We start from the raw sequence: 72,089 nt of genomic DNA, 5'->3' as shown, positions 1-72,089 counted from the left end.
AAAACTTTACACTAGCCGTGTATAGGTAATTAACTCTTTTTTATAAGTAACGTATTAGGATCCTTATTCTACTTTAAATGGGATCTATCATATCACATCATTGTTAAGTAACTCACTATATTTTTACAAATTTTGCTTCAATAGTGAAATCTTATAAGCAACCCACACTTTATTTTTATTTATTTAAATTTCACTTTTCGTCAACTTAAAAATTAATGTAATTATTATAATTAATTATTAATTTAATTAAACATGATAAATGATATTTTTATTTATGTTATAAGCAGTGTTACTTATTTTTAAATAATTTCTTGTATCATATCATCACACTATAATAGGAGTTGCTAATAAATACAATTGTTTATTACTAAGATACATCACAAGTATTATGCATCGGTGTTATTCTTACAAATTAAGGATAACAATAAATGTATCAATTTTTAACACAACTTATTGAAGTAGTTCTCTTTTGATAAATATATTATTTTTAATCGTGAGTGTTTTATAATTTATAAAGAGATAAATTAAAAAAAATTCATATTATATTAAAAAAAATATCATTCATTTTGAAACATTTTTTAAATATTATAAATGCAGTTATTGTCGAACGGATGAAATATTTAATATAAAATATAGTAAAACAAAGGTACATATTAATAATTTTTAACCACTTGTATTAACTTACATTGATACAGTTTTAGAAATTATAGAGAATATATAATAACATATTTTTTTTAAAACAATATATATTTATTTTTAATTCCTTAAGTAATGGTCCTAAGAAGACAGTTAATATTTACTTATAATAATACATTCCTCTGTTTTAATAAAAATAAAAGATATTAAGGAAAAACAAAACTTTAAAATTTAAATTGAAGAGAATATATACAATATTTTAAAAATAATTTTGATATATTTTCTTTTCATCCGAATAAAAAACTATAATCATCTTTTTCTTTTTTCATTCTCTTCCAAACTATTATTATATGCATTAAATTTGTAAGACACCAAGATGTGGTAACGTTTCATTTGAATATTATAAATATTTAATATTTTTTTTGTTCTCGTCACATTTCATTGACCTTTTCAACTATGGCTAGCTACAAGGTCAACATGTTGCAATTTGATCCCCTAATCCAGTTCTTCGAATTGATTTTGATGTGTTAATGTTTTGAAATTATACTTTGTGCATTTTAAAAACAGAGTTGGGTTATGTTTTGAGTATTTCAATTTGGTTTAATTAATTAGTGTCCTATATTCACTTCAAAACAATTTTCTTTTAGCAATTGTATATTAATTAATAATAATTTTTTGATTTAATAAATAATATTTCGTATGACATATATTATATTTATAATAATTTTATTTAATTTAAAATATATTATAAAATTAAATATGCTTTATTTTAAATTTAAATTTAAATTTTATTATTGTTTTACTATATATAATGGCTATATATTATATATAGTATTATTTAACTATATATAATACCTAGTAATGTCACATTTATCGTATCCTCCTCGATTGAAATTTAAGTTTAAATAAATGGTTATATCAAAATTTCAAGTCATGTAAAAAATTAAAAATGAACTTGTCAAAATTAGGTGAGCATCTCAAGTGTCACCTCAACAATCTTGATTACTTTGAGCATTTTTGTAGATTTATTTTATGAGTTGCTTAATAAAGATAAGGAATGTTAATTATATATTTTATCTTATCGGAGACTTAAGTATTAGATACACTATTAGAATAATATATATATATATATATATATATGATACAAGTGTTAAATCCAACTAAATCAATTTTTTTTGTTAATTTAGTTCAAGTTTAACTAATTAAATTTGTCAAAACTTAATTAAACTAAATCAAATAATTTTGGTTGTTCTAGTGTATATTCTATTCCAAAATGAAAAGATGAATCAAATAATTATTTTAAAGATTTTTATCTTAATTTCAATCTAATTGAGTAATTGAATCGATGAATAGTTCAACCAATTGTGAATGACAATCTTATATAAATAAGATATAATATTTTTATGTATATAATTAATATTTTGAGATGTCATTTAATTTAAGAAATATTTTTCATTGATTTCAAAGAAAAAAGATGTATAAGTTTTAATGTTATATTTGACATTAATGTGTAAACAATAAGTAATATGATGTCACCAAGATTAAAAGAAAAAATATTTATAATGGGTATTGTTTTTCTCAAAATTTGATTGAGAATGAAAATTTTCAATTATAATAAAATATTTTAAATATTAAAATTTATTGAAAAATAAAAACATTAATTTATAAATAAATGTAAATAAAATCTTTTGACCTGGTAAAAATAAACTTTTATTATGATAATTTATTATAAAGTTACAAAAAAAATCATAATATATAACTAAAAATATATTATTATTAAGAAAATTAATCAACAACACATTGATAATTTTTTTAAAAATCATTAAAATGAAAAAAAAAATCTTTATGTCAATTGCCACCGAACAGAAGAAAAACATTCATCAATTTTGTTTATCAACAAAGACAAAAATATATTAAACAAAGGTACAAGGACCCATATACAAAATACATACTCCTACTACAGGCTACTATATATTATATGGATTGTTGACCATTCATAACACATTTACAACATCTAGACTTTGAAAACAACAATGTTTCTTTGTAGCCATATGCTACAAATTACTGCGAGCCACACAAACCAGCCCAACATTCTGAATTTGGTTCCTGACAAACCATTCATGCTGTAAAAAGTGGCTCCTACTTCCTATACTGTAAAAAGCATTCATCAATTGCAATAGAAAAAAGTGATGACTGTATTTACTGTTATTTATTTCTCGTGTTTACTTTGGAATCAACTCTTACATTTGAATCATAATAATTTAGTACTATTACAGTATATGGCTCCACGTGATTGTCATAACAACGACACTTATTTTCCCATAACTTTTTCCACCTCTATGGCCACTTCTGTTCTGTGCTCCAAATGGATGAGGTTATATATGTCTGTCAGATTCTTCCATGTTTGGTGAGTTTTAATTTTCGACATGTGTTGTCTCTTTCCTAATCAACATGCTTCACTGGAATATAATATATATATATATATATATATATATATATATATATATATATATATATATATATTGATATTGATATTGATATTTCTGTCAACAAATCCGACTCATCATTGTTGATGACTTCTTTTTTACCATGTTTTTGAGCATAGAGTAGGATAAAATTTTGAGAAATGAGCAAAAATGAATAATGTGATGTAATTAAAAAAGAAAAATAGTGACTGCCAATCAAGATAAGGCATTAAGTGATATTGCGGTGGTGCATGTGGCGTGTGTATATTCGTACACAGTTAAGTACGTCACATCTCACTGCTTATGTTTAAGCCTGCCAGTTAGTTGTCCTCTTCAACCATTGCTATCTATCCCACTCCAGATTGTCTCTGTATTCTACTATATTGCTACTTGCACATCACTTTAATTATAGGCTCATGCACAAGTCATGTGATAATATATATTTTTTAAATATATATATATATATATAAAAGAAAGTGAATCATTGGATTGTTTTCTTATGTATTAAGGACTAATTAGATAATTTTTTCTAATAAAACTTCGAGAAGAAAAAGAAATATGTAGATGAAATAAATAAAAAATTATAAAATAAAATTAACTTAAATTTATTTGTGTTTTTAAAGAAATTATATGAGAAATTTTTTTCAAATTAGTTAATGCATAAGTTGAAAAAAAATATGATATTAACTAGAAATAATGTAACACTAATGTATATAAGTAGAAAATAGTTTTTATTACAAATCAATTTAAAAATATTGAATTACGATTCAACCTACTTTTTAAAATGGTATGAGAATTTATATTCCAGTGATTATTGATTATTGTTGAGTCTATTGTACATGTATCATCGATTGTTAAGTCATCTATAAATATTTAATTTTGTAAAAAAATTTATAATATCTAATTCTCAACATGAAAAAGTGTAATAAAAACTTCACATCAACTATAAACAAAATCATATTAATATATATAAGTGGAAATAGATATTCTCATCTTACATGTCAACTTATATATAAGTTAGTTTTAATATTATCTTATGGAGAAACATTTTATTTTTCCTGCTTCCAATTTTTTTCTTAAAAATGATGATGTAGAAGTTTATCTAACCATACCCAAGCATAACTAACTTTATCCAAATCAATATGCATAATTCGCCTTCCATTGCCATTTTTGTTCTTTATAGGCGGGGGAAAAAGCGTTCACTTCAAGAAGACAACAATGGGAAAAGAAATGTCTAGCACGAGATAAGGATTTCTTCAAAAAGGATGTTCACATAATAAGTTGACAGTAAAAATCCAATAATAAAATCCACTTTTGTGACAACTGCAGAACAAATTTCTCCAACAAATTAAACCAGACCAATTAAGACCACAATGATGAGATGAAACTTGCAGTTGTGTGCAAATCAACCTCAAACATGCTGGTGGTGATGATGATGAAGCTGTATATATATCATAATTAATATTAAATTATTGTCTGTATTAAAAAGCATGAAGCAGCAAAATTTTACAATTATAGCAGTTTCTCTCCTCTTGGCTTGATGGTTGCTCTAAGAGACTCCTTCATGACCACAGTAAATTCCCACTTGCCAGTGAAATCAAGCTTCTTGTCTGGAGGGTAAGCACCCCACTCAAACTCCTGCACCATCCTAGCCATCATGAGGTGAATGTGCACTGTGGCCATAGCCAAGCCAGGGCAAATCCTTCTCCCAACTCCAAATGGAATCATCTTCACTCCTCTCACCCCAGTTATGTCTGCTTCCTCTCCCCCAGAGATGAACCTGTCAGGGTCAAACTTCTCAGGGTTGGACCAATACTTTGGATCCTCACCAATTGCTGGAGTGTACACCTCAACATTTGCATCAACTGGTATGTCATACCCTCCCAAACTGGTAGGCTCAGTCACAGCATGTGTGAGCACAAAGTGTGTTGGAGGGTGCTTCCTCAAAAGCTCCTTCACCACAGCATGCAGGTAAGGCATTTTCTCAACGTCCTTTTCATCCACTTTCTTCTCTCCCACTGTCCTCTTGATTTCTTCATACAGCTTTTTCTGAATGTGAGGGTTGTCTATGAGCTGTGCAATCCCCCACTCAACCGCGGTTGCTGTTGTGTCGGTTCCACCATTGAGAAACTCTGAGCATAGGGAGACCAATTCAGCATCAGAAGGTGCTGATTTTTTTCCTTCAACTTTGAGGTCAAAGAGTGTGTCCAGGTAGGAGAATGTTGTGGCTGTGTGGTCTGAGCCAGGGTTTTGGATAGCCCTCCTTCTTTGCTCAATGATAGGGGCTAGAAACTCAACCTGTTCTCTACGAACCTCCAAGGCTCTCTTTCTTTGCTTTGAGAAAAATGGACTTAGAATTGGAAGATAGTCATCAATTCTGGGATCCAAAGTGATGAGAACATTCTTCATAACCTGATCTATCCTCTCAACAGTTTCCTCATCCATCTCAAGACCAAAACACATGGCCACAAGTATGCAAAACACAGCAAACCTGGCATCTTTGAGCACCCAAACCGCTCCGTTATTCTTCTCAGCCTCGTCTCTAAGCCTCTTGATGAGCCTGTCCATAGCGTTGTCCCTAACACTGCGAAACTCCTTCAGCCTGGTGGAGCTCAGCATGTTCTGCACCATGTTCCTCCTGAGAGACTTCCACACGGGGCCGTACAGTGCAGCATTCACAGTGAACTTGTTCTCACTGAAGATGGTCCTTGTGGGGTTCTCAGGAGGCCTTGTGGCATAAGTAGCACCCTTTTGGATCATAGCTTCATGGACCAGCTTTGCATCGGTGAGGATGATCATGGTCCTTGTCCCCATCTTGAGGGTGAAGATTGAACCATATTTGAGCCTCACATCGTTGACAAACTCAAAGAAAGGCTTGCCAGAGCGAGCTACTTGGAAGAGGTTCCCAACAATAGGCCACCCGGGGGGCCCTGGAGGGAGGTTGCACTTTTTGGACTTAGTTTTCTGAGTGAGGAAGAAAATTAGGGCTGATATGAAGATTGCTAGAGCAGTGAAGATGAGGTGGTCGTTGGAGGAAAGAGTGGCCATTTTTGGAGGATTGTTGGAAGAGATTGATGGTTACTATTAAGTTAAGTAAAGAGGGTGCACAGAGGGTATAAAAATGGAAGGGAGTGTGAAATTGTAGGTGAGGTTAATTAAAGCACTTTCAAAGGGTGGTTGTGGTGGTGTAATTGTGTTAGTAAGTACTGCCTTTTGGCTATGCTGCATTGTGTTAATTAGAGCAAGAGTGTGGCTAGCTTCTGATGCTGACTGCTACTTAATGGACTCACCTACTTTGGTTGAAGAACTTGGACATGGCATGATTTAAAGAGGTGACGAGAAATTTATGACTAACCACAAGAAAACAAATGGTGCGGCTCACAGTTAAGGGGTTAAAGGCATTTAATGCTTTCGGACTACAATAACTGCCATGCACTGAATATGAAAATTGAAGGTCAACGACAGCTCCTTGTTTAGGCACATTGCATGACATCGTCATGGCTGGTCCGTCAATTCCTATGTGTGGTTCAGTTTTTTAGTTTGGGAAAAATAATTAGAAATATTTAGCTCTGTAATACGTATACATTAACTAAATTATAGTAGTGTCAAATCTCATTATAACTTCTTGATATTCTGTGGGGACCATGGTCAACGATAAATTTTTACTAAAGCACGGTTCTTAAGATAAGCACACTCGTATGGTGGATTGGAGTTTGGAGGTAAAGTCCACGACATCTCATCACTCATGTTACGTAAGGTCTTGAGTTTAACAAGTCCTGAATCAAGATTATTTAGGTAAAAGTTAGGAATGTTTGGTTTTGAAAAATGTTGTTTGTAGACCTAAGGCCATGCATTTTCATATATATATATATATTCTTTCTAATGGAGAAATGTAAATTTCAAAAAATGTATGCTTGAAAATCTTTATATTAAAACATAAATATTTCGATCTTAGAGATATACAAGTATGTTAAAAATCAAAACTATGAAACATAAAGTTATTCCTACAAAAGGGATTTTAAAAGTAAAAAAAAAATTAAAATTAAAAAATTAAGTTTATATATAATAAATAAAAACTAAAAGTCAGTCTTTATTTTAGATTCTCTAAGTGGTGTTTAATTTGTAACATTTTGATTTAAAATAATGAAATGAAAGGTCTTAATAAATGAGTGCCCTACATGCACTAAAACAATTATATTCGACTTATGCATCACACTAATTCCATATTTGCTATATTTACATTGCAAACCCACCTTGTCTTGACTAATGATGATTCATTGGCTACACTTGACTCCCCTTCAACCACACCCTAATATCATTTCCATCCTCACATAGTACAATTCAGCATTTCATAAACTCTTTTGGATTACCACATTCCCTATCACATAACCATAGTATTTCTTTATTGTTAGATACCTCTCTCATCAAGGTGTGACCATATATATAGATACTCATTCAACTATTAGTTGGGATTGGGAATATTGTTAATGAGAACAACTCATTCTCTTCTCTAACCATTCATGTCAAAAAAAAGAGTGTCAATTGCAGTTGTGGATGCAAGAACTCTTAGATGAATTACACCATGTTTTATACTTTTCCAAGATGAATTTATATTCAACTTACCTCTAACTTTTTGTCCTTCTAAAGGATCGTCACAAATGTTTTTTTTGCACCCATCAAGACCGTTACAAGGGACTTGTAATGTCATTTGACTTGACCAACACCTTAACATCCTTTCAAACTCTCATGAATCATTTCAACCCTTCTTACATCGCTTTGTCTTTTTTAACTTTTGATGATATATTGATTTATGGTGCCTCTTGGTATGATCATTAACAAAATTTAGGGACTATTTTACATGTGATGGAGCAACATCAATTACATGCAAAAGCTTCCAAGTGCATGTTTAGGTTGCAGCAAATCTCATGTTTGGGGGATGTGGTTTCTTCTATATGGTGTTGTTATGGATCCAACTAAATTAAAGTTTTTGTTATTTTAGAATGGCCTATCCCAAGCTCTTTAAAGCAACTTCAAGGATTTTTAGGCTTGGTGGTTATTATTGTCGTTTCATCAAAGCCTATGCTTCCTTAGCTTTTCCTTTTACCAACTGTTGGAAAATGATGTGTTTTAGTGGGATGACTCTACTTCGCCGACTTTTACACAATTGCGACATGCTATTATTGAGGCTCTTATTTTGGCGTTACCAAAATTCTCTAAACCGGCTTGTAATTGAAATCGATGCATTCAACAGGTTCAAACAAGAGGTTTGTCAATACCTTTAGTAGTGTACCATATGTTGACAAGCCAAACCATCCCATTCTTTGCTCACTCCACTCTTGCAACCTTTATTGATTCTGCAACGTATTTGGGAGGATAATGTTGTGGATTTTATTACTTTAATTAACTTGTAGAAATAAATTATAAATTTCTAAAATAAGTTTGTGTACCAAATACACTAATTTTGGCTAAATTAACTTATAAACCGTTAAAAAAAAGTTTATAAATTTCTTAAAAAGTTAATTATCTATACACTGTCAGTGTAAATTTTTTTTACATTGACAACCGATGAGATCTTTTAAAGTTGTTTATTTCATTATTATTTCATTAAATAAGCAACTGACATGATACTGTTAAAAGATCTTATTGATTGTCAGTGTAAAAAATACACTGACAGTGTATAGGTGATTAATTTTTTCTTAAATACCTTATAACCATGTTTTATGTGAATTTATATCTACTATATATTTTGAACTTGTAAGAACACTCAAAAACACTTGTTGCTTATACACCAATTGCTCAAATAAGTGAATTATAGTTTCTTGGCTACATTACCAAATCTGTCGGCGAGCCTTAATTGATCCGTTAAAACCGTTTTATTTCATAATTGGTTTGATATCAGTCCCCCTCCATAGAATATGAGGACATAATTAAAGCCACCAAGTTTGTTTTGGTCCAACACAACACTTTGGAACTAAAATAAATAATAATGTGCATCGCCGCTAATCATTCGTTCATCTTTCCCTAATTCCATTCGCCAGCTTTTTCACTTCACTTCTGATGGGAAAAGTAATGTCTACCACTAGATATGGAAAAGGTTCTTTATTATGCACTCAATTCCGTATGAAAAACCTTTTAAAGAGATGCATTTAATCACGCTAGGTACCTAAAGATTACGAACCCATCAACCATGTCTCGATTATAACGAATTAGTTTTACATTTATATGTTAAGCCGAATAAATGTATTTTTAGTTGTTTATTTTATTTTATAGAATATTTTCTTTAAAATGATTTTTTTAACCAAAGTATTTTTTTAGGCAAAATTAAAGACTGATCTTTTAATGTAATGTTTTAAAAAAAAATGAGTTGTTAATAATAATCATTATTTGTTTGATTATAATTTTTTTTTTACAAATATAGACCTTTCATAATTATTTTTAAAAAAAAGTTGTTAGTAATGATTATAAAAAAGGAGAAAGAAAAAAATGAGTTTATATGTTATAATTTACCTTAATTAGTTTGTAAAATAAATTATAAACCCCAAAACTAAGTTATATGAATTTTCATACCAAACAAACTTATTTAATTTGATACAATTAATTTAGGGGAGTGTATTGGTTTAGGATTTCGTAGGATTTTAAAAGACTTTTTTTGAGTAAAAAAGTTCATTCGTATTCAATCAGGATTTTATGTCACTTAAAAACAATCCAGTGGTATTCAATATGGATTTTCAAGATTTTTTAAAGAGTCCATTAAAATCCACTGGTATTCATTTGAGATTTTTTACAACTTAAAAACAATCCATTGGTATTAAAAAATATAAGGATTTTAAAATATTGTTGTGTGAGAGGGATTTTGAAGGACTTTCTAGTGTTATCTATAAATACCAGATTCATAAAACAATCTCATCCAAACCCAACGGATTTTGAAGGATTGTTTGAAGTGATTTTTCAAGTGTTTCAATAAATTTCAAGTGAGTTTTTCATCTTTTTTTTTTCTATGCTCCTGTCTTCTCCATTTTTTCTCTACTAATAATATTACACTATTGTTCATTGCTCATATATAATATTGTAGTACTGTTCTCATCCCATTCTCCTATTTTGTGAAACTCTGATATGTAAATGATAGTGTCATTGACTTGCTCTATTTTTCTGTTCGTTCTCTTTAATTGACTTGCTTTATTTTATTCTATGTAGTTGAATTTGTTCCTTTATATAACAAAAAAAATGCTTGAAATTTCAACTTTTAAGTGGTAATTTTTTTATAACACACGTCAAGAAAAGAAAAATGTGAAAGATGAAATTGATATCATAATATCTATATATATATATATATATATATATATATATATATATATATATATATATAAGATGAATTTGTTAGGGTTTCTGTGAGTAGAATGAGATGAAAATGGATCTTAGTTGGGGGAAGAACCCTCTTAGCATAAAAACTGCGAACTCTCTCGTTCCCTTGAATTTGTTACTCTTATCCCTCCTTTTATGACTCAACAATTATTTTATTTTTTTTACTATGAATTTTTCTTTTTCTTTTTATATTGTGAAATTAAGATTTTTTTTATATTTTTAAAAAAGAAAATTAACATAAGACATTGCAATATCTAATTTTTTAGGGTTTAGGATTTATGCCTTCATTAGCTTATTTTTTAAAAAATGAAATATTGTTAAAATATTTGTTAGAATAATTTACATTTATAAATATCGTTAAAAATTATCATATAATATATAACTAAATATATATATATATATATATATATATATATATATATATTCTCTATATTTAAATACTTCCGTTTATATAAAAAGATTATATATCTAAATATTTTCTCAGTATCGAATATACTGATTTTTTTTATATAAAAAATTATCTTTTGTTTTTATATTTTCGTTTTTACATTTTTTTTATAATGATTGAGATATTTGATCCATTTGGATAGCCAAGATATATTCGATCTTGTATAATTGGTGTGTTTCTATAAATAATAATATAATTTTATTGATTTTGTCTCTTATCCATAATTATTTATATAACTAGTTTTCAACATATATTATTTTAGTAATTCAAATGGAGATTCACATAGAAATAATAAAGAAAAAGGAAAAGAGAAAGAAAACTATGAAGCTTGGACCAAGGAGGATTCCGATGAATTGTTACAATTGATAGTGGATGCTATAAAAAGATGATAGAATATTATGAAGAATTATTATTATTATTTATCTAGACATTATTATTTTTTTATTATGTTTTTATTTGACTCTTTTTAAATTTGAATGTATGAATTATTTTTTAAATCTTATCAAATGTCAAAACTCTACAAAATCTCACAGAATCCATTAAAATCATGATTTAAAAGTATTGTAGAATCCATTAAAATCCTGATTTTAAATCTTGTAGAATCCTACAAAATCTTAAAAGTCATGAAAATCTTGCAAAGTCTTTTAAAATCGGCAGAATATTTTTTCACTAAAAAAGTCCTTTAAAATCCTAATCCAATACACCCCCTTAGTTAAAGGAGCTTATAAACTTATAAAATGACTTGTTAAAACACATTCTATCACTATTGAAAATAATATTAAAAAATTACTAGAGATACCTCGAATTTTTTAAACTTGAATATAAATATGCTGCTAATTAAATTATCTTAAAATTAAATAGAAGAATGTTTGATTCTCGATATAAAAAAAAATATTTCTAAAAATACTTATGATTAATTAATATTTTTAAAAATTGTTCCTGTCCTATATTAATTACAATTTTAATATTTGAATGGGAAGACCAAAGTAGAAAATAAATTACATTTCTAGTATATGAGTGGGAAGACCGAAGGAGAGTGTATACTAATTCTCGGAATTTATAGTTTCATAATTTGATTAATTTCCGATTATTCGGTGAAAGCGTCGATAATCACGCTCGTTGACTTTTTGTTTGACCACAATTGGTACACTTGACTTATGTGTGGAAAAAATATCTTAACCATCATTTTCCTCATCTTTTTTTTAAAGTTATTATTTTCCTCGTGTTAATAAGCTCGTACTTAAATTTTTTTGACAAGGCCTTGTACCTCAATTATTGATTTTTTCATTTAAATATTAAAAAAACAAATTTACGAAAATATCAACCCTGAAATATATTTACCAAAGTGTTACATTTATTATTTATATTAAGAATTTAATCTTTCACCGATCAATTTCTCACCTAAAATTTTCAATTATTTTTTATTTATGTATTAAAAAATTAGTTAACCGGTAACCAATTTCTTAACTGCAATTTTTTTATAATATTATTATTTTTATAATATTTTTTTTATTTAATTTATTAGCTTGGAAAATTATTTAATATAAAAATAAATTCATTATTTTTATTTTATGATAGTATATTTGTTTCTATTGTAAATAAAATATTTTTAATGATGATTAAAAAAAATTGTAATATGTGTGTTTGATAATTTATTAGAAAAAAATTAAAAATATTATTTTTATAAATATTTTAAATATATTATAGTTAGTAAAAGCAAAATTTCAAACATATAAAACTGTTAAAATTGACTTTAAATCAAAATAATATCAAGAATAAAATAAAAAAGGTACAATATAAATAAAAATTACTATTATTGGTTGGAAGTTATCACTCGATAAAGGACATTTTTTCTTAGTATGATCATGATCTATACTCATGTAACATCTTTTCAGTTGACTAAGTTCTCTCATATTCATTTTTGTGCATATACACGAAGATCTTGGACAACCCTCTTTTATTTCTTTTCATGTTCGGATTGGGATAGTTTTGGGGTTCATTACATTGTGACCAATATTGTTCATTGTACAGGTCTTCAGACAATCTTTTGTACACAGTAAAAATGCATTCTAATGTATAAACAAAACGTATGCAAGACGTATAAACATGATGAACATGTGTTACAAATAGTAATGACATGTTAGCAAGACATGTGTAATTTTTAGACTTTGTCATAATCACACCATATTTCATTTAGACTCGTTATGCATTGCCCAATTAATCGTCCCTCTCTTGGATTAAGCATCTCTTGCACCAAGAAACATATATTTCATTTGTCGAACTCAAGCACATGGTGAGAGTTGTACTTTGTTTATGCATCAACTAAGGCCTTGTTTAATATTTATAAGTATACTTGCTCTAATTTCAATTTAGTCATGAACTGAATAAGTTGTTACACCTTTGGTAAGTCGACACAATCAACACTCTAATTGATAGGTTTTTGATTTTTCTATGTAATATGTTGATTGACTATGCTAGATTTGTGGTCATACGCCACTATCTTCGACCTCCATCCAATGCAATAATTCATTCATCTCGTGGAATTTGATAAGTTATTAAATGACATTTTCACTTTTTGATTCTTCCCTCATATTAGTAATTGAATATCGATTCAGTCATGTTATACGCTAGGAAATTTAAACCATACAAAATCATTAATTATTGTCCATAGATTTGATTTCGAAATATGTGTGAAAGTTAATTATCTATGTTTTCTATTTTGAATTATGAGTATTATGTGTTATAAATTTCATTTTGAAGCACATGCGAAATTTATTTTTTTTCACAATATAATTGATCTTTTAAAATCTTGTTTTCCATAATGTAAGTGTATTCTTTAATTTGTATAGATAATTAATTTATGCATCTTGAAATTATTTATAATTTCTTCTAACAAAACTTTAAAGTTATAAATAAAAATTATAAATTATAATTTCTTCTAACAAAACTTTAAAGTTATAAATAAAAATTATGAATTTATTTATATATTAACTAATTTTTCAAGCTAATAGAATAAATATAAAAATATAGATTATAAAAATAATATTATAAAAATAATATTATAAAAACAAAATTATAAAAAAAATTAAAAAAAATTGCAATTGAGAAACTGGCTACCTTCTCAACATAAATAGTAAATGTTACACTTTAATAAATATATTTCAAAAGATGACATTTTAGTAAAAAAAAAATTGTAATATTTAAATAAAAAATTAAAATTATTACGTACTAATAAAGTTCGTGAGACTTTGATTTTATACATTGCAAAATGCTAGCGTTACAAATTTCGGTGAATCTTACGTTTAATGAGTATTTCTCAAAAAGAAAAACTTATATTAAATATGTCAATAATAAAAGGCATGTTAGATAAAGTGTGGTAATATTTTTCTTATACTTCCACTATATTTGTCTTATAATAAGTGCTGTATCAGAAGATGAAAAAAATGAGTTTTAAATTAAGGTTTTATGTTAGTTTTTAATATAGTATAAAAAAAAATTTCATTTACAATCTAAATATAATATTTTAGAAAATGATTATTATATTGTATCATTTGTAATAAAAAAAAATCAATTATTAGATTAATTTTAAAAAAATATTACTTTCTTTAATTTATTCATTAATTTTTTTTAGTTCGTATAAACTAAGTAACATGTGACAACATTTATTATGGGATAGTACTTTGCTTAGAGATCCGATGCTGTAGCCACTTTCTCATTTCCATGCTCAAACTGTTTATGGCTTTGAAGTCCATCTTCTTCATTTGGCAGTTTATGTTGAAACAATAGGATTCCAGTAATGACGGAGGCTATTGGTTGGGGCTTGGACCATACGATTTGGGCTTGGAGAGTAGAAGTCGAAGAGAAACTATATAGTATAAATATATTTTTTTTAAATAAGATATTTTTATTAAAAAAGTGATATTTTTAAGTAGTCCATGGTAAATCACTTGAGGCGCCTTCGCCTACATTACATACCCCTTAAATTTTTTGAATAAACAATACTTTAGTCCTTGAGAAAAATAGCTAAAATACAGTAACTTAGTAAAACAAAAATATATTAAATAAGTCTCTAAAAATATAAATCAATAATTACATTAGTTTAAAATTTTTCAAAACGATTTTTTTTAAAGATAAAAATCATAGTAAGCAGTTAAAGCTAGAAATTTATTTAATATTTCAAAATTTATTTGATTTTTTTTTAAGTTTAGAGGCTAGTTTTTTTTAGCAATAGAAAAAAAAAAATAAAGCATAGAAAAGAAAAACAACTAAGGTCTAACATAACAGATACCCAAGACATATTTGATATGTGGGGATAAAGGTTGTCGATATATATATATATATTTCAAGTAACGATCTCTTCATTAATTTGTTGAGGAGGAATCATGTTTTGTTAGCTAGTCTATGCAAACATTGTCTTTTCTATAATTGTGTTGAATACTAACTTGCCAATTATATAAGAGATTAAGGGTATCTGACGAATCTCAGAGATGAAGGTTTTATATGATTTCTGCTTATAAATAGATTGTTTAACATATAATAAGTCATCAGCTTTACAAATGACATTGTCGAGACCTTTTTTCCAAGTGGTATGAAGATCTTGGTATAGGCCAAAGAGGGGTTGCATTGAGCTTTGTATAAATGTTATATGATCCTCGTAAAACCTATGAATCATTGGTTTAGGTGATTTTGAATGAGACCACCAAATCCCGATCTATCAGATTTTAGAGATTAATATACGATTTGTTTAACTATTTTTTTTTTCTTAAAATATTTTTTAATAAAATAAGTCATTTTACATCTTATTAAAGTGTTTATTTATTTTATTTTTTAAAATCAGCAATTTTATATAAATAATTTCTATATTTTTTTTAAAGAATTATTTTTTTTATAAACACTTGTTTAAAAACATTTTTTAAGTTTAAACAAAGGTTACCCTAATAATATCTTCTAATTTCAGCGATTAAAATAACGTTAATCTATTGACCAAAATAAAAATTCACCAAAAAAAAAGTAACGTTAATCAAACACTGAATTAAGGTTAATATTCCTTGAAGCAATAGTGGGTCTCTTCTTCTATTAAGGCGTGGGCTCTGAGCAGTTCATGACAGTGTGGATTGCGTATAATCCAAGGACATATACAAGGTTCATGTTTTTACCCTACGTGTAAATAAGGTTGTTGGATTGAGACCACATATGACAATTTTTGCATCTAGGTCACGAGACTTGTTTTCTTCTTACACGCCGAGAATATAGCACTCACATGCATGCTTCTCCCAATTCATATATCATACGTAACACACGAGAGTATAATGTTCAATGGATACAACAAAATAAAGTTACAAACCATGCATATGCCATGATTTTAAATATATCACCGTGAACTTTTAATTACTAAATCAAATCAACACTTTTTCTCTATCAATAAAACAAAACCTTTTTTTTTTTTTCTACATGTAATACTTGCTCCTCTTCTCAACAAATCGATTAGGATTCACATGCAAGTGTTATATGTAATTAATTTACTTTTTTTCCATATAAGGTTTAATTTTTTAATTGTTGACCTTCTTCGTGGCAAAATGGGGCAAAAATAATAAAGTTACCAACAGAATTGAGTTTCAGAGAGCAAAGAGCATTGGAATAAATTAGTACCCTTTCTCTGAAGATCATTAACCATTTCTTTCCTTGAACTCCATTAAGGTAGATTGTGACTTATGCATATTTCTACTAGCAATAGTTCCTCCCATGCGCTTCTTTTCGTTCTTTTTCTTTTTCCCCTTCTTGGGTGTTTGATAATATAAACTTCACCACATCTACCGTAGTTTTCAATGTACTTATATAATTAATGCATGTGATGAAAATCTATTGATTTCTTTTTGAGCAAATTTGGAATAAGCCTCCACTATGTCCTCTAATTAGATTGAGCTTTACATAGTACTTAATTGGAGGGAATGCATGAAATAAAGAAGAGGGAAGGAGAGTGATTTTTATAATTAGTTCTAATTTTTAAAAAGGAATTAGGAGGCACTATAAGAAAATTGTCATGACACATACTCTATAGATACACAATATGTGTCACTAAAAATTATTTTTATCCATATAATAAATATAATATGTTGATATATTGTTAAAAATTGTGGATATAAACTATAATAACATATAAAATATGTTGTTGAATTTCATTCAAAATCAACACTAGAATTATGCGTAGTAGTTATATGTCAAATAAATATATACTTATATATATTATATTTATAGTGACACTTTTTATATGTCATTGTATGTAACATTTTTTTTATAGAGAGAGAATTTAAATTTCTTTCCCGTTCAATTTTGACTCGTCTCAAAATGGGATAGTTTGAAATTGACATATATAAATTTTTACACTAATTAGACTTAATTTAGTAATTTTATTTGTCTATTTTAAAAATATAATGATAAATTAATTTATTTTTCTTTCTCGCTGAAAATAAAGTGATTTTATTTGTCTATTTTAAAAATATAATGATAAATTAATTTATTTTTCTTTCTCGCTGAAAATAAAGTGTTCCTATCAAAATAAAATTTCTTTCCTCCTCGATCTTCAATCTTCTTATTTCGATGCAAAGAGTGCATTAATGTTAGACGATAAAGGTATAGCTGTAGGCACCATAGTGATGTCATTTTACTCTTTTAGTGACAAAGAATTTCAGAAGGCTAATTTAGCAAGTAAATTGCAAAAAGTTTTAGCTTTAAATCGTATATGCCTTGAGTAGTTCATGTAAAAGTAAGACAGTAAGCATATCGTCATGCATTCAGTGTTTTTGCTTCTTTTTTTAATGTATATACACTTCATAATTCAATAAATAAAAAAAACTATGGATAGTATAAAACTTTCCCAATATATTTGATACATTTATTCTAAAATTCGAATTCAAGAATATTGATTCGGGTTTTTTTTAAGTCTCCCAAGCATTTGATTCAATTAAACATATATTAATTTTAAAAAGTAAGTAAACCAATTGCAATATACTACAGACGCTAATTTAACCCCCTCTGTATACCATCAAGAGACTATCTTATCAAATTGATGTATTGCCCTGGTTTATCATTAATTCCTCTATCTATTATATATATATATATATATATTTAACGTTTGGTCACATAGAATGTAACTGATATATATACCAGTTCTATGCATTAAAATGATCATACTGCTAAGTCTGAAACAACTGTGTAGGTGTACAAATTAGAATGTGTTTATTTAATATATAGTACGTCTGCAGAAAAAATTGACTAACTTATTAATGGTGGCAGACTTGTTTCATACGTCCTTTATTGTATACCATGAACTGATAACAAGTATAATTGCAAACATAAATGTGTATAGATAAGAAAAGTGCTGGCAATATTTTTTTTAACACTTATCTTATTAACTTATTGGTTAAACATTATCAAAAATTACAAAATTATGGAAGAATTTTATTAATATACTTTGAGACTCAAATTATGTAATTTCTGATAAACCAATAAGAGGAAATATATGTTGTGAAGAGTGTGTATCGTATTCATAACCTTTATCACGAAGATAAATATGTATTCAAGGATAAATTTTCATATAAATTGTAGTGACACGGTTTTGTAATTTCTAAGGTTTATTTCATTTGTGTGCTTCTTCTCATAAGCCTAAATTAAATCTGAGGTTATTTCCAATCTACATAAAGAAATTCTTTACCTGGTGGGAGAAAATGTACAAAAAGAGAAGGCGCAATGAAAATCTTCTAAACACGAAAATAATGAAAAAGATTTTGCAATAACCAAGTATTTTTATTTCTTCCATCTTCAATTCGATTTTCTCCTTTTCTTACAAGTCTAAAATCCTTGTCCAGATATATGATCATGAGCCTGTTAACAACAACTTGAAACTGCAAAACCAATACGTACGTATATATAGATGATAAAAAAATAAAATAAAAAATTTGGATTTTTTAGTCACCCAATAATTTGGAGAAACCCATCCATAAGACAAAAAAAAAAATTAGTCAAGCAATTTTTTTAAAAATTTATTAAAAATTAAAATCTTAAAGAGTATTGTGAGAGTATTTTTATCTAGTGAGTGTCTATAAAACATCTATTAAAAAATATAACAAAATTCATAATAAAAAAATTAAAAATTATTAAAGTAGACCTAATAATTAATGAAAGTTGAGATAGTATGAATAGAGTCTTAAATTTAAATTTTTATTGTGATTATGATGAATTAAAAAAAAACAAACAAACATAACAAAGAAAGTTGACCAATAATAATAACTTAATTAACTCTAGCATTTGATGCATGGATAAAATTACACAAAGTCAAATTCTTACACCGAAGCATGAGTCCTCATACGTTATATTAAATATATAAATATAGCTAAACACTTGGTCTAGGCGTCTAGCTAGCTAGAATTAAGAATACCTTGTGATTCGCAAATGAGCCAAACTTGCTACATCGATCCAAATTAACAACCCTTTCACGCCCTAGCTTGTTTCTCCCACAAGTTTCCCTTTCTCCACACTCAGAACTCAGAAGCAAATGTGATATACACTTAACCTCTCTGATATGCCTGCATGCGTTAGAACAAGAATGTGTCAAAGATCATCATCATCCGTCAGCTTAAGTCCCAAATACCAAGGCCTTCTTTTGACACCATCACACTCCACTGTCCTTCTTAGGGAAATGCTGATCTCATCCCATATTTGCTTGCACTCACTTGCACTCCTATCACACCCCAAACAAGCAAGTTTTTCTGCTATTTCATCCCAAAGCCCATTCTCCAAGCCCCCATTTTCCCTGAATCTTTGTTCAAAACCAGTCCTCAGCTGTATCAAATTTGAAATCTCCATTTCACTCCACCTACTACTTCCATGATCAGAGGCAAATTCATTGGCATCAATATGTTCTCCCTGGCTCTTGTTCTTATTTGGTATACCTTCATCGAATGGCAATGCTTCTACCCCTACCCCAATATGTTTCCTCACAACCTCTATCAATGCAGCATCTCTTGATTCGACCCATGCTTTCTCTTTAGCCCACAGTTCATGCACTTGTTGGTCAAACCACATTGACTCTTTCCTCTTCCTTTCTTCTTCCTTAGATGCCATCTCTTGCTCTCTTTGCTCAACAACACTCAACATTCTCTCCATCCAAGCATCTTGAGTCTCTAAGATCTTCCTCATGTGAGAATCCACAATCTCCTCCACTTTGGCTCTCCAGCTTCTTCTCACCCTCCTATGATCACTTTGTCTGTGATCTGACCCCTTCTGCTTCTCATCCCTTGACTGCTTCATCATGAATGCAATGGCTGAAAGATCCTCGTCGTTGTTTTCAGATGAGGATGTCTCCAATTCAGATGAGTTTGAGATGCTGAGGCTCTCTGAGCACTTGGGGTTGTTGCTAGATTCACCATTATGGTCTTGGTTGATTGTGAGGTTTGGTGTTTGAATACTAGCAGTGTTTCCACCAGCACGATTGGTTTTATCTGAAGGTGAGGCATGAGTAGTGTTCGATTGATCTCCACATATTGCTTCAAGCTGCCTGAAGAACCTGTAGTGCTTCCCATCTTGTCTACTAGCTTTACCTTCCTTGGTCTTCTTGTAATACTTGTACAAATTCTCAAACTTCTCTTTGCATTTCTTTCCACTTCTTTGGTACCCAAATTCCTCAGCCATTATCCTAAACGCGAAGATAACACACCTACTAATTATTATACATACTCACAAAACATGAAGGAGAAGAAGATTAATTAATTAGTACATTAATCACAATTCAAAAATCCCATGTTCTCTTTTTTTACCCCCACCCCTTTCTCTCGGATAAAATTTGCGGTGAGAGAAATAGGACAATATTACCTGGTTAAAAAATCTAACAAATAATAATACATAAGTTTTTATTTTTTTTGTCATGCATGCATGGAATTAACATTCGTATAATTATAAATCCTTGAAAGATTTCTCCATTAAGCATTTTTGTCATCATCATTCTCTCTTCTTTAATATCCGTATATTATCCATGTTGTGCTAAAGGATTAAAATAATGAAAACATTCTCTCTTCATTAAAGATGTCAGAAACATCAACACAAATATCCGAGTTTGAATCAACAAAATAAACACCAATACATAGCCCTAGCTAGCTGAGTAAAGTGGCTAGCTATATAGCTAGGTTTAATAGTACTACTACAAAACAAAGACAGGCTTTCAGGGTGAGAAATCCTTGCACCCATAATTACTTCCTCACAGAAAAACCAGTGCAAGTATACACACTGAGTCAGTGGAGTTTCATGGACAAAACTAGAAATAGATAATAACAATAGCCACATGGATCTCCCAGTTATCTGTAAGTAATGGCCTGTCATTTTCAAACCCAAAGAAAAAATTAGTCCCCCATCACTCTCCCTCCCCCCAAAATATTGCAAAACCAGCAAGACAAAAAGAAGAGACAGTAAGAACAACCATATTTTCCTCACTCCTCACTGGTCACCACCACCATACGTTTCCCCACTCATCCCGAGTCTGAAAATAAAACTAAAAAAACAGTAGGTCTTTTTCACTCTGCTAGGATATAAGCTTAGAAGAATATTTTTTTTTGCTAAAAGAAAATTCTTATTTCTAGCAGAGAAACTCTCGCAAACTCTTCTAAATTTGTATATACATGTAAAAATATATACCTAGAAATCTCATTCCACAAGGGTGCTTTCTGATTATTCTCTCTGAACTTGGAATCAAGACGAGATCTGATCTCAAGAAGCGAGAGAGTCTCCTGTCTAGGCCACCTGTTGTTCCCGGAGTCAAAGGCAAACCACCCTTTCTCTGCAGTCTCTATGCTGCAGAATGCAGCAGTGGCAGTGGCGTGATCCGAGGCAGTAGCAGTGGTTGTGGGGTTGAGAGCAGAGGTGGAAGAGTAGTCATGATGAGCGAAGTGAGTGAAGGGACGAGGGAAGAAAACGTCCCCAACCATGTTGGGGTCATAGCTGTTGGGTGGAGTGGTAACAGTGACAGCACTGAGAGTGTGGTGAAGACATAGTGGCTCCAGTAAGTGTGTGGTGTTGGAAGGGTTTAAATGGGTTCTGGATGATATCAGTCGCCGGAGATCCTCCGGGAGACCATATGGGTCAGCCATGTTCTTCACTCAGACAGTGAGAGAGAAAAGGGAAAAAAAAGGAAGAGAAAGTGTGCAGCAGACACAGGATGAGAGAAAGGGTCTCACTTGCTTCTGTCATACAAGAACTACTGAGATTTTTTTATTTATTACCTTTTAACCCTCCAATTTATCTTCCACAAATTTGACGGCAGACACGTTACTCCCTTACAATTGTGGAAACACTACAAGAAAAATGCTGATTTCCGACGGAAATTTCCGACGAAAATAGGTAAATTTCCGACGGATTTTGCTTTTTCCGACGGATTTCCGACGGATTTCAATCCGTTGGAAAAAGTGGCGTCGGAAAAAAAATCCGTCGAAAATAATTTTTCCGACGGAATTTTCCAACAGAAAATTCCGTCAAAAATTTCTGACGGAAAAATCCGTCGGAAATTGCTGTCAAAATTTCCGACGGAAAAATCCGTCAGAAATTGCTGTCAAATTTTCCGACGGAGAAATCCGTCGGAAATTATAATTTTTTTTTAATTTTAATAAATTTATTAATGTAACAACTCTCATATTTGGCTTCTCAAGGGTTCTATTTCACAATATTTCACTGTTTAGCGTGTTTTATTCTTACTTGTGCAATTTCTGGGAGACTTCCCAGAAGGTCACCCATCCCAGTACTACTCCAGGTCAAACACGCTTAACTGTGAAGTTCTGATGAATAAGCTACCGAAATGTCTATGTATGTTGTCAGTATAACTTGTACAAATTAATTCATTTAAGTCATCCTCAAATATACAATCTCATATTTGTACTATAATAATAATATATAATAATTTTATATTACGAATAATAATAATAATAATAATAATAATAATAATAATAATAATATATTTAATTATTCTTTATTTATATGTACTTACTTTTATAATTAACATCTACTTACTTTTATTTAAAATTATAATTTAAATTATTTAATTTTATAATTTATAATGATAATATAATTTATAAAATTATAAATATTTATTTATTACATACTTATAAATTAAATTTTAATATTTTAAATAAATTATTAATTAATTTAATATATTTATTTACCTTAAATCAAACATATAAAATTTAAAAAATGTATTTATCCTTTTTTTTTTCTAATTATCAACTATTAATAAAATACTAACTTAAAATCTTATCTAATTATATATAATATTTTCATATCAAATTTAAAACCAGATATTAGTTATACAAAAATATTAAGATCATATAGTAAATTGTCAATAAGATTTTAGTTAAATAATTTAAAATAATTAATATTTCAATTATATTGTTAATTAGCAAATAATTTATTCCAAAACTAATTAATTTTTTATATTAATTATTAGTAAAATTTAATAACTTTTAATTTAACAATTAATTGGATCGATGAAATTCAACACACCATGAGTTATTGAGCGGAATAACTTTACCAAGAGTTATTTTGTAAGTTATCTTAAATCAAACAAATAAAATTCAAATAATGTATTTATCCATGTTTTATTTTTTAATTATCAACCATTAATAAAATACTAACTTAAAATCTTATCTAATTATATCATAATATTTTCATATCAAATTTAAAACCAGTTCTTACATTTTCGACAAATATAAATTTGTCTGAAATATTCTATCAATAATATAACTTTTCTTACAAAAATTTTCTCATCAAAAATATAAATTTTTCGACAGATTTAATTTTATTTTATAAAAAATCATCTTCGATTAATATAACATTTTGTATATATGATTTAAGAGTAAAAGATTTTCAATTGAACGGTTAAATTTACAAAATTCACATTTAATATAAAGTTATTGAGCGGTGTAACACTTAGTAAAATTAATACCATTGTAATTATAGCTCCCCTCATGTATATATATATATATATATATATATATATATATATATATATATATATATGTGTGTGTGTGTGTGTGTGTGTGTGTGTCTATATATATATATATGATTTAAGAGTAAAATATTTTCAATTTAACGGTTGAATTTACAAAATTCACATTTAATATAAAGTTATTGAGCGGTGTAACACTTAGTAAAATTTATACCATTGTAATTATAACCCCCCTCATATATATATATATATATATATATATATATATATATATATATATATATATATATATATATATTAAATGCGACTTTTACAATGTATTACACCGCTCAATAACTTTATATTAAATGTGAATTTGGTAAATCCAACTGTTAGATTGAAAGTTCATATCTCTTATAGATTATATATACAAAACTTTATATTAATCCAAGATGATTTGATACTTCATTTTTATAAAACAAAATTGATGTAATATATTCATTTCAAAATACACTAAAATATGAACACTTGGATTATCTTCCAGTTGTTGTTCAATTTTAACAAAACTTGATATACACGTATAAAGTGATATGAACTTTCAATTTAACGGTTGGATTTACAAAATTCACATTTAATATAAAGTTATAGAGCGGCATAATACTTAGTAAAAGTTACACCGATATAATTATAACCCCTTATATTATATATATATATATATATATATATATATATATATATATATACACATACATATATATACAGCGACAGCTGCACGTTTGGAATAGTGAGGCACTTGCCCTCACTACTATTTGACATATACATAATTTTTTATCTAAAAAAATAATATATTTTAAAAAATAAAAATTATATTCTCATAAAATAAATATATAGATTCAGAAAAAATGTTTATTTATTTGATATCTGGCAAATTTTTGAAGGAAATTAATTCTCATGTGATAAAAAAAATTTCTTAATAATGAATTAATTTTTAAAAAAAGTTTAATTATAATATATATGTATATATATATGTCTTAATATTCACATATATAATGTAATATATTAAAACAAATAATTTTTTGATAAAATAAAATTTGTAGCATGCATGTTTTTCTTTTGTGTTTTTTATTTATTGTATACGTTGATTGAAAAAATCAAAATTGTAAAATTGTATACATTGATTAAAAAAATCAAAATAAGAAAAATCATAAGATTTATATTCTATTTAGAATTGTTATTATAAGATATATTTTAAAATAAATTATCATCTAAAAATATATATTAGATATTAAAAACAGATTTATATCATAAATAAATTAAACTTTATTTTTATAAATTTAACATATAGATTTTTATATTTTTAATAGTGTTAAATTATTATAAAATAAAAGTCTATATAATTGTAGTTCTACCCAAATATTTAAAAATTATCTATGATAGATAAATAAGTCACACTTAAAATATATATTTTTAAAGAAAGTTAGGTTTAAACCAAGTAAATTATAATAAAATATAGTATAACCTAATTTATTTTCATCTTTAATACTAATCGTAGATATAAAAAACTTGTAATAAATAATTGTAATATATATTTATACCTTTAAAAGATATATAAAATTTTTAATACTACAAATATATATAAGAAATTAAAAATAATAAATTAAAAATAAGAAATTAAAAAAATAAATTAAAAATAAATTAAAAATAAATTAAAAATAAATTTCCGACGGAATTTTCCGGCAGAAATTTCCGACGGATTTATTTTTCCGTCGGAAATTTCTGACGAAATTTTCCGTCGGAAAGTTTCTATCGGAAATTTCCGACGGATTTATATTTCCGTCGGAAATTTCCGACGGAAAATTTCTGACAGAAAATTCTGTCGGAAATTTCCGACGGAAATATAAATCCGTCGGAAATTTCCGACGGATCCATATCCGTCGGAAATTTACATTTTTCTTGTAGTGAAACTCCAATTCAGTCTCTCTTTTTTCAATATATATATTTCTTGGAGACTGAATATGATAATAAACACTTAAAAAGAAGAGGAAGAAAAATAGACGAGAGAAGTGAAAGATATAATTAAAATATCAAATAATAGGAGGGAAAGATAATTAAGAGAAATATGAAGTAATGATGTTTTGTTTGGTAGAAAAGAAATCAGAAAGAAATGTGATGGAAAGAGTGAAAATATGGGAGTGAAAATAAAAGAGATTGTTTGATTGAGAAGAAAAAAAGTAGAAAAAAATTAATAAAAAAAAAAGTGATGAATTCTACATTTTTATTTATTTATTTTTATATATCTTATTTTTCACATATTCTTTTTCAACTAATTTTTTATTTTATTTTTTTATCTATTTTTCTTCACTTTTTATTTATTATTATTCTATTTTTCACATATTTCTTTCCTCTTTATCAAACACAAGTTAAGTGTTTAAAATATTTAGATGTTTAAATATTTTTTCTTTTTTCGTAAAAAACACTACAAGTTAGAGATTAATTTTTATTTTCAAAAGATAAACATTATTAAAATGAATTTTGTATAAGACAAAAATATTCGCCATACATACATAAAGGTCAAGGACTCAAAATCTAAAATATCGTCGAAACTTAATATGAATTTGAATATATATATATATATATATATATATATATATATATATACTTTGTCGATAAGAGACACTGCACTCAGTCTTTTAAGAATTATATTTTTAATATTAGTAGTAGAAGTATCTAAGAGCATCTGCAATGAGAATTGCTTATAAGCAACTCCTTGTGGCACATCACTGCCACATTAGCTCTAGCCCACTTTATGGGTTGCTTATATTTTAGCAAAGTTGCTTCTACAAGCAACTTTGCTAAAATTTAAACAATCCAAAAAGTGGGTCAGCTGATATGACAGTGATGTGGTACAGGAAGTTGCTTATAAGCAACTCCCATTGCAGATGCTCTAATGAATGTAAAGATTATTAATACTTGTTATTGTTTTGTATTAACGTATGGACTTTATACGGTTCTATTTTAACATATAGTCCATTTTGTGTTTAGGATTCGAACTTTAAATAACTTTATTAAATTTACCACGTGTGCTAACAAGGTGATAATTCCCTATATATCTTTCTTTCTATCTCGTTATAACACTTACTATACGTATATTTAGGGGTGTGCAAAAAATTCAAATTGATCCGAACCGATCCATAACCGATCTGATTCATATTGAAAAATCTGATCCATTTTATAAAAAAAATCCGATCGAACCACTTTATAAAACCGGTTCAGTTATCTGATCCATTTTTACAAAGTGGATCGGTTCGGTTCGGTTTAGTTTTTTAACAAAAACCGATCCATATATAAGTAAAAAGTGGATAACTGCACCGCACCGAACCGATCCAATTTTAAAAAAACCAATCTATTTAAAAAAAACCAAACTAATTCACTTTTATAAAATGGTTCGGTTCGGTTTGAATCGATTTTTTCAAAAAATCGATCTATGAACACCCCTACTTATATTTTTTCTCTCTTTCTTTTTTTTCTCTCATAAGGTGTTTAATAACATTAAGATGTCGAAAAACATTTTTTGTTCGGTTTAGTCCTATAACTACTTTTTAGAGCTATTTTCATAGTTAAGGAATAATAGGAGAGGGTGGGAAAATGAGATAAGTGATATGACGTGAAAAGAATGAGAAAAAATAATTTAAAAAAAAGTGTAGCATGAGCATTAATTGTGAAGGACGAATTGGAGGTTGATTCTTTGAGTTACTTATTATTATTATTTGGGAAGAGGAGGGGACAGGATCCGAGTCTACCGCAACTCTTAAAAGTTAGACTCACTAGCTCAGAGTATGAGAGAGAAGGAAAAATTAAAGAAGGTGATTTAAATAGTAAGGGTTGAAGTACTTGGTTGGAAAGCATAAATTACAATCTCCCCTTAAAGCCATCCTTTTTTTCTTGCATGCCTCGGAGATATAAAAGTACTATGTATATATCATGAAATGGAATAGCTTATTCTGTTCCTAGCTGGTTATCAATTTACAATATATATATATATATATAAGTGATGTAGTAGAGAGAATTTAGCATTGTTGTTAAATTCTCTTAAGAAAAAGTGATTGATCAGAATGCCATTAATGTATAATGCTATATGATAAGGAGCCAGTGAAAGAGGGACAAATGGCAGAGCATGAGACGATGAAATTCTACGCCTTCACTGGCTAAGTGACGGGTGCACAGTGCTTGAGACTTAACCTTTTTATTACTTTACTTGCTTTTTAGCAGCAGCATCTTTGTGGAGGGTAGCATAACTTAGCTTAAAGCCAAAACACCTATCTTAGTCATAGCACTTAGGTGAACGTGCTCCCATTTGTTCTCGATGTAACATCTTCATTTCTTTAAACAAATATTCCTTTGTTACCTATTTTCTGTTTTCTCAAGTATAAATATTATTAACAAGTGAGATCAATCCATCCAACAATGTGTATGTCTAGCTAGGGTTACCTATTTTTTTACATAAAATGATTGCATATTGGATACGGTACTAAGAGAATGGCTTCAGTTCACATTTTACAATAATATTTTAGATATAAAAATTGTTGTATATAATAAATAAATAAATAAAAATCAGTGAGGATAGATGTGAAAATGTGGGTAACACATATAGAATTCACTTGATAGATTGCAGGTTATTTTAATTATATATGTGTAAATTAAGGAGTGTGTGTTATAGTGAGACCAGAGTATCTATATATATTAAGCAACTTGATTAAATATCATAATTAAAGATGTTATAAAGAAGTCAACATCTTGCACTAGGTTTATACCTTTAATTTTACTTTTAGGGATGCGACTAATTAGAGAAAGAGAAATTGCATTTATATAATATTTTTATACAACAATATAAATATATATATATATATATATATATATATATATATATATATATATATATATATATAAAGAGAAAGATAGAAAAAATAAAGTGTGAAAATAATATGATGCATGCCCGTCTTTGAACTAACGTATATACATCCCTAACTACTAGTTTCAAATCCTTGCTTAGAAACTGATGATCATATATAACATGTTTTTAATCTATTATTCCATTTAAAATTGTTTATTAATTTATAAACAAAATATGATTTATTTTACATATTATTTTAAAATAAAACAAATTTATTTTACCCAAATTTTGCATAAGATTATAAATGAAATTCAATATTCGTATATGTGAGACTTAATATGTTTTTCAATTTTATAAATAGACCATTGGCTCCAGAGACCTGATTAAAAAAATCAACAAAAAAATAAAATAAATAAGGCTTAATTGCATTTTTATCCCTCAAGTATTGTAATTGTGCAGTTTTGATCATAATATTTTAATTAGGTAATTTTAGTCCCTAAAGAATTGTAATTGTGGGATTTTGGTCCTTCAATTTTTAATTGAACAATTTTAGTCCCTCGAATATCATAATAATCCGATTTTAGTCTCTTCCATTAAAAATTTAATAATTTTAATATATATATATATATATATATATATATAATGTTTTAAAATTAAACAATTATTTATCTATTCAAATTAACGTATATTATAATTTTTGATATTGTATCAAATGATATATATTTATTTTTATTAAATAAACAAAATTTATATATTATTATTTTTATAATATTATTGATAAATTAATATCAATAATATTATTAGTATATTTATAGATAAACTAATAATTTGATAAATATAACTTATTATATATTAATATACTTTTACAAAAATATAAGTATATTAATTAGAAATATATATCTAATCTTATATATTTAAATTTTTGTAAAAGTACATTAATATATAATAAGTTATATTTATCAAATTATTAGTTTATCTATAAATATAGTAAAAATATTATTGATATTAATTTATCAGTAATATTAAAATACTAATAATATATAAATTTTATTTATTTAGTAATAATAAATATATATCATTTGGTACATCAACAAAAATTATAATATATGTTAATTTAAATAAGCAAACAATTATATAGTTTTAAAACATTATATATATATATATATATTAAAATTATTAAATTATTAAATTTTTAATGGAAAAGACTAAAATTGCACAATTTTATGATATTTGAGGGATTAAAATTGTTCAATTAAAAATTGAGGGACTAAAATTATACAATTATAATCTTTTAAAGACTAAAATTACTCAATTAAATCTTTGGGGATCAAAATTGCACAATTACAATACTTTAGGGATCAAAAACACAATTAAGTTAATAAATAAATAAAGACGTATTTCAGAGATCTATGTAAAAAAAAAAATTAAGGACTAATAGATGTTGTATTCCATAAATAATATAGAATAACACTTATTTTAAAAATAATATAGTGTTAAAATTTAAATTATTGTTGCATCAAAATAATTTTAGAAGAACAACTATATTTAACGGTTTATTTTATTGAAATGCACAAAAAAATACCATTACATCAATAATAATATTTTATTTGCACAGCTAAAATTATACGATCATAATAATGAAAGAACAAAAGTAGAATTAATAATGAAAGAACAAAAGTGGAATTAAGTATAATCATAATAAATAATTTGATGAGAAAAAGGTGAAAACAAAATAAAGTTAAATGACATATAAAAAAGTGAGTGTATAATTATAAAAGAAAAAAGTTATACTAACACTTCAATTTTGAGATGTATGAGTAAAAGAAAGAGATAAAAATAGTATTAAAAAAAACCCGATAAATATTGTAACCAATAATGTGATTAAAAAAATTAAAAGAAAAAAATGAAATGAAAAAAATACCATACATATTAAATTATGATAATTATATCAAAGTATTTTTAAGAATTAATTATTACTAAGAGTTTTTTTTTTAACTTCTTATATTAAACAATAAATTTATCACAAAAATATATATCATTTTAATTTTTTAATTAAATTTAATATTATTTGAAAAAACTATTAATAGTAGTTATTTTATTTGGAGAGTATTTTTTAAAAAAGGAGTTTTAAACTTTTTCTAGTGATATAATTTTTAGTTATTATTTTTAATTGTAGTGATTTTAGAATTGTTTCTTATCTTTTTAGCTCTTATAATTAATACTTCTTACTTTTATTTATTCATTTGAATTTACTAATTTTATAAATATTAATAATTAAAATAATTTTATATCAAATAATAATTATAAATCTTTAGACATAGAGTCATCATTAAAGTACCACTTTAATCTTATATAAATTAATTAGGTGAGAAAAAATTATAGTTTCTTATAAAATAAAATATAGGCTAAAGTACAATTAAAAATAGGTTAAAATACAATTGTAATTCTTATAATTTTATTTATTTTATCTTTAAATCTCTATAGTTTAATTAAAATAGATCATTTTAATCTTATGTATTTATAACTTTTTAATTATTTTTAATTCTTATAACTTATGATTTTTTTTTTAGTCTTCATACTTATCTTTTTAAATATTTTTTAGTCCCTTCCTTTAATTTATTTGTAACGTCATCTATTTGATTTTAATGTGACAAAAGTCTTTATTTTTGTATTTTAATATTAAAATTATTTTTGTCAAAATTATCATAAATTTTGATTTATTAATATTTTATATCTCATTTTATCCTCACTTATAATACTCATTGTTAAGATATTCATTACCAAATTCTTTTCACAAATGATATTGTTGAAGTTAATTAACATAAGTATGAATTATCAAAATATGTGGCACTAATGAAAAAAATGGACGATAAGTTTCTCTATATTGGGCATCCCAAGTGACAGTTTAAAAAGAGACATGTTGTCAATTGACTTATTTTAAATATAATTGAAATTTTTTGTCACATTAACATAAAAGAGTAAAGAAATTAATGACAATGACTGAAAAAAGTTTACAAAAGTAAGTATAGAGATTAAAAATATTTATTTTTTATTATACGAACTATGAAAGATAAGTATAAAAACAAAAAATATATATATATATTTTAAACTATAAGAAAAAATAAAAAAATAAAAAGTAAAAAGTAAAGTAAGTGGGCAATTATAAAAAAAAAATTTAAAATTGCACTCACCTTCCCTAAATCTACTTAAATGACACACGCATTCCCTATAATTAAAAAAAATAATAAAGTCAATTTAAATGACACGTTATTTGTAAAAAAAATAAGAAAAAAATAAATTTAATCCATATTCCGTCAATCATGTGCATGTTTATCCTTTATTTTTGAATTACGTACAATGTTATTTTTATTTTATGAAATTTTTTATTGTTCTTTAATTTTGTAAATAATAATTTCTTAACCCATACTTTAAAAATGTTACTTGAAGTTGGTATATTTATTAAATCACAATATGTATTGTGTTTATTATATAATTTGGAGGGTAAATTTGAGTGAAAAATAAGTTTCATTTAATTGCTGACACTTGTATTAATAATTTATTTTATCTTAATAATGCATACATGATGTTATTTATATAAAAAGTTGTAAGTGTCATTTAGATTAATAAGAGAGATTAGTATTTACTTAAAAACTGAAAGGGAGATATGTGTTATTTAAAAGGACATCAAGGGAGGTCAGGACAATTTTCTTTTAATTTTAAAAAATTTAAATATATTTTTAGTCTTTTAAAATTAAAATAAAATTATTTTTAATTTCTCAAATTCAAAATTAATTATTTTAGTAATGTAATTTAAAAATATATATATTTTAGTCCTTATACACCAGTAATGTTATAAAATTTGTCAAATATTATCTCATAAAATTTATCTACCGATATCCATATTAATGAAAACATCACATTAAATCTAACTGATATTAAATAATTATCCCAATCTATCATTCTTAAATATATTATTGATAACTTGATGAACTAAAATTTTTTTTTAAAAAAAATATAGATTAAAAATACTATTTTTAAATTTAAGAGATTAAAAATAAATATATTTTAAATTTAATAAACTAAAAACATATTTAAATAATTTTAAAAATATGAATAACATTAGCTTTATAAAAGTCCCAAACTGTACCGTCCTTTTCACGTGTACACGTGAGAATCTTATTTTCTGATTTCCTTTCCTTTATATTATTATCTTCAATTAATTTTACTGTGCAGTCTTTGCCTCTGAATGCAATCATGAGCAAAAACAAAGTACTTAACACATGCTATTTCTATCTTGGGCTCTCTTTAATGCTTGTAGCCCATTATCAACATTTTTTCATTTTTTGAATTTCACCTATCCCTTATAATAACATTGCATACTTTAAATCAAATTAATACAATATTTAATGTAATATTCCATTACTAACTTATATCACAACTTGATGTAAAAAAAAATGTAATATCACAACTATTGAGTGTAAGATTTTTACTTAATTAGTAGTTTTAGTTAAGTTAAAATCTTAAATAAATAAAAGTATTGATTAAATATTTGAATAAAGAATTTTATCATTCAGTGTTACCCAAATTAAGTAACATTACCTCTTATAAAACATACTTGTGTACTGTAACAAAATTATCGATAAGGTTGATTACACATATATGAAGACAACGGAGATGACATTTTATTTGATGAGTTAATTAAAAACTTAAATGTAATAAAAATGTTGCTTAATTATTTTCAATAGAAACTTAAATTAATTTTTATACTAATATTTTTATATTAGTATATCACATTGTTTTATTAATTTATATAAATTTATAATAATATTTTATCAAATAAAAACTTTATTAATATTTACAGACACCAATAACTTTTTTCGTTGGTATCGCTACCTTAATTGAAACACACTGTACTACGTTTCTTTTTTTCTTTTTTAGTTGAAAAAACTATGTTTTAGCAACAAGCATTTTGTCGTCAAATTGAACGCGAAAAGAAAAGGTTAAACGCTGCTTTTTAAGAAAATAAGTATTAATATTTACATGGGTAAAACTAACATATATATAAAAGTATTTCTTCTTTTAATTTTCTTTTTTAAATATCGATCGAACTTTGAAATGACTTATAAGTAGAGATACAATTCAGTCAGCAAAAAAAGAGAAAAAAAAGTAGTGATACAAGATCGTTGACACTTAAAGTAATTAACTTAAATTGATTTAATTTCACATTAGTTCAATATAGTACTAATTAAACTTAAACCTATAGATTGAAAACGGGTGTTCCATTAATGATCCAACATATTTTTGTTTTTTCCAATTTATACAATTACGTAGTATTATCATTCGGTATTGTGGGTGCGTTTAATTTTTCTAACCATACAGAATCAACTTTATTACTATTATTATTACTATCTTTACAATTTACACCGGAATTATAGTTGATCTGACATTAATGGAACCTAGATGCAGCATAATGTTATAATGTTTTCGAGATCAAATATATTAAAGTCAACCTAACGTTGAAGTAGTATATACTGAATTTTAAGTTTAAACTTTAGAGTGATTTTTAATTATAATTCTATAGATTAAAAATATATATATATATTCAAGATCAAACGATCATGATAGTGATGCTTTTCTTTCATCATAATTAAAGATAGAGAGATTCCGAAATTAGTTTACTTATCAAATTGTTTTTACTTAAATATCAATAATTGTTTTGTGTTCAGCAAATGTGATAAAATTTTATTGGTGTGTGTGCCATGTAAAGGTGGGAAGTAATGCTATATTGAATGAGTGTAATTAGGTAGCCTCACTCAAACGATAGTGCAAAAGACATTCATGTGTCTGAATTAGTACGTACAGATTTGACAAAAGTGATAAACAATAAACATTTTTGTAAAACCCTAAGGTGTCTCAAAGAGATAAGATTATGTTATTTGACAGGGGTATGGTATTAGTATGAAGCTTGCACATTGCCTAGAAGACATGGATCCTTGGTTGATATAGCAATGATTGAGTTAAAAAAAAAAGGTGTATCTGAAAATGATAATTGGTGAAGGAGGGAAAAAGAGAAGAGATAGGGTTACATGAAGACAAATGCATTATGAGTTATGAGAGGTACGGGTAGAGGGGGGCCAGAATCGGGAATCGTGGTTGCTGGAGGCATTTACATGGAATAGACTACGTACCTAATATTTGACTTGTGCTTCACCACTTACTCACTTACATCACCTTCTCACTCTTCCATCACATGGCTCAAACTCCGAAGCACATGTTGTGACTTATTATTGTCAGTGCTGTAATTCACCCAGAACCCAATAATCATGCCCAAAAGACACACTAGGGGCACTTTTTTAACCCTTTTTTTCTAAAATACAAATCATCTATTCTGTGCCCCGAACTCCCATCTTATAGAATAGTACATCATATTTAATTGGGTTATAGTCTCAAAAAAAAAAATACAAAGATATGTGATTATATATATTTAATTAGGTTTAATCTTGAAATAGGTTAATTTCGACCGATCCGATGAAAATATCCTCCTCTTATACTCTTTATTATAAATTAAAAAAATTAGTTATGAACATTAAACTTTACTAATTACAAATATTTTTAAAAATTCTTATATTATAAATATTAAAAGAAGTAATACAACTAAAATGTTATACATTAAAGGATGAATATTTAAGGAGAATATTATTAAATGAGAAAAAAAATAATTGGAATTTGTTTATATTTAAAAATAAAAATTGTATTTTTTTATAAGAAAATACAAAAAAAGTATTTTTATTATTAGAGATAGTAGGGGTTTAAGTAGGTTGGATTGGGACAAATTTAGCTAAATTTGTTACCAAATCCAATCAACATTTAACGGATTGGTTAGGTCGATTTTGTGCAATTTTTTTTTATAAATATAATCCAATCTAACCCAACCCAATCACGAACTAATTGGGTTGGTTTGGTTGAGTTAATCGGGTCAACATAATTATATTTATTTATTTATTTATAAAAATTAAAATTTTTTAAAATAGATGTGAATCATTTGATACATTGTTGTAAATTTAATGTATCAACTTATAAAATAAACAATGATACAAATTAAATTCTAAAATAAATTTATTAATTTGTTACATAATTATCAACTCAAAAAATCAACATTAATTAATACAAAATAAAATTTAAGATAAATATATTATATTATTATAATGCTATCAACTTAAAACACAAAATTTGTTACTTAGTGAGAGTGACAATAAGTATTGTTTTGAGCAAATGATCTTTTAAATACTATTATTATTAATTTTAATATATGATCGGGTTGGGTCGAGTCATTGACGAGTTGGAAACACAAAATTCGTTACTCAACTCATACAGTATCAAATCTTGATCGGGTTTGATTGGGTCTGATCCAAACACTACAAAATTCGATCAAAATTCATTAGATTAATTTGTATCAATTCGGGTTCGTGGGTTATCCATACCCACTTACACCCCTAAAAGATAGCAAAATAGGTCACATTCCAACAAACGAAAATAGACACTCTAACTTGTCAACCTGCTTTATTCAACTCACCTAGCTTGTTATCCCATTAGATCAAAAGGTAAAGTAAGGTGGATTGGTTTGACAAGTTTTTAGTATTTAAATATTTATTTTGAAACTTATTTTATGATATAATAGTTTTATTTATATATATTTGTTTTGTAGAGTTTGTATTATGGTATAGTCTTACTATTAAATAATTATTAATTGTTGTATTGTGTCTCATGAGTTATTATAATTTTGTGTTGTTGAGTGATTTTGGGTGATAAAGAAAAAACTTAGTAATTTTTAATTAAATATTTGTGTGTTATGATTTAAAATTTAAAAGAAAAAACTATGTTATGGGTTTCTTAATTAAATTTGTCAATTATTGCTTAAAAAATTGTCAATTTAATTTAATAATAAAATATTTTTTTCTTTTAGTTTTATAAAGGATTAGCACTTAGCATGTTGACCCGCCAACTCACTTCTAAGTGAGATAGACTAATATTGCTGTCCCACTTTTAATAAGTAAATTAAGCTACCCACCCTGTCTATAGTACTAAGTGATGAGATGGGTTAAAACAAGTTGGACCAACCATTGTGCTACACCCTACACACCACTATAGCTAGTATATATCGAGAGCAAGAAAAACACCGACTTTTAACATATTGAAATCACATGAATGTTTATTTTGGTGGATATTTTTTCTTGTATTCTCAATTACAAAATGTAATTTCACTAAAAAAAAAAGAATATAATGTTGTTTAAATGTTTTCTTGTTATTGAAATGCTACTTTTTTAAGTGTGATGCAACAAAATTGTTTTTTTTATAAAGGTAAATTGAAGGCTATATATAATAATTTAATTAAGGGTGAAGAGTATAATTTAATTTAAAAAGAAATGTGACATTTAATGTCATATGTATTTTAATCAAGTTAATTATTAAAAAATGAGATTAAAGATATAATTGTATGCAAGAGAAATATGTTGAGTGAACTTTTTATTTTATGTGAAAAAGAAAAGGCAGGCAAATCTTTTTTAAGACACTTTTACACAAATTAATGGTGCATATTGCAAACGAAAATGTTACATAAAAAGTCATGCTCAAAAAAGTTGTACGAGTCAATTACAATCTTTTTTTAAAAAGTTTTTTTTTTTTTTTTTTATACACACGCACATATAAGTTGTATATAACGCGTGTGTATTATCTTTATTTTAAATATATAATTACATGACACATTTTTATTTAAAAATAAAATAAAATTTTCATATATGTATCATATGCGACTTATATAATTTATAATAACCAAAATTCAAACTACTTATGGAATGGTGTAAAATAATAGTAAAGAATAAAGGCACATGTGTGTGTGGAATTAGATATTGTAGAAGATGATGGCCTTCAGCTGCTAATTAACTAGGTAGGTTTTGGACTTGTCTCAATAGTTTGTAACATGTCAGTCAACCATAATGTAATCATTGCTTGGTAGAACATTAGCAAATATAAATACGTACATTTCATTTTCCGGACGAAAGATGATAATTAGTTATAATTGAAGCAGATTTAATTATTGTGTAATATTAGTCTTTAAATTAAATATTTAGTTTTTCACGTTATTAATTACTTTCATTATATTTATATTATTTTTTGCCTTTGGTGGTCCACATTATACAAATATATATGCAATTTTACAGAAAAAAAAATGTCCTACTTTTTTTAACCAACATTAGTAGTTGTAGCTACCGTGCGTTGGAAATAGTTGGATCTATATCATGAATTAAAATCACCCAAAAGAATAGCAAACACTAACAAATTACATATTAATTTAATATATATATATATATATCTTTTAGAGCAATTACGTGATATGTGCGTAAACATATATGTTAAGAGAAAAAAAGAATATTGATCTCTCTCTCATTTATTGCATGTTAACGCTCTTGGGATTGAATCATGGGTCATCAAAGAGCACGAAGTGACGTAATTAAAGATGTTATCATTCATTGAATGAACATGTAAGTTAATATAATATCCATTAATCATAAATATATAAATTGAGTCACTTACATATAAACATGTATATTAGGTAGTAAAGATACATAGTGCACATAGTCTCATCCAAAGATTGAATAGGTAGTAAAGATACATAGTGCACATAGTCTCATCCAAAGATTGAAAAGGAAGAGAAAAAAAAGAGTATGGTAATGGTATAGTGAGTGAATGAGTGTGGTTGGTTAGTTGAGAGGTTAGTGGGGCCAGTTGTTGCAGAGTGTAATAGGACACGTACTCCCTCATGCACATTGACGTAGCCGCGACCGCGATATAAGAAGAGAGAATCAAGGAATGCTTCATGCTTCTGTTGTGACCTGTCACCCTTCACTCACATCATCTCCGTCACGTGACTCTAATATTCCTGTCACCTCATCGCAAAAAAGTAAAAATAAAAATTATTCTCTAGAAAAAAAATATAAGAAACTATTTTTTCAAATAAAATAAGAGTTTAAATTATATTTTTTATAATTACATTTGTATCCTCATCTTATTTTTAATTAATTTTATTTAAAGTTTAATTATATAATCATTTATATTTTTTATGGGAGAAGAAATTATTGTAACGAAACAAGTGTATGGAATAACATAATTTATTCTGTTCATTGCATAATCAATTATGCTTTAGTAGATCATTGAGGGTAAAATGGAGAAAAATAAATATTCATTCTGACTTTTACACATATTTTCTCAATTTTGAGAGTGTGATTTTTTAGGTGGGACTCACCAAAATAATCCATACATTTTTATTCTACTCTTCTTTATTAAATAAATTTACCCTCTAATATGCACACCTCTCTCCTTCTCTTCCCCTCTTCCATTACAGCAAACTCGTTACTAATTAATACTAGTTTTTAATAACATTTTTTTTATATTTATATATATTATAATTAAAATTGTAATAAATATTTTTTATCATGTAAAATATATTTTGGTTTATGATAAATAATTTATATTGTTATACAGTGTTTTTTTTAATTACCAATAATTAATTATAAATTTTCAATTTAAAAATTAAAATAAACAAAAAAAATCTAAAAAATATTCTTAGAAAAGATTAAAAACATTTTTGTTGAATAATACCTCAAAAATATGAAACACTAGAGTCAAATATTTATAATCTTATTTTTAGGTGATACAGAGTTACATGTATTATCTTGTTATGTTAGTGCTCATGTCATCATTTAATTGGCTAGATTTTTAACGAAAGATGTAAGGTGCATCAAAATTATACAATTAGAATATTTGGAAGATTAAATTCACTCAATTAAAACTTAAGATAACAAAATCACATAATTTTCATACTTGAGAGACTAAAAGTATTATTAAATAAAATAAATATAATTTAATTAGTTATAATTTAATTGTATGTAATTAATCATGAATTACAACGGTTGGTAACCAGTAAATACGACTTTTTTCTTTGACGGTCGAAAAAATCTCCAATTTCCAATTGAGATGTTTTAGTTGAAAAACTTGTCGTATTGATGAGATCATAGTAGTTGAATCGGGATACAAATAGTGTATCGGAAAGCTTATATTTTGAATCGTGAATCGAATCGTATCGTGAATCGCATGATTCATGATCAATAAAAACATATATATATATATATATATAAACAAATATAAAAAAAATAAAATCATACATTAATATATAGTTAATAATATATAAACATATTCTTATTTATTTATTTTTACATATATATATAAATATTAAATAATTTATAATACATATAATTAATAATATACATATAAAAATAGAAACATAACTTAATTTATACATTAAATAATTTCAATAATTAAAATTTATAGTAGTTAAACAAAATAATAATAAAATTAAGAAAACAAAATATTTAAGGTTTTATATTAAATTTTTTATTACTTAAAATATTATCTGAATTATAATAATAATTAATAATAAAGAGAAGTTACCTTCTTAAAAAAAAATAGTGAAGGCCAAATCAAAAGATAAAATAAAATTTGGGCCCATTTGGCCCAACTTTTCTTTGAAGAAGACAGGTTGCATATGCTGGAGATGACAGAGTCACCGCCGGAGGAGACACAGTCGCTGTCAGAGAAGACAGATCGACGGAGATTCGTCGGAGAAGAAGACAGATTGGTGGAGGATCGGCACTTTCCCTCTCTTTTCTGCATTTTTTTTAGGGTTTCCAGAATCAGGTCGCGCGTGACTCGATCCAGTTTCGAGGCGTGACCCGCTGTTTCGAAATCGTGCGATTTCGTCCAGAATCGCGATTTTTCCGATTCACGCAATGATACGCACGATTCACATGCGATTCTTAATCAAAAACGAGACAACTTGCGATTCGTATCGCGGAAGCTCGGAATTGTATCGTATCGTACGATACGAATTGCGATACATCCGATACTTACTATCATGGATGAGATTATGATTATACTAACGATTTCAGACCCTGAAATAATTCTTATTTCTTACTCAACTGTCATAATTTATTCTTTTAATTTTTATGTTGAAGTTATTTTTATTAATAACAAATCCATTTTAATGATATATTTTTTACATAATTGTTATAAGATATGCTTTAAAATGCGGGAAGTCGATCTAATTAATGCTCACAAGTTTAATTTCATCTGTATTAAAATATTTTTTATCAACGAAATAATATTTAACTAATAAAAATTATATTCCATAAATATAAATTAGTCTTTGGTCATCAATTTTAAAATGCTATATTAATCAAGTCCATATAAAAAAAATTACTTTCATGACTTTTGTATTTTTCTCTTATAATATGAGATTAAAAATAATCAGACATACTATATTACGTATATCCTCATTCTCAGGAAAATTGATGTATTGAAGTTTATTGCATGTGCATGATTAAAAGGTTGAGAGATTGAGAAAAATTAAAATAAAATGGAATGTGTTCGTTTTGTGGTTTATGATGGGAAAGGTGGGTTTGTTCTTGCCTAAATAGGAAAGATGATTATAAAAGGCCAGCTGGAAAACATGGTTTGCTCATAATAATAATTGTACGGACACTTTGAGAAGGGTGGGACCATGATAGGGGAATGGAGGACTTTGATGGGATTGGATAATGATTATGTAAAATAAACAAAGTTTTGTGGCCTCTTTCTTTGTTCATCATTGGAGAATTTCCACACATCTATTTATTCTTCTCTTTCATCAACCTTCTCCCTTATTTCGGTTCCAATGTCAAAAAGTAAAGCCAAATGTTTATTTTTCTCTTTTACATACAACAGGTGTTTTGACTTAAAACAATGGTGTTCAAGTAGAGTATGATATTATACACATATAATTTTAATTTAAAACTACTAATTAAGCTAAAATAATCTCTATATTTAGGCGTTTGGTAATTAAAGCCAAAATTTTGGTGTCTGTCCTAAGTGGGATTGCATATGGGGCTGTGGTTTATGGCGTGGCAAACAGTTGTAGCTATTTTTTTAGTGATAGAGAGGAACTCATGATTCTAATTATGGGTCTCGCACGAAGTAAGAACCATGATTATCAATATTCGATGTGTACAAATTATGAGTTACTCTCCCTTTTTTATTCATAGTCGTTTAAGATTTTATACGGGACTTAAGAAAATGATTAAAATTTTAGTTTTCAAAAATATTTATTATTTACTTTCCTATTCTACCCTCTATTTTTTTAATAGTATTTCATTGAAAACATATTATCCTTTTAAATGCAACATTAATTTCATATAAGTAGTTAGAGAAAAAATAGGTAAACATTAAAAATAAATAAACACAATGTTTAGTAAACATACATTAATTATTAAAGATAAAAATGAAAAAAAATTAATAAAATCATTAATTTTAATAAAATGACAGTAAAAAAAAATAACAAATTCTGACAAAATGACTATGAATAAAAAGCGGAGGGAGTTATCTATTTCTTAGTCCGTATTAGTTAAAAATGACAATCAAACTAATTTGCCATCATGACCGATTCATACTTTCGGCTTATTATTTGCACCAAAACAGATATAACTTCCATTCTTTTGCTTATAGACATTCATTCAAATTATTCTACACCATGCATATATTAATTCATTATCTATTTTATAGTTTATTGAAATGGATTGATTGAAAACACTAAGGTCAATTTAGTAATAAAGTTGAGATAGTGTACAAGTTACTAATTTTTTATAATTTTTACCGATAAAAAGTAGTTTGATTGCATTTAGCGTGAGAGATGTATTATTTATTTATAAAGAATAAAAACGTATTTAATCTATTTTTTTATTTATCAATAATTTTTAATTATTGCTGTCAGCAAATTCATGACTTTGAAATTTGGTGACTCTATTGTCATCGTAGGAATCAACTCCTTTTAAACCCAAAAAAACAAGTAGGTCAATGGCACAAATTTTGTTAAAAAGTTTATATCCTCTTAATTTTTTTCTTAATTATTTAAAAAATAAAAACAAGCACATTTTAAACAAATATGCCATGATCTAAGTGGAATTAAGTTCAAATTTTTTAAATAAGTTTTTAAAATTTGAGTTATGGGTGAAAAAAATTGTTCTTAGAAAAAACTATTGAAAATGATCAATCAAGTTTTAGTTTATAACAAAGATTAGTTATTGATAAAGTCAACGAATATATTTCATCCTTAAGTTTTATTTAATTATCCTGTGTTTATCTTCCTTTAGAATACTATTCCTGATTTGGTTTCAACTACAAGAACTAAGAGGTACATAGACAGGAAATTATATATTATATTAGAAAAATTGAAATGTTCATATGTTGGAAGATGGGGGCAACCATGCTCCAATATATTTTAAGAGAAGATACTTTAATTACATCAGTTAATAGTTAATAGTTATAATGTCCCACGACTACATAGGCAAGTGGCTAAAATTAGGTAAGCCTATGAAAATGATATTGATGTAACCCAAAAGTTTAAAATATATCAAAGAGAAAGAATCTTGAGATATTGTTATAATGAAACATGATGAAGGAGAAAAAAAGGTTCAAGAAACAACCACTGGTAATTAAAGTTCGTTTAAAGTAATTAAATCGAACAATGTCGAACTGGATGATGGGAAAATAAATATATATATATATATATAAATTATTTTAAATGACCATTATTAGCATATTGGGACCGCATAGCGCAGTGGATTAGTGCGTTTGACTTCGGATCAAAAGGTCGTGGGTTCGACTCCCACTGTGGTCGTTTCTCTTTTTATTTTCGTTTTTGAAGGGTTCGTTTTCTTGAATAACCCACATAAGTCAATATAGGCCCAATAGCCCATTAAGACTCGGTGAAGGTCCGTTTTTCATAACCCACTTAAGTTAATTTAGATCCAGTTAGAATTTCTCTAACAATGTCTTAAGAATTTATAAATTGTTTTTGAAAGTATTAACATTTCAATTCTCCTAAAAACTAAATTTGGAAAGACAAAAATGTGTGAAAGAGTGTAGCAATCCTACAAATTTTTTTCTCATGTATGTGGATTATGGATACATTATCTCATAACATGATTATCCAATTATTGTCAAAGATGTGATAACAAGTATCAATGTGGGATGAGTATTTATAGATAGATAAAGGGAGTTCGGTTGATGTATTTTGCCATCAAGCTTATGGTCAAATACAGATTGGAAGAGAACAACCACAACCTCGTAAGAGTTACTTAGTAATAATCACATAATATAAGATCAAAACTTTAGTGTATTTATAAATGTTACTCATTGTGGGGATGAGGTGACAAATATAATTATCTCTGCTAAGTTTTTTTTTTTTTTTTTTTTTTTTTTTTTTTTTTTTGTGATAGATTGCCTATGCCAGTACAATGTTGTATTGGACTTGCCTTTACTAAATGATTCAAGGTAAACATTTTTACTAATAACCCTACTGTGAAGTTCTCTAAAGTAGGATCACAAGTGCAAAATATACATGATTTAGGTCTTTATATACATGTAACATGTTAATTTTTTTTTATATCAACGGAAAAATATATTTATATTGTTGTAAAACAATATATTTATATATTATAATTATCAATAATTATTAATCTATATCAATAATAATGATCATATTTATATTTGATTTGGTGTGAAAATTTTTTTTATAAGATTTTCCCCTCAATTATGACAATATTATTTTCTTAATCGTGTTTTATTTTAATTAAAAAACTCAACCACATAATTTAACTAATATATTAGTTTGTCTAATGCGTATATTAGATATTTATTATATATAATTAAAATTTATAATTAATTTATATATACAAATAAATATTTTATTTGAATATATAAATTATATTTACATATAACATTGATTTTTTTGACACTAATTTAAATTAAGTTAGTGTCAGAAAAGCTGGTGTTACATTTAAAGAATAATGTCGATTTTTTTTTATACTAAACTCAAATTAAATTTAATGTTGAAAAAACTGACACTACATCTTAAAATAGTGTTAATTTTTTCGATAATAATTGTGTTAGCTATTAGCAAACACTTATTTTCTACAGTTATTTCAATGTTTTCTTCTCTTGTAGTGATTATTTTATAAAAATCAAACAATTTTAATCCGAAAGTAAAAAATCAATCAAAGAGAAATACTAGTAAACTATTTATGTATTTGATTTTGTTTATAGTGGGTATGGTTTGATTTATTGCTTATAAACAAATATTTTAAAGGATCACTCCTACAATTTTTTAGTGCATTTATATGAGTTGATTAATAATCGCATCTATTATGTTATGAATGAGATATCACACAAACATAAATATTAAGAGTAATATTTATTAACCCATTATGAGAAGACTATGTAATATTTATGCAAGTGTGGTAAACTCTTATCATGATGCTATAATACAGTAGTCATTTGATTTGAAGTTACTACAATTTTTACATAGAGTTACAAGCTTTGGTGCTATCAAACACTATTTGGAAGAAGATAATCATAATTTTATTGGGTTGCAAAAAAGGTAGATAGTGTAATACTTATATCTTTTAGGAGAAGAAAATATAATTGACATTAATACTGTTAAGTTAAATACGCTAAATTGGATATTTTATCATAAATAAATAAAAAATGTAATATTTTTATCTTTCATAAGATGATAATGTAGTTTACTCTACTATTTAATGTTAAATTTGATATGATATTTAAATATTATCGCTAATGAAGTAAAACTTATAGCGTCACAAACATAGAGTATAAACATGGAACATTTAATTTAATGGTTAATCAATTAAGTGTAATTTAAGTATTTGACAATAAATTTATGATTTAACTAAATTAGACATGTAATTGGGCTTGTATTGAGAAAACAAATTAGGTTAACCAATAGCCTATAAAATGATGAGTCAACCTTACTTTGCTAATTGCATAAAAATTAAAATTTTAGGTTGTCCTTCAAATCTCACTTATGTCCTCCCATGACTTGCATCAAAATTCCACTTCAATATTGTTTGTGTGGATTGAATAGATGCATCATTCCTTTTATGATTACGGATTGTTGATCTTTCATGCAAACAAAAATTACTCAGTACAAATTATTAAAGTGCACGCATTTAAACTTTTTGGTGTGGTTATTGTGTGATGCGTAAAAAATGAGTTATCCCATTCATAGATTCTTTAATAAAAAATATATATATTTAAATATTTTTACCTAATGATGTTGAATCATGCCTAAATAAAAAAATTTAATAATGACAACTGTTAGTTTCAAGTTTTAGTACAAAAAAGATTTCATTGTGTTGACAAGTTTGTTCAAGTATTTAAAATGGTTGTTTAAGTTTAACAGTTTAGAAGTTTAGCAATTTAGAAGCTTCACAGGATATCAATCAATCTAGACCTACCATTTAACATTAACGTTTATGTTTGTCCTAAACAAAAAGATAAGCACAATGTGTCTTTGTTCAATTAGGTTCAGGTTAACCATTTCCTTTTAAGAGAAATGACTTTAAGACTTGGCTTAGATGACCAAAATTTTGGGCCACCTATCATAAGACTTTAATTAAAACACAATTTCTCATAAGACATGTACTGAAGATTCCACTAATTTTTTTTGAATAGAATATCTACTCAAAAGGTACCTTATCTAAAGAAAAAGTTATCACTACCAAAAAAAGGCAAAGTAAAATGATGTCAACTTTGCTTAAAAGCTAAGCTAGTCACAGTGAATCTATTTCAACAACTATAAAAATTAAGACTAGGGCTACATTTTGAAAGCAAGTAAGATAAAAAAGATAAATGAAAATAGGAGCTATGAAGTTGTAATCCTTGTTTCATACTCTAATTCGTCTAAAGATCTCCACTTCTATATTCTGTATCACTCTTGTAATAGAAAAATAAATGTTGATCTTCCTTGGTGGAAGCTCCATAATAGGAGAACATATTGAAATCTTAGTTGTGTTTAAGGTTACAAAATCTATCTTTGTAAAACCTTTCTCACCTAGATTTGGGTGTGCAAAGGTGTAGGAAGGTAGAAAGGAATCGCAACAGGGGTTGTGTAATCTCATAACAAATAGACGCGAGGTTATTTTTCTCAACAAGTTGTTGAGTGTGAAAATATCAACAAGTGGCTGTTTAACAAAGTTCTTGTATCAACAAGTGGTTGAGTTGTTCTTGATTAATAGTTGTTTGTGATAGTGAAAATCCCACAAATTTGTGTAGGGACTAGATGTGACTCATATTAAGGGTGAGCTAGCATAAAAAATTAGCGTGGAATCTCTCTAACTCTATCTTTTTACTTATCTTATTGCATCTTGTATTCTATAATTGCATATCCTATTGTGAAAACAAGTTAACTCGTAAACTATTTTCAAAAGAATACTTTTAAGTCTAAATATTCAAAAGTGTACCTTATGGAGAACAAAGTTTCATAAAGAATTAATTTTCGAAGAATAAAACAATTCAACCTCTCATAGTCTAACATTCACTTCAAATGAAATTTCAACACCAATGATAACTAAACATATCAAAATTGACCAAATCAATTATATATATAAAGTTGTGTAACATAACATTTTTCATAAAAAGCCTTCTTCTAACAAAGTTAAAAGTCAAAATATAAAGTTACTACTTCCATACGAAATATATTAAATATCTTAATACATATATAATTTATGCTAAAAGGCATCAAAATTTCTTATTATTGATAATACTTTCATCCAAAGAACAATAAATATTTTTATGAAAGGAAGCCAACTATCCTCACTTACATTAAAATGAATTAATTGGTCTTAGCATCACAAATTTATTGGTTGTTTGAAATAAAACACCAACACAATTTACTATAGAAGGCATAATGTCAATTATTAAATAAAAAAATGACATTTCTTACACACAACACCTCATTATACTTTAATTCTTATGATTAAGGAAATCATAAAAAATTTTATAAATAGAAATTAAAACCCAATACACATTAATATGAAATAACAATATAATATAATTGTTTAAAGATAAAAATATAACAAATATTTTATAAAATTGTACAAATTTGTAACTCCAGAGAATAAATTACAAAAAATATAAAAAAATAAGAATCTAATTAATATTACTTTTTTGTGCTTATTTATACATTACAATATTTATTACATTCCAACTATTTTCTTTCTTTTAGTTGTACAAATTGTTGTAAAAATATTATATAACCAACATTTTCAGCACACATATGTTAATATTTTAAAAAAAATAATAATAAGATAGACATTCCTAGATTTTATAGTCTTTGAAGACTCTTTATTTTGGCTTTCATATAAAAAAAATATAAGTCATGCACTAATGATGCACATAAAAATATAAAGATTATTATTTGAGTGACATAATGATACAAATATAATTAGTTATCAATGAAAGATGACAAATTAATTCTATAAAAATATGTAATTCAAGTGATTGATCCAACTATGTGTATAAATTTTTGTAATTATTTAATATGGAGTACAATTTTGATATATTTTTTACATTGGATTAAGAAAACAATCCTGTGATTTATTGTAACTAAAAATAAAATAAAATAAAGAGTTTTTTTTTTTTGGTTGGTCCCTGGAGTATCCAGGACCGACAGCAGTGACTAATCTCCTCGCTACGTTGGAGGCACCTCAAAAGGTGGAATAGCTGGCCCCAAGATTTAACGCGGCTGCATACACAAGGCAGGATTCGAACTCCTGACCTTGCTTAAGCATGAATCAACCCCTACCGCTGAACCACACGGGTTAAAATAAAGAGTTTGTTAGTTGTTTCTTTGGTGCATGCATAAATCATAATGCATTTGACAACGAGTATTGTTTTGAAAAGTTAAGGAGGGAAATAACAAGTGGCGGCAAATGACACTTCTCTATCTCTCCTTCCCTTCATTTCTTCTTCCATTTTTAATTTCAAACCCTAATTCTTCCATTTCTTTTCTTTTATTTTATAACAACTATGTTCGGAACTTCGGATGCTAGAAAAATCTTCGCGACAAAGAAGCATAAAGTCTTCGGATGCCCTACAGTTAAACTTGCGCTCCCTTTCGTTCATTCTCTCTTCTTTGATTCCTTGTTTTTGTGTCTGTGTTTTTCTTTTTAATTTTTGTAAGGAGAGTCGTGGAATTCGTGACATGACTGTGGTTAATTAGGATCTATTTACTGAGATAACTGTTTTGTTCTATTTCTTAGGTTTTTTGGATTTTACTTTGGAATTTGTTAATCATTTAGGATTTTGATTGCAGATCATCTGAGTTTTAGGGTGTAATCATGCTTTATCACGGTCACTGCTTCTGTATTCTTGTTAATTGGAATGTAATAGAGGGTAAGGTCATTTGAGGTAAAAAAAAAAAAAAACTAATCGAGATTAGATAATTTGAATGTGCCGGAATATTGCATGAGTGCATGAAAATATGGCTGGTAATGATGCATCAGATGGGGAAAACCGGTGGGTCTTAGACAGTGGTACCTCACACCACCTGACCCCTTTTGTTATCACTTTTGAAGAGAGTACAGAAAATTAAAAAACATTTTTTTTATTACCGTACTCACTGGGAATGTTGTTTTGGTAGAAAAAATGGGAAGCCTTCATATTGATAATAATATTAAACTCGATAATGTGTTGTTTGTATTTGAGTTTAGTTGCATTGCAACTTGATCTCCATACACAAATTAACACATGATCTGGTGTGGTGACTTACTATCCAAATTGCTCAAGCAGGTGACACGAGGGAGCTCTCTTGCAGCAATTCAAAGCATACCACTGCCCTTTGGCACTCAAATGACCTTTACCGCTATTTAATTAGTAATAGAGGGTAAGGTCATTACCTCATTCTGTTTTTATCTCAAATGACCTTTACCCTTTATTAGAAAGTCGTTGATTGGTGACTGCATGAAAACAAAGCGAATAATGATCCTGTGAGTATCTACCTCCTCAGTCTGAATTATCTTCTGCTTTCCTCTCAACAATATAGAACTTAGGCTTGTGTTTTTCAGTTATGTTTGAATAGAAGCTGGCTTTGATATAGCAATTGAAAACGTGTCTTATTACCTTATGTGAACATATAATTGATTGCTGTTAGCTTGATTGGGTTTGCCATTTCTGCGCAAAATATTTCATTTATTATACTGTTGATCTAATGTTTTAGTCTTAGGTGCTGGTTGTACTGTTGTAACTGACATGTATGTGCAATTTTTCATTTGAAGAATTACAGCCATACATACTTATTTTCTTGTCATGACATCTTTTAGTAAAACGAAGATTCAGGGAAAGATTGATTAAAGGTTCAAGTAACCTGATAAGTATCCAAGCACTTGGGGAACCCTCCCTTAAAGTAGCAAGGAAAACATGTTAACTGTAGAGCAATTCAGTCGACCAACCACCACCATTTGATCCTCATCCACTTGACCTGGATTTGGCCATGTGAGTCTGTTGGTCATCAGCTGTGATGGAACTTGGGTTCATACATATGTTTGCCAAGCTCCCATTGCTTGAACTGCTAGATATTGGTGCTAATACAGTGGCCAACAATAAGCTAGTTGTCAAGGAGGGTGAGCCAAGCCACTTAAGTACTCCACCGAGCATCCCATACTACACAATGTAGGAGTTAGCCACCCCATAATAACCAAGTTCCTATCATAGCACTGTCCGGAGAACTGATGTTTGAGCATCCCATACTGCTTGATGTGGCACTTAGACACCCCATAATACCCAGATTCCTATCATAGCACTGAGAACTGATGTTTGAGCATCCCATACTGCTTGATGTGGGACTTAGACACCCCATAATACCCAGATTCCTATCATAGCACTGTCTTTCAGAGCTATGTTCAGGCAGTTGCTCTCTGCAACGATGCGTTTAACCTTTCTAGTTAGCCCAATTGCCTGTTGTGGGTATCTCTTTCCTTGAGACATTGACAACCGGCTTTGGTACCAATTGATAACTATCTAAACATTTTGGGAATCTTCCCTTAAAAGCTAGCTGTCATGGGGGAGAATTAAGCCACTTAAGTACTTCACCAAGCATCCCATACTACTTGATGTGGTACTTACGAATGCTATAATACCCAAGTCTTTATCACAAATTCATAATCCTTTTCATAATAATCTGTACGTTAATAAGTCCTAAAAATGTGAGGTTAGGTAAAAATTAGGTAATATAGTAAAGTTAATACCTTGGAGATGAGGCTTTATTGTTTTGAGATTAATCTATAAGTTAATAAGTGCTAATAATGGGATGCTATGTTAAATACCTGATTGATGAGAAAAAAACAGAATCCATTGCTTAACTCCATGCTAAGATTTTTCTTTTTGGTTATGAATATATATGGTAAAAAATTTAATCCCCTTGGATGAACTAGGTGTATTAATAATAGATTTGGAAATATAAAGTTAAAATTTGCTGGGCAATGGTAAATTTTCTACAGCAGGTACTAGTTTGATGTTTCAAACTTCTTACAATATATCAATTAAAGAAAAATATTTGTGAAGTATACAATATACAACTAGGACCTCCCTTGTCACTTTTGAGTAAAAGTGTTGAGATCTCACAGTGATTAGTGTTACGGCTAAAACTAAAATAGAATGTATGAGTGGAGACAATTCTTATTTTATAAGTTAATTTTGTAAGGTTGAGCTAGACTCCATTACACATTTTGATATGATATCAGAGTTTATCCTAATGATTGTTGTTGGGTCTATTGTACCCTTCACTATCAAATCAATGTCAGACCACTCGTAGATGTTCAATCATACAAATTTTACGTTTGAGATATCTAGTTTTAGGCATGAGGGATACGTGTTAGAGATCCTACATTGAGCAGTGGTATGACTAAAATAAAATATATAAATTGAGACAATTCCCATCTTATAAGTTGGTTATGAAGGATTGAGTTAGACTCAAATCTACATTCTTAAGAATAATTAGTTTACATTCGGTACTCTGTATTTTACAAAAATTAAAATTACTGTAGTTCCCTGGAAGGATTGTCTTAGACTCCTGAATTCAATTGCTTAATGTATTGGCTTGTACATTCTGTTATGATGGATCTTAAATTAAATAGGTTTGTGAAGTTAGGTTAATCAATTATGCTGTATTTTGGTAGGCTCTTTCTAATGTTTTCTTACCCTTGCCGCACTTAAAACCTTCCAGTTTTGAATAGAGATTTAATATGATAGCTCTGAAAAAACCAAAATAAACGAAGTTTTAGCCTTTTAGGTTAAAGTGAGATTGTGATTTGCATCTATTCTGACTTGCAACTTCTTTTATAGCAATAGACCCATAAACTTGTAGTTATGTCATATTCTTACAATAGCACTTTAATGCCTAGAGTTGTCAAAACGAGATGACTTGACTCATTGAAGTTAGCACTCACTACAGGATAAGCTCAAAAGTGAGCCAATCCAACCCTGATCACCTTTGTGGCAAGCCCAAAAAATGCCAAACAATTGGTGAGCTAAGCTGACTCAACTTCCCTAAATTAAAAAGTAGAACAGAGTAAAAATAAGACAATATCTAGAAAATAGGATAAAATGCCATAAAAATTCACCATTGCCATGTAGTAGTTGTGGGATGTTTATGGATGTAATGTTATATCATTGAAAGAAAAATAAAAAATGAAAATTTGTGTGTCTCAGGTTGACTGGATTTAACCTGCAGTTGGTTGAGCCATAACATGGGGTGCTTTCAAGTTGATTTTTTTGTTTTTGCTACTCAACCTGTCCATGAGTTGTGTTGTCTCATGGGTTGTAACTCATTTTGACAGCTATAATAATACCTGATGGAAAAGCACCGCTGTCCTGTTTTGTTTCCATTAATTTCCTTGTATTTTTTTTTGCACACTTTCAGACTGTGTAGTAAGGGGAGGGATGGATGGGAATGAAAACATTGGCTATGTATGTCAGTTAGTAATAGCTGCAGTATAATCAGAAGGAAATTTCTGTACTGTTGCTCTTGCATTACAAATTTGATTTGCTTTTGTTGTATCAAATCTTTGAATGGACCTGTCCATTGGTAATTTCTATGTAAAAATAAAACTCTGGTATGTTGAATGCTAATTGGAAGATTTATCTATCGATAATATTTCTTCTTAAAAATCCTGGTAGAATTATTGTTTGAAGGATTGGGTTTGGTATTTGTAAGACGACCTTTGGTTGTTGAATTGAATTCGTGCATAATTAAAATGAGCTGAATTTCTCATTATGTACTCGTGCTTAAAATTTTTCCTTGAATTATGAATCTCTCTCGAGTGGTTGTTTGGTTATTTAAATATGAGGTACATTTATTGTTCTGCTGCTTGTTATATTTTTGATCACATATATATATATATATATATATATAGCGTAGGAAAATAATCAAAACTACTTGACATAAAGTAATAAACTTTTGTGATTGATTTCTGAAATTTCTTTTCATTATCTTTGACTACTTCTATTGATTATAAAGCAATTGCTACAATTGATTTAATATAATGTCAACATGTTTTTAATGAATGACTGTTTCATGTTTGAATAGAGATGATTTACAGGTCAATCCCACTTGTTATGGGATTTCATATCCTAAACTGAAAACTCTTCTTCTTTATAACATGCTGTATATTTGTTTCATGTTAGAAAAAAGACTAGTTGAAGGTGTGAAGCATGCTAATCAATCCTGTCACTCAGGCAGCAATCATCTTAGGTCTTAGAAAGTTTGATCTTCAAGATTAGCTTTTTTCTGGTACGTATCTCTGCAACATGTCTCATTAATCTCGTCTTTTTTCTGTCTTTACTAACCTACTTGCTGTAAAATGAAATCGGGCCTGAAGGGGCCGGGGTGCGCGTTCCTTTTGATCAAATCCCCTGACACAAAGAAATCCTGAAATGAAGCATCAAATTGTTAATAGCCATTACAAGATTGAACACTGATACTTGTAGATGCAAATGGGAACTAATCATTGATTGAAACATGTATAGTGATGCTCAATATATTTCCGGAAACTATATTGGTTGACTAGTCTGATATTGGGTCACTCGGAAATGATGATACACACGGATGCATTTGGATTAATCTTTATATTGGAGAAGTTAATTACATGCTTTTGGAATTACTTGTAGGTGTATGGGATGGTTTAACATGGCAGTATAAATATTATGACAATTGCTTGTAATGTTATTTGTCATTTTCCTAAATTTTGATGTTTGACAGTTATGAAAATTTTGTTAAACCTAGAGTTCCTAGTTTTGCCCCATGGTGTATTGGCTTCTGATAATGATTTGTTGATCAGTTGTAAGAGGTAACTGGTGTATTACTCTTTTTATCATACCATTGCAAATCCATCGCTTTATTTCAATTGTGTGCTGAATATGTATGCTACTCGCAAATTGCAATTCTCAATGAGTTTATGTTTGGTAATTTAGATTTTAGTATACCACATTTCTTTTGAGACAAGTAGTTGAAAGGTTTTATACTTTTATTCCTTCCTATGTTATCAGAATGTCTATCATGGCAAAAGAAAATAAATATCTAGTCTTCATACCTCTCCAAAAGCAATGCTGAATTTCTTGGGTTGAGAGGCCTAGTAGACATGAGTATTTGTAGTGAGTACATTTTGCCTTATTTGATAAACTGGTCTAGAATAAAAATGTAGGTGAGCATATAGAGTTTTGTACCTCTGAAAATTGATGTTACAGAGGTCCCAAAATATACCGTCCTCCTTGGCAAATTCCATATCCATTCCCTAGGGATATCAATGGGTTGAACACTGGATGCATGATCCGCAAATAGCTTTCATCATGATAAAATGTTTATGAAACTTGGTGAGTACTGAAATTTAAAATGAGGGTAGACTTGCTATGATTATCAAATATTAACAAAGCCTTGATCACACATACCTCATTAACTTGAAAGTAAGTCCCATTCAATGGAAAGCTTCCCCTAGTTGCTGTCCTACAAGGTATCTATATGTGTAATGTCTGAGTTAGTTAAAGAAAAATGAAACTCAAGAAAATAATGTTTTCATCTTTCTGAATCCACAAATTAGTCTTTACCAGAAGTGTTCCTCTAACTGTTTGTGAACTGACTTCCCTAATGCTGTTGCATGAAAAGCATGTGTTGTCGCTGCACAAGTTGGTTGAGTCTTGGGATCCACACCTTCTTTCTGGTGGTTGAACAGAATTTGCAGTCTCACCTAGTGTTCAATGTCAATATATAGATGTGTGATTGATGGTGATGTTCTTTGACTTTTACCTAATATAAAAATAATAATAATAATCTTGCATGTGCTTAACATTCACTTTCTAATCTTTCTGTTATGAATTGATATTAGTAAAAAGGTAGTTTTTGGAGACTAATGCTGCTTGCTGTCATATGTTCACTAATTGATATTATTTCAAGTGTCTTTTGCTAACCTGGTGTCCATATTGCAAGAAGATATGGGCTTGGGTCATCAGGTTCCCGTTTATCCATCTGTAGAGTTTAGTAATCAAACCAACATAAGAAAAATTATGCAAGCTGATAACTGAATGTTTCATTTTAAAGAAAAAAATAACTGACGTTTTCCAAGAGAGGATGTGAATCTGGAAGTTCATATCTGCATCAACCAGGAAGGTGTTAGAAAGCATCATTTAGATTTCTAATTATGCCACAAGTTGATTTTTCTAGGCTGGTCACTTAAATAGTTTTCTCAACTTTAAAACAAAAATGAAGACTATTTTAAGTTTTTAGTTAGATTTGTTTTTCTGGCAAGATTTATGCTGTTACAAGCAATGACAAAATACTTAGTACTTACACTTGGTGTTCTGTTCTTAGCCTACTCACATTCTTCAGTTTTGGTGTAGGAATAGAAGCAGAATGTGAAGTCAAGGCAACAAGTGCCTTAGACATGTCACCTTCATGATGCTCATTGTATTCTTGCAAGAGGTTCTGTATATTTGTTGTTGACTCTTTGGTATTGAGCTCAATGGAAATAATTTCATCAGGATCCTCCCTAAAAAAGTCCTCAATGTCACTTTCTCCTGCCTCTGTCCACACTTGTTCTGGTGTTGCTGGTTCTTCAATAATTGGTTCACACTGCCCACTTTCCGGACTTACTTCTCTGCTCAAGTTGTTCTCAAGGAGAGGTAGGACCACAGGGTTCTTATTGACAAAATAGTTTCTCTCAGCTGCAATGGGAACATGCATACTTACGATGCCCTTCTCTTCTGGTCCAGGCAAGGCAAGCCGTGCACTGAGGAATAAAAAGGTTAGTTGGCTTATATAAAAATAAAATAAGTCCCTCATACACTATATGCTAGAACTATGCAGTTGAAAAAACATATGATTTCTTCTGTGAACTTTTGAATTTGAGGCACTAAATTTGACTCTGGCACATTGGATCTATTTTGGAGATGAGGAGATGACAAAATTCTGGATCTGTCATCCTTGTGATAGTAAATTGGTTTCATTCATTGGCTTGGCATCAAGAGTCCAGAACAAATTTCACTATAAAGGGATCAAACCATTGTGGGTTTGCAATTGATTTTCTAAACTGACTGCAACAGTATTCAAAATGTAGTGCTGAAATGAATAGTACGGGGTTCTATATCTGAGATTTAAATTGGAAACTGGAAACAACATTGAGAAGAAAAAGTTGGTAAAGGTACATGGAAATACATGTAAAGCACTTTTTTTTTTTTTGGGGGGGGGGGGGGGAGGGGGAGTAAAGGATGCACGATGGGGATTCTGGGCATTAAGAGGGGTTTAAATAAGTTTGTAAGAACTGAAAAATGTTTAGGAGTTGATTTGCATGATAATTGATATAAAATAACTAATTTCTCTGCTAATTTTGTTTTCAGATCTGCAATTGGACCTGCCAACTTATTAAACATCTGGATATGATTTTTAGTCCAGCTACATTATAAACTAAAAACCTTCGGCTTTGTTTGTCCTTGCTCTGTTTCCTTGATTTTTGATTCTTTCATTTAACAACGGTTTTTTTTTTATTTTTTTATTTTTTTTATTTTAGTTTTTACATGTTTGGTTGTATTTCTTTGAATTGGCTACGGATTTAAAGTCTCAATTGTAATTTTACTGACATTTGTGACTTGATTCTTGTGTCTCAAGAATCTAAATGGTTTGATATATAGCTTTGCATGCATTTTGTGTTGATGGAAGTGTATAGAGTAGCTAACCTTGCAAAAGCACTTGCAAAGTGCCTGCACTCTGCTCGCATTGGGCATGCATTGCAATTTGGTTTTTTCTTTGTGCAGAAAACCTGCATATTTAGAGCATGAATTACATTTAACCTCCTATTTCAGGCTCGTGAAGCAAAAACTAGTTCTAAAAATTTGTCATGCCTTTTTTCTGAATGTTGCACTAAATGTGAAAAGGAATTATGCATACCTTCCCAAACGTAATCATCTGGTAGTGTAGCTCATACCTGCATCCCATTTATATATCTGTTAGAGATTTAGCTATCATATTAAAGTAATAATTTCTAATGCAGATTTTGGGGGGTTATGATTTTACAAGGTTCTTTGATCGAGTTTACACAATCTGGGCCAAAGATACTTCTGAACTGATTCCAGCACTGGATACCTACATGGCACAGTGGTTAGCACTTCCTATCGATGATGACATGTTTATATCCTCTCAGGTTTGGGCAAAAGATACTTACAATTCAAGGAGGTGTAACTGAAGTGTTTCAGGAAGTGGTTGGAGAGGGACCCATCCAAGTCTAACGGCTATCCTTCCAACATTGGTGTCAACCTTGAAGACATGATTCATGGCAACATGTTATTGCAAGGATTTTTAGTGATTTGCATTGGTTATAATCAGTTAATGGAATCCAAATGAGCCTTACTGGGAAAGCCATATGATGAAGTGTCAGAAGCCGTACACATTCCACACTTTTTAGCCCTAATCCTCGAATGCTTAGCAGATACTCCCTGCATTTGAAAAACATAGAAACATGGTTAATTTACATTATATGCTGTCAGTTTCTGCTACCTGGTGACTTTGGGATAGGAATTAAGGACACTGATGAATGGTGATAGAAGAAATAAAACGGCTTACTTTACTTTGTCTTGGGGAACATGTCGTAACCATTCTAGATCAATGCTTCCATGGTCGGTAACCAATCTGTCCAGGAATTCCTGAAATATAACAGAATCCTTTTCTAAGCATATTTTGGCCAAAAATCAGTATTCCACATAAAGTTGCGTTGAACATACTTTGATTCGTTCTGCTAGCATGTTGTTCATCCCTCGTTCTTTGATAGTTTTTGATATCTCTTTAACAGAGGCACATCTTACTGCTTCATAGTCCAGTGAATCCATTGTATCTGTGCTTCTTTCTATCTCTGTCCCATTTACCTGTACCTCCTTTCTTAGTTTGTCCCAGTCGCATCCATGCTTTTTATCGGTCTCAGGTTTTGCTTTCCTTGCTTTTGAAACCTTGATTTTTCTCTTTTTATCACCAGGGTTGGATGAATGAACTTGCTTCTGTGGAATTGATTTGGCATTACTATTTTCGGAGCATCCTTTGCTGTTTGCTGCAGATATAATTTTTTCACTGTCAAGACCTTCTGCATACTTAGGAATATTGCAGCTGTCATAAACTACATCATCTTGACCTCTGCCCAATATGCGAGAACTATTTAATGACTTTGTAAATGCGCTGCTTTCTGATTCTAAGGATTTCTGACTGACAAGATGATGATTAGGTGATGCTTGATTATAGTTTATATGAGATCCAAATTGAGAAGTATCTTGTGGAATGACTAAATGCTTGCCTAATGGTCGATAAGGGCTGATTGTTGGCAACTCTAGAGACCCTAGTGTTTCACTTCCATACTGCATCTCTGGGGTTTTATCTGCTCTATCTCCCACTTTCCTATTGCCAAATATCCAACAATTGTTGTCCTGGAATTCACTGTGCACAGAAACAGTTTCAGTCCAAGAAAACTCTCCACCATTCATTTGAAAATTCTTCAACCCTTGTGTGTCTGAGTAATATAACCTGTAGTCAGTTGAAGGAACTACAGGTAGTTGCTTTGGTGGATAAGCATAGTTGCTAGGATGACTATATTCTGAGCAGACATAGGGACTATTGTTTCTGCCTGTTCTACAATTTTGTTTCACATGCTCTGCTGGATGCAGCTGTCCATCTTTATTTCTCTCCTCAAACAGTGACACACCATTTACACTGTTGTAAAATTCCTGGAACATTGTGGTCTTTCCTACCTGTAAAGAATTTGTTGACATTAAAAACTGAGTCTTTCTGGGTTCACACCTGCAGTCAAGTCCTTCTGATTCTGAATTGGATACTGAGGAGGATCTAATTCTGGCATCTTGAGTAATTGAGGAATCAAGAGAATCTTGGGATGATAAAAATTCTTCCTCTGAGCCCTGATTATTTGGCTTTATTAGGCTCCCTTTTGTCCTTGATGTTTCACTGTCTCTCCAAAGCTCTGTTGCATGATATGGTTTCTCAAAGCCAAGATGATAGGTTGGTTGATTTAATGTATGAAATCCATACGATGTTATTGTATCAGCTGGGTTTACTATGCAGAGTTCTGCTTCTTCAAGCAATGTTTTTGTGTCAACATCATATGATTTCTTGCTGCTTTTTGACTGAAGAGGAAACCTTGATGCTAGAGACATGAAGGCAGAGCTGCAAAGAAAGGAAAAAAAGCATAAATTTTTTGTTGGGTTGCACATCACCTTGTTCTAGCGTTGGCAATTTTGGTGAAGCATCCTAAGTGGGGAGAACACCTATCACTGATATTTATCTTACCTTGAAAGATGGTCTGAAACATTCTGAGTGAGGAAAACACCTATCACCGAGTCAACAACAGATCCTTTCCACTTTGAAAATCGTCTATCTCCTGCAAAGTAGATGTATAAATGATTTTGTAAATATATAGTGACAAGTGAATAATTTAGGAATCAATTGAATATTTTAATAAATCATTGATCTCTGTATGGCGAAGGTCTGTTACTAAAGAGGATTTTGTTGTCTATTTATAGCTGGGTACCTTTAGATGCTGTTAGAATGTTACAGTTATTAATCTTAATATAAGCAGGCTTGTGCTAGTAGTAGTAGTATTCAACCTAATTATTATTATGGCAGGAGTATTAAGCTAGGTATTGTACCACATTAGTCATTTTTTCTCTCTTCCCTACCTAAACTGTTAATTCCAACACATTTTAATATGTCCAAGAGCTTTATAATGAGTAGTTGACTCTTAATTGTTATTATTTTCAGAGTAACAGAAATGTTTTAGATATTATAGAAAGTAATAAAATGTCTGTCTTGAGTGCGTACAGTATCTGCATGTTTTGGGCTTGATGTTTGTGTATGATGTATTTTACCTTGAATAAGATGCATCCGTGCAATGAAGGAATCAACTCGTCCATGAAAAACATTTCTTTCTTCTTCCCACCACTTCTCTTTTTCCAAGTCAGTTCCTTCAGGGCCTTCACTTCCTCCTTTGCCCATCAATAGTTTCCAGGTTCTCTCTGTTTCTTGGTCAAGGTCCACTTTAGGCCTTGGTTTAAGTTTTTTAGCTAATTCAAATTCCTGGAAGGGTACAACTGACCGATCTCCATTATACGGGACAAGTGCCTTTTGTCCTTCCATCTTTGGTATGTTGCTCTCCCCAAGTTCGAGACCATTCAGTTGACAAATTATCTCATCTATCAGTGCAGAATATATCTGGTCTGGTTCCTCTGAAAATTAAGAAACAGATAACTATTACTATATGTTTACTGAAAACTTCATTTTTTTTATAAAACACGGATTACCTGAGATATCAATGCTGGTTCCTTTGTTTTGCTGCTCTACAAATCTATTACTTTCAATGCAGATATTTGGCATTTCTTCATTAGACTGTGATTGAAATCCTTTTTTACCTCTTTTTCGCGAGTTCTGTGGATTCTCTTTAGACATTTTTTGGCTGGAAGACCTTCGACTGACTTTTGCACTGCATCTATTTTGAGGTTTTTTAATCTTCTGCATTTTAATGACATCTTTGTCAGGAGCTGCATTTTTTAAATTTCCATCTGCTTGTAAAGTCTTTTGGCAGAAGGAAGTATGAAATGAGTTTGTGGCTGAGTCATGTTGGTTCTCAGTCCTCTTGCAATATTTTCTTTTGGAACCCTTTGCTTTATTGGAATTGGAGAGGATGTTAGGCACCAACTGAAGGGTATTCTGACAAATTGGTTCTCCAGTCTTCTGGGAGTTTTCAAAACATCTTTCTGATTGAAATAGGATGTTGTCAAATTCCTTGGCATGAACATATTGCTGCATACATCCATTATTTCCCTCCTGGTACAAATCACAATTTCCTTGAGCCTGACGATCATCAGTGACAGGAAAATTTTCTATCTGTGGTTCTTCTATAGTTACTGACAAGGCTGTGGTTGATTTCCTTTCTGACCAGTAATTATTAGTTGGTTTTTCATGCAGTAGAAGTGTATTATTGTCTGTGTTTCTGGGTCGTTGATTTTCTACTGCAAGTTCATCCCACGAGCTGATCAGTAAAACTGAGTTTGTACCATAGGTTATAGTTGCTCTACCCAGCATCCCTTTGGCCTTGTGGTCTGAAGTGGTATTGAAAGCTTTCTCAGTTTTATGGCAGATCTCCTGTGGGCAACCTATTCTGCTCTGGCTTTCATATTTACTATGTTCCAAGTCAAAATTTAGTGCTTTCCTGCAGGATTTTTTAGTTGCAACGGTAGAATCAACACTTTCTTCTATAACATCAGTCTGTGGTGTTGCTGCAGTTTTTGGGACATTCTTTCTCTTTTTCTTTGGTTTCTCCTTATTCTGTGTCTTCTGAGTTGCAGACTTTGGTGTTCTTTTGGGCTTGCCCTCTACAATTACTTTTGGCCTATGCTTTCTTCGTTGGGGTGCTTTCTGCTCAGGTGTCTTGTTGAGGTCAAAACCCAGGTCACTTACCTTGCCAAAGATGTCGTCAGAACCCTTTTGATCCCCGCATGCTGTAGAAATAACTGCAGATGATGAATCTACAATTTGCTGTAGAAGCCCATCGCCATATTCCTGAACTTCGTTCTCTGCGAAAGCAATAAAGTCTTTTTGTTTCTCTTTTTCCTGATTTGTGCTTTCAGCTATTATGTAATCTGGTATTGTACAAAACTGGTTGTCCACAAATTTGAGTTGATCCATCATTTTTGGTACTGATTGGAGAGTGTTGGTAAAACTAGCAGTGGCATCAGCTCCCGCCATTGGCACGTAGTTCAGATTATAATTAAGATATGATTCACCTGTAAAAGCAGTTTAAGTGATTCACCAATCAATTGCTGAAATCATAATGGGCGCAATAATGTATTGTTTAAACAGCCAAAAGAAATGGAGTTTATTTTGTGTTTGTAATCACAATCTTTATCATGGTCTCTTTGCTGCTTACTACATAACTTGTGTGAGGTGTATCAGCACCAGATATTAACAATGTAGAAAAATAAACCAACTAATTATTAAAGAAAACTATTGTCTACTCTCATTATCAATGTTATAAATTCATGTTTTTTTTAAAAGAACTATCACTCTCACTTTCTGAACATCCAATGTCTTTTGGGTTACTTTGAATAAACAGTACTGAAACTTTTCACCAATCTTCCATTGCATTGTTGCAAAAGTTTCAATTATTGGAGTAGAAATGAATTTGTGTTGAATTACTGGTATAATCCCTGGATATTAAATTATTTATGCAAACCATCTATTATGGGGCCTATAGATTCAGTTCATTATCAAATTTATTAATTAATTCAAGTTTGTGTGGCTAGACGTGACATGCAGTTGAATAGTAATGTGTTCCTGGTTCAGTTGTCTAAACTTCATTGTGTTTCAAACAGCTAGATAACATTAGAAAGGGATTATAATTGCCAAGATTTCTCTGAATTTGAATTGCAGAAAAAAGGAAGTTACCATAGGGTATCTCAAAGATGCCCTCCAGTTGGCTTGGGACTGAACAATGATTGTCATTGTTGAGCAAGCTGCTAGAGATACTGTCGCTGAATTCAGAATTCCTATTTGGAAACAGAAGTCGATTTGCTTCTTTAAACACAATGTCTGAAGCTGAATGGATATTGCGTCTTTGTGCACCTGCATAGGGATCACTAACATCACTGCTAGCCTGAGAATAAGAATTTGGTAGCAGTGGATTTCTTGCTGACATGTTAATGCTTGCATCCAAATTCCTGTCAGCAGAAGCTATATTAGTTGCGCTCTTCTTGAGCAATAGTTCCAAGGTATTACTGTTTGAACCATTGCTATCATAGTGCCACGGCTGAGTGTAGGAGCCTGGAATGTGATCAAGAACACTATTTCTATCTACCAAGTTGCTATCAAAAGTTTTGATCTCCCCAGTTCGGCCTGTTTGTCCTAGTAGATGGAGATTCTGATTTGGACCTTGGTAATGCTTTAGCTTCTCTTTCATGTAATCACTTCCAGGCACAGGATTTTCTTGATAATTTGCTCTTCTCATTTGGTTCACTGGCCAGTCTGATGGTGTATTAGATCTTAGTAGATCGAGCTTCTCAAGGGTGATGGGCACCCATGTATTCTTCATTTCAAATTGTTTCTCATCTTGACCCAAAAGTTGTTTTCCCATGTTCATTATTGAAAGCCTGAAATTACCGGGAAAGGTATATGATATGAATGTGATAGAAAACATATAACCCAATACGCTAATTATACTAATATTCTAGATAAGGTATATAAGTGTAACTTGTACAGGCCAATAAGACGATTCATACTCCTAATAATAACTAACACATTGTTAGGGTGAAAAGGCAAGGTGGCAACTGATCAACAAGCACAGATGGAATGGCCTAGAAAAAAAACAGGCAGGCTAGAAAAAAGACTTTGATTTTCCATTTCAATACATCGCTAACTCTGTTAATCTCAACTATATACGTGTTTCCTAAGCCAGTTTAGTATTGTCAACTACAATTCAACGAGCTATATCCAATACACTGAAATGATTAACATAGAAGAAAATGTTGAGCTTCATTCTCATCATCCTGAACTATATGCTATATACCACCACATCATGGCCTAGTTCCACATCTGAAGTAACACTTTAACTTGTCCAACAATTAGATGTTATTATCATGGATAAAATTTCATACATATATCAAATATTGCATATGCCGATGTTACTAGAAATGAAACATTGCGTGTAGAAAAGTCAATTGTGAAAGACCAAGAATGATATGCACAAAAATGAAGAGGATAAACAAGTAGAGGTAAGATTGGTTGATGCATATGCTGATGCGTGGTAGGATTGTAAATCAAGGGTGTTGAATGGTCATTTTAGGTTCTACATTAAGTAATTGATCAACAAGCAATGCCCTTAACACAAAAGCCAATAACCAACTCAAAAAACCCCAGAAGACAATTTCAACTCGCAGAACATTTCAAGCCTAAACAAATATTCATCAGGTGTTAACTACTAACAAGGTTATTTGTATTATTCCTAATTATATTCTGAACAGACTTTCAACATAATATGTAAGATATTCAAAGAAATGATTAATGATCACACCAACTGGCAAGTATTCAGCTATAGAGAATCAACAACTGCTGATGGATCTCAGAAAAAAAAAAAAAATGTAAAAAGTGAAATAAAGATCCCAATAGAGGACCTCACCTGCTATGTTGCTCACCTATCTGAAGAAATTTCAAAGCTTTATTATCTGAATTGTGTAGGCTAAAGCTACAAGTTATACAACTTCAGTAGTAACTGTATTCTACCTCTAAATTTGTCCCAGAATAATAGAAATCCGGATGTATTAATAGAATTTTCAGTTTTAACCCATTGTATAAAGCCAACCTTCCAACACATTCCTCACCATAGCTGCTGCAATATTACAACATAACAACATATTAAATAACAAAAATAAAAACTCCCCCAAGGCATGTTGGCCTGCTTTAATGCTGAAATGAATGTCTTGAACATGAAAACTAAAAGTTGAGGCACAGGTGTGTAGCACGCTATCAAAACAAGTATTTTATGAGTGATTCTGAATCTGACTATATTGACTGAGTAAAATCCGATTTAAATATATGGGATTTTGTCACAATTGACAATGATAAACCAGAATCTGCAGAATCTTTGAAATGAAGGATACACGTAAAAACATGTTTTAATTTTGTTAATTTTATACTAAGTAGAACATGAATGCAAAATGGGTATTAAAAAAGAATGTACTTTTGCACCTCACCGATCTGCCGTAGTGAGCACCTCAGAATACTTAAGGTATAGTCAATGTCTGATGGAAACATAGTGGTCTTTGAGAGAGAAACAAGGGTGGAGAAACATAAGAAAACGGTAGATTAAAATAATATTAAAAATAGAACATGTTAGTTTGGAACACCCTTTGTGTAAAAGAATCTTAATTGAGCACTCACACCCTCCATTAATGGTTTTTATCTTTTGCTTCTGCAAGGCTTTTGCTTCTGTTTTTATTCTCATACCCATTAATGACTTTACGAAACAGAGAATCGAGTTGTCCCTACCCTTTCAGGCCATATTTTATAACATTTACTACAGTGATCTCATCTCATGTTTTCAGAATTTGAGTTACTACAGTATTAATTGTTTTGCTCACTGGTTACAAAAATCTAATTTGGATGATACTACACTTGTATTCATATACTCGGTCAACATACATGAGTATAATTTTTGATTTTCGTATAGGGTTGAGATAATTTGCATGACTGTGTTCAATTTTCGTGCCACTATTTTTATTTATTTATTTATAAATTTATATTTTGAGAGTTATTTGATAATTTTTTTATTTTTAATTATTTTTCATTAATTAATTCTTCCTCTATCCTAAATTTATTATAATTTTAACATTTAAAAAACGTTTCAAAATGACTGATGTTCTGACTTTTAATATAATAATAATTTTTTTCTAATTTATTCTTTCATAGATTATTTAATTATTGCAACTAAAAATAATGTGTTATTTGAGAGAGTGAAATTATTTTAGTCAAATTGTATAAAAAGTGATACATTTATGGTTATTCTTAATTTGAGTGTAGAAACCTTAAATTGTAATTGTTGGATGAGAAGAGTAGTATCAAACAATTCTTTGAAACTTCTCTTATTTTGTTGTATTTATGATTTTTTTAATCTTCATACTTTAATTTTAAGTTATAGTTATTAGGTTTTTCTATACATTTTCAATATGGATTTAAGCTTTAGAAAAATGATGGTAAAAGTTTCTCTAACACTCACTTGTTAGTATTTCTTCTATTATTGATTAAAAATCATAAATTTTTAGTATATCATATCACTAAATCAGGAGAGACTCATTAAATAAGATGTGAGACCTATAAAATCTATAATTTTTATTAAATTTTGACCAATAATAAAAAAAACTTTAAAGAAAGAGTTGTTGGTATTTCTTTAGGTTGTAATACACAATGTTGTGTTTCATATTTTTTTCTTCTTGTTTTACAAAATTAATTTTACATCTTTATTTTTAGCTGACAGAAATATGATATTCATAAAAAAAAAATAAGGATCTAGTAAGATAGCCCAGTCGATGGAGGAAAAAGAAGTCTAAATTAGCGTGATTTTATTTGCATAGTTTGTTCTCTCCTCGCAACCTTCTGTTTTGTAACTTTTTATATTCAAATAATGTCTTTTATGTGTTTCATTTCAAAAATATAAAAATTATATTCAGATATTTGGAACTGTGAGACCCCATTCCCTTCTTTTCTTCTTCCTCACTACCTTCACTCTCACTCACTCTTATACTCCTTCTTCCCCAAATTCTTTACTCATTTGCTGATTTCTTGTGGTGATCTAGGTGCTGGATAGGGCTGGTTGAGTGTATCGAACGGATTTCCTTTCTTCCCCGTTGAGCTTCTTCTCCGTTCGTCCTTCTTCTCCATTGTCTTCTTCTCTTCTCGAAAGCTTGGATCTTCGTACCGAGGTAAGGGAAACTAGGTTTTTGCTGTTTTTGGCTGAAAATGAGTGTTAGGGGCTCGTTAGCTATTGGATGTTTGATGATTCTTGCTGAGATTGAAGAACTTGGGGTTTTCAGGTTTTTCGTGGTTCGGAGAAAATTTGGGGATTTTCATTGTTTATGGTTGCATGTGGGTAAAGATGAGATTTTTGGGTTGTTTGATGAAAATGTGATGTTTTGGGCCGATTGCATGTGTTTGGGAAGCTGATTATATGCAGGATTTGAAGAAAATTTTGAAGTTGGAGAGTTTCTGATTGAGAGCACGCCGAGCACAGTTCTTGGCACCGGGCGCGTGACCATCAGAGGGCTCCATTGGTCAAGCACGCCGGGCGCAAGGTTGAGTGCGTCGGGCGAGCTTGAGGATAGATACCCCTGGGTGGCTCACGCCGGGCGTGGCTGAACCACGCTAGGCGCGCTATCAGTCAGTAATCCACTCTTTTGTGGTTCTAGTGTGGCGCCGGGCGTGACCTTGTCTCGCCGGGCGTGGAGACTCCTTGGGAGTTTCTGCCAGAGGTGGCACCGGGCGCAATTGATATTGCGCCAGGCGTGAGACCTTGGGGAAGTCTCTGCTTACCCTACGCCAAGCGCGGGTTTGCGCGCCGGACGTATGAGACCTTTTGAGGTCTCTGCCTCCTAGCACGCCGGGCGCAATGGAAATTGCGTCGAGCGCGTTTGAGCCCTGATGCTCTCTGGTTGTGCCACGTCGGGCGCGACCATGAGTGCACCGGGCGCGGATGATATGCTGTCTTATATGCTGATAGATGTTATTATATGTTGAGCTGAGCTGTAAATGATGAATAGTGTTGTGCTGTTAGATGATAATGCTGAATTATAATATTGCCGTGCTATGAGCTGTTTAAGCTGTGTTGTTTATTATTTAGTTGTGCTTTATGCTGTTATTGATGTGCTGTGTTGTGCTGCATGCTAATATGAGTTGTTGTAGGCCGTAAGACTGAGTTGTTGTAGGTTGTAAGGCTGAGCTGTTGTAGGCCGTAAGGCTGAGCTGTTGTAGGCCGTAAGGCTGAGCTATTGATCACTAAGACTAGAGAATATTTTTCAAAATTTACCTCATCCCATTGTGTGGATTGAGCGGCTGTAGTGCTCTTAGAGCCCAATTTGTTGAAAACCTCCCTAGAAAGCTGACCCTTGGAGTGGTAACTTGCTGTTCTCCTCTAAGTTCTTAGTGGTCCCGTGTGTGGGCAAGGTCGAGGCACACGTGTACAAAGCGACCACGGTATAGGGGCCAGGTCGAGCTATACCGATTACAAGCGACCAATGCTAGCTGATATGCGTGACGACGCATTGTGTGTTTACTGCTGTTATTGCTGAATGATGTGAGATGTATGCTGTGATATATTATAAGCTGATGTTGTTAAGCTGGTTGATGTGTTGATAGCTGTAGCTGATTAACATTCATGTATTTATATATATGTATGTTGATTATTTTCACTAGCTTACCCTTTGTTGTTTCCATGTGGTTGGACTGCGATGATCATACTATGTATGAGAGCAGAGCAGGGTTAGGTTGGTGTGCTGAGGAGGGTCTGCAACTGACAGATGGAGTTTTATTCTTTTGTTGTATTTAGCTACTTAGTATAGCATTACTAGATGTATTTTGTACACTCTGACACCTTAGCCAGATTTGGACTTTGTATATAGGGGAATGCTAATGTATATAGGGGAATGCTAATGTACTCCCACCTGTTTTTTAGTGGGAGTATGTTAGCAACCTACACCAATTTTTTAGGACAAAAAAACCACTCATTTATTTTGATTTGGTTAATTCGTACAAAGGATATTATAGTAATTTAATTTAATTTTAAATGAAAATAAAAATATTTTCTCTCTCTTATTAATTTCATTCTCCAATTCATTTATTTTTTCTATTAATAAATTTTTATTTATTCAGAGAGAGAGGAGGGAGACATCATGAGAGATGAAAGAGAAATGAGTTAAAGAAAGAATTTAATAGAAGAGAGATAAATAAGTTAGAGAAAGAATTTAATAAGAAAGAGAAATGAGTTGGAGAAGAAATTTAATAAGAGAGAGAAATGATTTAGAGAATGAAATTAATAAGAGAGAGAAAATATTTTGTTTTCATTTAAAATTAAAATAAATTACTACAATATCCTTTGTACGAATTAACCAAATCAAAATAAATGAGTGATTTTTTTGTCCTAAAAAATTGGTGTAGGTTGCTAACATACTCCCACTAAAAAATAGGTGGGAGTACATTAGCATTCCCCATATATATATATATATATATATATATATATATATATATATATATATATATATATATTCTAGACGTTATATGTATATACTTGTTCTTTTCTGTATGGTGTGTTGTGCTGTGTGTAGAGACCAGTCGGGTCATTACAGGAACTATTAAAAAATACCCTTTTACAATTTAATTTCAAAGCTCAATTTGTTTTAGATTCCAAAAGTTTATTTCCGAAATACACTTTGAATAATAGAAAATAAGTTTTCAAAATAGAAAATGCTTGAGGGAAGATAGTCAAGCAGTGAAATATAAGGATTAGAGATGAGAAAATGAGTTTGGTTTGATGAGTTGATATGTGCGAACAACTTGTAAATAAGGTTGGGTTGAACTAGAACCCAAATGAATTGGGTTAATTTATTTTAAATCATAGATTTACAAATTATAAAAAATTCTCTTATCAAATTAATTTTCTTTTTAATTAAATATTATGTTTTGAGATGTTGTGAACCTGTAAAGAAATAATGCTGGTGCTTTCAGATTTTTTTTAAAAAATAATAGATAAATTAAAAAAATAATCCATATTTTTAAAACTAGTATTTTAAAAATTAGTATTTTTAATGAAAGAAAATACAAGAACGCAAAGGACGTACGAAGAAAAAGAAGAGGTGGAAATAAAATACCGCTAAACTAATTAAATAATTAGGACAAATTTAGTTTTCTTAATTTTCATAGGTTAATTTGAATATAATTTTGTTTATATTAAATTAGTGGAATTGAGATATTTTATGTCTTTATATTTTTATTTAATAAAAATATTTAAAAATGTAAAATATTTATTAAACCGACTAATGTTACATTTGATCTTTAAATTTTAGAGTTTCAAATTTGAATTTTTTATTTGTTAAAATAATTAACTTTTAATATTATATTTTATTATTTAAATTTTAAAAATAAAAATATTTAAAAAAATATACACTAAATTATACTATTACTTTTATATTATATTATAGATTATAGATAAAATTAATTTAAAATTTTCATAGGTTAATTTCGAATAAGTTTTAAAATATAAAATCATTATAAACTTTTCTATTTGAATTCCAATAGTTAAAAATAAATTAAAAAATATTGTATTAATCTTGAAACAAAATTAAGTTTTACTTAACATCACTTTGCTATTAGTAATCTTAATATTTTTTTCCTACATTAAAGTTAGGAAAAATATTAAAAAAAATTAATGTTCTATTAATAATATTAATTTATATTAAAAAATCTTGTTGAGTGCATTAATATTTATTAAATATATTTAAATATACTTTTTATTTCTCAATAATTGTTGAGTTCATTTGTCAGTTTTTTTTTAAGATACTAACAATGGACATGATAAATAATGTAGTAGATGATGTAGAACTTGATTATATGTCAATGACATAATGTAATGATGTGACGTATGAAATTAAAGAAAAAAAATGTCAAATATTTAATTAATAATATGACTAAATTTTCCTAACCTTAAACTTCAACAACTATATTTAATCAATAGGCTAATAAATTTTTTGAGATATATAAATGTAAGTTATGATTCATGTACTTTCATTTAGAACTAAAAATGTAAGTATATTTATTACTACTAATAAAAAAATTATATATACTATATGTTATTAGTATTATGTCAATGATGAAATAATATATATATATATATATATATATATATATATATTATAAATAGAAATTACAATGATAATAATAAAGTTTAAACTTATGACTATTAAAAGAAGGTGAATTGAAATTAAATGGTAAGTATTGATTATGTAATTTACATATTCTAGTGAAAAAATATAAATTTATATCACATATTTCTAATCAACCTTCTAATTGTATATTTATATTATGTATAATATATTATATTATTGTATATTAATATATAATAACATATTTAGAATAAAAAATAAGACAAATAAAAAATAATAACTTATATTTATTAATTATTATTTTACTAAAAAATATATTAATAATGTTATTGATATTAGTTTATCAAAAATACCAATAATATATAAAATTTTACTTATATATGTACTTTAATAATTGAATGAAAATAATATATATATATATATATATATATATATATATATATATATATATATATATATATTATATGTATGTATATATAGACATGACAATGGGACGGGGGACAGGTTTTACGTTCTCTGCCTCCGCCCCCGAAGATTTAAACTGTCCCTACCTCCCATGCTTGTTGGGGTAAAATCTAGGTACTTATTCCCGTCCCCAACGGGGTTTGGTTTCCCCGCCCCGCCCTTGCTCCTATTTTTTCGTCTTTTTTTTTAAATAAATATGAACAATTTTTTTAAAAATAAAAGAAAATTCAAATAATATAAATTTTTATATATAAATATTTCTAATTTTGATTTATATATATATATATATATATATATATATAATTTTTTTAATTATATTATTAAGCGAAGCGATGACAGGGGCGGGGCGGGTATTAACATCCCAGTCCCCGCCCCTGATTTTATCAAATTGAGGAAAACCTGAACCCGATAAACACAGGTTTTTCCCGTCTAAATAGGGGCGAATACCCACGGGGACGAGTTAGATTGTCATGCCTATATATATATATATATATATATATATATATATATATATATATATAAATAGATAGATAGATAGAGAAATGACCAAGTTATTCAAAAAGTAACTTTTGATAAAATTATTCCACTCAATAACTCATTGTATAGGTTAAGTTTTAACAATTCAACCATTAAATTAAAATTTTTTAATGTATAAATCAAGTTTAATTTTTTTTTAAATTTAAAAATTACATGATACTTTGTCATGTATATTCAAATTAATGTATAAAATACTTTTATAATTATCTATCAATTTGAATTAATGAAATAAAAAATCAAATAATTTTCAAAATTTTGTAAACTTGATATTTGCATTAAAAACTTTTAATTTAACAGTTGAATCGTTAAAATTCAACATATATAATAAATTATTGAGTGAAGTAACTTTATCCAAATATATATACCATAAAGTAATTCGATCATCTTTGGTGTATATATATATATATATATATATATATATATATAACT

General features: G+C 28.9%; 3 protein-coding genes, 1 long non-coding RNA gene and 1 other non-coding gene across 7 annotated transcripts; 2 read left to right on the top strand and 3 right to left on the bottom strand.

The window, feature by feature from the left end:
• Positions 1–4,352: 4,352 nt before the first annotated feature.
• On the bottom strand, positions 4,353–6,390 carry LOC109818723 (cytochrome P450 77A3). The gene has a single exon (XM_020384248.3). The coding sequence runs from the start codon at positions 6,147–6,149 to the stop codon at positions 4,614–4,616; it is 1,536 nt and encodes a 511-aa protein (XP_020239837.2). The 5' UTR covers positions 6,150–6,390; the 3' UTR covers positions 4,353–4,613.
• A 12,790-nt stretch (positions 6,391–19,180) lies between these two features.
• On the bottom strand, positions 19,181–22,161 carry LOC109818733 (trihelix transcription factor PTL). Its single transcript, XM_020384258.3, has 2 exons — positions 21,595–22,161; positions 19,181–20,602 (listed from the first exon to the last, which is right to left on the bottom strand). The coding sequence occupies exons 1-2, from the start codon at positions 22,044–22,046 to the stop codon at positions 19,519–19,521; spliced, it is 1,536 nt and encodes a 511-aa protein (XP_020239847.1). The 5' UTR covers positions 22,047–22,161; the 3' UTR covers positions 19,181–19,518.
• Positions 22,162–43,453: 21,292 nt separating this feature from the next.
• On the top strand, positions 43,454–43,527 carry TRNAR-UCG (transfer RNA arginine (anticodon UCG)). Its single transcript has one exon. It is a non-coding gene; the product is annotated as a tRNA-Arg (tRNA).
• Positions 43,528–48,366: 4,839 nt separating this feature from the next.
• LOC145949589 (uncharacterized) lies at positions 48,367–59,831 on the top strand. Its single transcript, XR_014427935.1, has 4 exons — positions 48,367–48,806; positions 49,500–49,696; positions 53,391–55,999; positions 57,242–59,831. It is a non-coding gene; the product is annotated as an uncharacterized LOC145949589 (long non-coding RNA).
• LOC109818725 (transcriptional activator DEMETER) lies at positions 53,174–65,368 on the bottom strand. 3 transcript variants are annotated; one of them, XM_020384250.3, is made up of 21 exons: positions 64,981–65,368; positions 64,412–64,621; positions 62,686–63,386; positions 60,543–62,024; positions 60,111–60,467; positions 59,533–59,623; positions 57,969–59,409; positions 57,811–57,890; positions 57,599–57,683; positions 57,413–57,504; positions 57,265–57,333; positions 57,139–57,175; positions 56,928–57,010; positions 55,547–55,984; positions 55,312–55,348; positions 55,167–55,224; positions 54,807–54,946; positions 54,651–54,716; positions 54,429–54,543; positions 54,296–54,334; positions 53,174–53,634 (listed from the first exon to the last, which is right to left on the bottom strand). In XM_020384250.3, the coding sequence occupies exons 3-21, from the start codon at positions 63,374–63,376 to the stop codon at positions 53,522–53,524; spliced, it is 5,514 nt and encodes a 1,837-aa protein (XP_020239839.1). In that variant the 5' UTR covers positions 63,377–63,386; positions 64,412–64,621; positions 64,981–65,368; the 3' UTR covers positions 53,174–53,521. The 3 variants fall into 3 exon arrangements, with proteins under 3 accessions (XP_020239839.1, XP_082916094.1, XP_082916093.1); XM_083059968.1 differs by having other exon boundaries at positions 64,428–64,621; XM_083059967.1 differs by having other exon boundaries at positions 64,986–65,368.
• Between the last annotated feature and the right edge of the window lie 6,721 nt (positions 65,369–72,089).

The sequence above is a fragment of the Cajanus cajan genome, chromosome 7, assembly GCF_000230855.2.
Source record: "Cajanus cajan strain Asha chromosome 7, NIPB_CcT2T_4, whole genome shotgun sequence".
Taxonomy (NCBI): domain Eukaryota; kingdom Viridiplantae; phylum Streptophyta; class Magnoliopsida; order Fabales; family Fabaceae; genus Cajanus; species Cajanus cajan.
Note: the sequence above shows the minus strand (reverse complement) of the source record. Positions and strands in the feature narration are given on the sequence as shown.

Coding starts and splice junctions, on each gene's coding strand:
- LOC109818725 (XM_020384250.3), bottom strand. CDS start 63,376: ATGAACATGGGAAAACAACTTTTGGGTCAAGATGAGAAACAATTTGAA. Junction 60,468..60,542: donor AACCAGCATTGATATCTCAG/GTAATCCGTGTT, acceptor CTTAATTTTCAG/AGGAACCAGACCAGATATAT. Junction 54,544..54,650: donor CTTACTTTCAAGTTAATGAG/GTATGTGTGATC, acceptor TCATGATGAAAG/CTATTTGCGGATCATGCATC.
- LOC109818733 (XM_020384258.3), bottom strand. CDS start 22,046: ATGGCTGACCCATATGGTCTCCCGGAGGATCTCCGGCGACTGATATCA. Junction 20,603..21,594: donor TTGTGGAATGAGATTTCTAG/GTATATATTTTT, acceptor CTTCGCGTTTAG/GATAATGGCTGAGGAATTTG.
- LOC109818723 (XM_020384248.3), bottom strand. CDS start 6,149: ATGGCCACTCTTTCCTCCAACGACCACCTCATCTTCACTGCTCTAGCA.